This window comes from Salvia splendens, chromosome 21 (assembly GCF_004379255.2).
Source record: "Salvia splendens isolate huo1 chromosome 21, SspV2, whole genome shotgun sequence".
Lineage (NCBI taxonomy): Eukaryota > Viridiplantae > Streptophyta > Magnoliopsida > Lamiales > Lamiaceae > Salvia > Salvia splendens.
This window is the reverse complement of record NC_056052.1, coordinates 1,882,992-1,955,080: the sequence shown is the minus strand read 5'-3', so window position 1 is coordinate 1,955,080 and position 72,089 is coordinate 1,882,992. Positions and strand designations below refer to the sequence as shown.

The 72,089-nt window shown below is 39.0% G+C and overlaps 5 protein-coding genes across 5 annotated transcripts in view; 3 read left to right on the top strand and 2 right to left on the bottom strand.

The window, feature by feature from the left end:
- The window catches only part of LOC121785291, a 3,501-nt gene extending 562 nt beyond the window's left edge, over nucleotides 1-2,939 (bottom strand). The window contains exons 1-2 of the mRNA XM_042183678.1: nucleotides 1,455-2,939; nucleotides 52-1,359 (exon numbers count right to left, since the gene is read on the bottom strand). Of these exons, the coding sequence (XP_042039612.1) occupies nucleotides 52-1,359; nucleotides 1,455-2,939 (2,793 nt within the window). The remainder of the gene's footprint in view (nucleotides 1-51; nucleotides 1,360-1,454) is intronic.
- A 31,100-nt stretch (nucleotides 2,940-34,039) lies between these two features.
- LOC121785290 (receptor-like protein 35) lies at nucleotides 34,040-34,903 on the bottom strand. The gene has a single exon (XM_042183677.1). It carries the CDS (start codon nucleotides 34,901-34,903, stop codon nucleotides 34,040-34,042), a length of 864 nt encoding a protein of 287 aa, XP_042039611.1.
- Nucleotides 34,904-47,092: 12,189 nt separating this feature from the next.
- LOC121783985 lies at nucleotides 47,093-52,676 on the top strand. The gene is made up of 7 exons (XM_042182166.1): nucleotides 47,093-47,188; nucleotides 47,515-47,574; nucleotides 48,580-48,687; nucleotides 49,781-49,819; nucleotides 49,918-49,983; nucleotides 50,266-50,325; nucleotides 51,293-52,676. Exons 2-7 carry the CDS (start codon nucleotides 47,541-47,543, stop codon nucleotides 52,579-52,581), a joined length of 1,596 nt encoding a protein of 531 aa, XP_042038100.1. The 5' UTR covers nucleotides 47,093-47,188; nucleotides 47,515-47,540; the 3' UTR covers nucleotides 52,582-52,676.
- Nucleotides 52,677-61,180: 8,504 nt separating this feature from the next.
- On the top strand, nucleotides 61,181-63,895 carry LOC121785289. The gene is made up of 6 exons (XM_042183675.1): nucleotides 61,181-61,381; nucleotides 62,465-62,565; nucleotides 62,945-63,162; nucleotides 63,260-63,340; nucleotides 63,403-63,608; nucleotides 63,662-63,895. Exons 1-6 carry the CDS (start codon nucleotides 61,181-61,183, stop codon nucleotides 63,893-63,895), a joined length of 1,041 nt encoding a protein of 346 aa, XP_042039609.1.
- A 5,272-nt stretch (nucleotides 63,896-69,167) lies between these two features.
- LOC121785288 lies at nucleotides 69,168-70,463 on the top strand. The gene has a single exon (XM_042183674.1). The coding sequence runs from the start codon at nucleotides 69,168-69,170 to the stop codon at nucleotides 70,461-70,463; it is 1,296 nt and encodes a 431-aa protein (XP_042039608.1).
- The last annotated feature ends 1,626 nt before the right edge of the window (nucleotides 70,464-72,089 follow it).

Genomic DNA, 72,089 nt, shown 5'->3' with positions numbered 1-72,089 from the left:
CGCCCCAAGAGATACTGTCGCCATTTTTGTACCGCCTCCACAATCGCGTACAATTCCTTGTGATACGTAGATGCCACACGACGTCGAGGACCTAGTTTCTTGCTGAAAAAAAGCTATGGGGTGGCTATCCTGCAACAACACTGCCCCGATGCCAAGATCTGACGCGTCGGTCTCTATACAGAACTGGCGATCAAAGTCTGGCAGTTGAAGAACCGGTGCTGAAGTCATCGCTGTCTTTAAGTTCCCAAAACTCTCCTCAGCTTCAGTAGACCAATGGAAGGAAACTTTCTTGAGCAGCTCGGTTAATGGAGCCGTAATCATAGCGTATCCTGCAATAAACCGACGGTAGTACCCCGTCAACCCCAAGAAACCCCGGAGCTGCTTAACCGACTTGGGTGTAGGCCAGGCTGTCATAGCAACAATTTTGCTCTGATCGGCCTTCAAAAGGCCCTTGCTGATTAAATGGCCTAAATAATCCACCGTGGAGCTACAAAAAGAGCACTTCGATAACTTCACGAAAAAATTGTTCTTCTGCAACACGTCGAGAACAGCAGCCAGATGCTGCCCGTGCGCCTCCGCCGACGGGCTGTAGACTAAAATGTCATCGAAGAAGACAATGACGAACTTTCGGAGCATCGGTTGAAAAATAGCATTCATGGCTGCCTGAAAAGTCCGGGGCGCATTTGTGAGACCGAACGGCATGACCAAAAACTCAAAATGGCCATCATGAGTGCGGAAAGCCGTTTTGAAAATGTCCTCGTCATGCATTCTGATTTGATGGTACCCCGAACGTAGATCCAATTTAGTGAAGATTAGAGCCTTGCCTAGCTCGTCAAAGAGTCCATCTGCCGTCGGAATTGGAAAATGATCCGGGACTGTTGCACTATTCAAAGCACGGTAATCGATGCAAAAGTGAAACGTCCCATCCTTCTTCCTGATGAGGAGCACGGGGGATGAAAATGGGTTGCTGCTTCGCTGGATAATGCCCCGCTCAAGCATGTCCTTGACCTGTCGTTCAATTTCATTCTTCTGAAAATAAGGATAGCGATAAGGTATTACATTGATGGGTTTCATTCCTGGCAACAAATGGACACGGTGATCGAAAAGCCTTTTGGGTGGCATCCCCGCCGGCAAGCTAAAAACTGGCTTGAATTGCGTCAACACATCCACTATACCCGACGGTAGCCCATCTGGAAAATCCCCGCCCGCGGTCTGCTCTGATTGAGCGGCTTCTGTGTCCAGCAACAACAATTCAAAGATGTCGAGCACCTCCTGCGAAGGAACTAATGATGCCAAAAGTTGGAGATTAACGCGGCGGGGTGGAGGTAAGATGCCTTTCAGAATGACCTGTTGATCCCCCTGTGAAAATGTCAGCTTTTATCTGCGAAGTCTGCAGTAATCGGCCCCAAGGACTCGAGCCAGTCCATCCCCAAAATAACGTCCGGTCCATGCACCGGCAGAATATGCAGATCCACCAAAAATGTTGTTCCTTGTATTTCCAATTTCGTCTGCTTTGAAATGTGCGTGCAAAGCAGAGCCTCGCCATTCCCCACAATAACTCTAAATGACCGAATAGGTGAAAGCGGTAGGTGCAATCCCTCCGCGATTTGCGGATGTAGGAAATCCCGATCGCTCCCCGTATCAATCAAAATACACACTTCCCGATCCTGTATGGTCCCTATCACTTTCAGTGGCCGCGATCTACGACCCCCATACATAGCGTGGACGTGTGCTACCTCTGTGTCTTCGAAATCCTCAGTTGTAACATTCTCTAAATCTCCGTCTTCCACATCGATTGGATCTTTGGCATAGCAGAGGAGCCGCTGTTTGCAAATGTGGCCAAAGACCCACTTATCTGGGCAATAGTAGCAGAGACCCAGCTTCGCACGCTCTGCCTTCTCAGCCTGGGACACTCGGATCTGAGGTTGGTCAGAGGGGTTGGAAAAGCGCCCCTGAGCCGGCTGTTGAGTCTGGCCTATGGTATTCTGGGTCGTCGTCTGGCTGGGATTCGGGACTGTCTGATTGCGAGTCTCCCGGGGCTGCCACGGACGACGAGAGGTCTGCTGTGGCTGTTGGCGATCGCTGTGAGAGTCAGCCAGTTCCAAGGTCAAAGCCATCGCCGCGGCTAGAGATGACGGGCGATGTAGGCGCAACCTTTCTTGCATATCCGGCTTTAAACCTGCCACGAACAGAGTGAGCAACTGTGATTCCGGAACGCCCTGAACCCGGTTGAGGTACTTCTCAAACGTATCATGATACTCGAGCACTGACCCCGTTTGTGTCAATTTTGCAATTAGGCCGAAGTAGTCTTGAAAACTCTCTCTGTCAAAACGATGTCGTACATCCTCCAAGAACTCCTGCCACGTGACAAATTCATTGTTCGCGCAATAGTTAAAGACCCACTCCGATGCCGGAGGATCAAACAACATCACCGCATAGTGTAAGCGATGTGCGTCTGGCATCATCAGATGATTAAAATAAAATTGGACTCGCGACACCCAATTCGTCGTGTCAGAGCCATCGAACCGCGGTGCCGCCATCTTAACCCTTTCGGCTTTATCAAACGATGAGTCGCGCGAAGTAAAACGCTGGGGCGGGTCCCAACAGGACGTTGGGCGGTCAAACGATTGATTGAAACCGTTAAACCTGGAACGGGCAGAATCAAACCCCGATGGGTCTCCACTCACTGTCGCACGGCGAGGCCTATTCCCTCTGTCCCATGGCCTCTTGCCCCGAACATCCATATCCTCATACTCATCCCAATCGCCATGCCGCGATGGGGGTTCTACCTCGCGTGAGGGAGGCGCCTCAAGATTCTCAAACCTCCGATCCGTCTCGTCCCTCCACGCGTCCAATTTATCGAAACGATCCAACAACCGGTCCAATTTAGTGTTAATAGGGTCACCTTGCTGCACGTCTTCCCCCTGTCTTGTCTCCATCTCCAAATAATCAAACGGATGGTGATTAAATCCTCCAGCCTCACGACGATTCGCCGGCTGGCCACGGCAGTATGGGCCCCACCCCAGCCTCAATGAAAGCACCAATTGATACAGACCAAACAGGAGAACTCATCCCAAAAGACTAGCCTGTTAGGAGAGAGAGCCCATTTAGTCTATATACCCCACATCAATTGTTCTCACAACCGATGTGGGAATTGAGTCCGTAACAGATATGGGTTGTTGAAACTGTGTTATGATTTGAGATTTGAAGAAAATGCACATATAGAAGTTTATACTATTGCACAACAGTTTATACTGGTCAATCCAATCGGCCTAATGCGCTTAACCTGCCAACCTGAACTAGCTAATCCGATCAGTCCATCTTAAACATGATTTATATTGCACAACAGTTTATAATTTTGTGGAGATTAAATATAAAGGAGAAAAGGATTATATTGAATTTCAGTTGGACTTGATTTCGGCTAAAGTTTTTGGTTTGCACACTATATTGCCCCAAAATTATAACAGAGTTAAATTTGAAAGGCCTAAATATTATACATCCATCCATGAAAATATATGAGAGTTGAGTTAGTTTTTTTATTTTGGATGCATCTTTCAACCTTAATTAGTATGTTTAGACTTGATGGACCCACTTGCCATTCATAAATTGGCACGAGTATGGCTGTCTCTTTTCATAACTTGCTTGTAACTTGTAAGCTATTGGGCCGGTCTATTGGACCTCTCAATTTATTTAATTGGGCTCATAGAATTTGTTTGCTATATTTTTTTTTTTGAAAAAAGTAGGCAAATTTTTATAATATTGATTTATCCATAAAAATTAACTCTATATATTTATGGTAAGATTTTTTCTTCAGTGAGACGTGTCTCATTTTCAGTAACAATGATTCAACACTTTTTTACCACTATTTCTATTATTTATCAATTCTTGTATTAAATATATCCCATTAGTGTTTGAGACATTTTTTAGAGTACGAAGATTAAAGAATAAATATTTAGAGAATTAAGTGAAGTGAAAATAAAATGAGAAAAAATAAAATTAAAGAAAAATAAGAGAATAAAGTAGGATAGAGAATAAATGTGTTGGATTTTGTCGAAAGGAAAAATGAATCAATATAATGGAAAGGACTGAAAAAGAATGTGATGTAACACGAATGGAATTGAAAGAGTACTATTTTTATTGGATGGAAATAATTAAATCATCATTTTAGCGGCTAATATATTGTCTACGCTACAAAAACTTGTACCAAAAGTTCATAATTTTAATAATATACGTATATTTTTTCAATACTTATACGAAATCCTTTATTTCAGGGAATAAGAAAATGTCATGAGCCCAATCCTTTTATATATGTATAGTTTACGGTTTAAGAGTAGAAAATGTTGAGATAATGCTGTTGGAAAGAAATCATGTAATTAAGCTAATTGATCACAAATTGATTGTTACCATAGCTAGAATAGGATCCCTAAATTATCTCCTTACCATATGAAGGGTTGATTGTATCTATAAGATTGTAACCTAGCACACAATGAAATCAAGAAACAAATTCACCAAATTACCGATTCTAGTTTCTTCATGGCATCAAGAGCAGGAAAAAGATCTCTGGCTCAGAGAAATCTCATCACTGCCGTGTAATGCCCCTCTCGGCCTTTACCTAAAAATCAAACACAATCAACCTCACCAAAAATGTCAGACGGAGTAGAAGAGAAACCAACAACAGAATCCTCAACATTGAGGACGAACAAGAACGTTACCGTGGCGTTCAAATTAAACGGGAAGAATTACCCGTTATGGTCGCGCCTAATGAAAGTCGCGATAGGAAGCAGGAGAGGATATACGCATATCCAAGACAAACCGCCGGAACCCGGAAGTAAGGGGTACCGCGAGTGGGAAGAGACAGACCTCGTGGTCTTCTCGTGGATCATCGACAACGTCGAGCACGATATCATTGCCGACTTCGCCCACCACCAAACGGCCAAGGCGTTGTGGGATAATCTCGCAATTACGTTCGAAGGAAAGGCGGATCCATATCAGATATATGAATTGGAGGACAAGATAACATATATGAGACAGGGAAATCTCGACGTAGAGACATATTACCGTCGCCTCCACGGATTGTGGATTAGCATTGATCGAACCCAGAAACAACCGGTCACATGCTGTGATAAGGGGATCGGACAGTATCGACAACACGCAAATGACAAGAGGCTCATCAAATTCCTCACTGGCCTGAATCAAGAGTACGACCACATCCGACGGGAGATCCTCAAGGAACAGCCGTACCCCTCAGTCGAAGAGGCCTACGGATGGGTGAAGAAGGAGGCGGCTCGACAAAGGATCATGCCACCGGCGTCAACTCCACCCGCCGGAGACCCCTCTGGCATTGGAAGTGCCGATGCATCATCGGGGGAGATAGGCTACGGATTCGGGGCACAGAGAGATCGACCGAACAATCGAGGGAGCCAGCAGCGTCCGCCACCAGCCGGAAACCACCACCAGACCGCCGCAGGCACCGGAGGGAAACCGGACAAGAGCAAACTGTGGTGCTCCCATTGCGGGAAAAACAAGCACACGAGAGAGACCTGCTTTCTCCGGGTAGGATACCCGGAATGGTGGGACGAAAAACAGAGAGCACGAGCCCAAGGGAGGCTCGCCGCCGTCGGAGTTACAGAAATCGCCCAACGACAGCCCCCAAATCAGAACAGGGAAGGGGCGAGTGGTGGAGGAAATTCAACCGGTAATTCCTCCCAATCAGAAATCAGCGGTGGCGGTGGAAGCAGCGGCGGCGGGAGCGGCATCCGGATCGGAAATTTCGTGGAACGAACCGGAACAGCGACAGAGAATCAAAATTGGGGTAGCGGCGGAGGAATAGGAGGTAAAGGGTTTGATCTTCGATCAAACCCTAGTAAATCCCTTCAATTATGTTTCTATCCCCAACACTTTCAAATATTACAAAATGAACCCCACTACATTGAAAAAAGCCCCCAGATTCCTATTATTCCGAAAAACCCCCCACACTTACTAAAAATCCGAAATTGACCCCAAAAATTGAACAATTTAGTATCCAAAACCGTTTTGCACCCTTGTTAAATATTTCCGCTGCATTCAACGTGCAAAATAGAGATAGGACTGATAAAAGAGGTTGGATTTTTGATTGTGGAGCCACAGACACCATGACCCCTGAAAGAACGGACTTTAGCGATTTTAGTGAAGTCACTAAAACCTTTATTAGAACTGCGAATGGGGAATTAATTAAAGTAGCAGGGGCAGGAACCATAGAAATTTCTCCAAGTCTTCGATTGTCAAATTGCTTATTTGTGCCAAGCTTGTCTCAAAGATTGATGTCGGTTAGTCATGTCACACCGGAACTACAGTGCACTCTTCTGATGCACCCAAATTGTTGCGTTTTGCAAGATATTCGGACGAGGAAGATCATTGGGCGTGGCACTGAGAACAATGGACTCTACTACGTGGATGGGGTAGTCCAACATGGCAGTGCAATGCTAGCTCACGGATCTACAAGAGAAGAGGCTTGGCTGTGGCACAGAAGACTAGGACATCCTTCTTATGGTTATTTTCAACTTTTGTTTCCTAATTTTAAAATTCCTAAAGACTTCTCCTGTGAGACATGTGTTTTGGCCAAGAGCCACAGACAATCTTTTAAACCTTCAAATTCTCGTATGAAATCTATGTTTGAACTTATGCATGCTGATGTTTGGGACCCTGCGCCAGTTGTTGGGGGAAAGGGATTTAGATACTTTGTGACCTTTATTGATGATTGCACTAGGATGACATGGGTTTATTTCTTAAAACACAAGTCTGAAGTGGTTGAAAAATTTGTTCTTTTCTTCCATATGATTCAAACTCAATTTCAAACCACCATAAAAATCCTTAGGTCCGATAATGGGAGGGAATTTGTCAATAGTGATATGTCGGATTTTTTCCAAAAAAAGGGCCTTATTCACCAAACTTCATGTGCGTATACGCCCGAACAAAATGGGGTAGCCGAGAGAAAGAACAGAACAATCCTAGAAATAACCCGAGCTATCATGATTGACTCCAAAGTCCCAGCCTTTCTTTGGCCAGAAGCCGTGGCAACTTCCATCTACCTCATAAACCGATTACCCACAAAAATCCTCAACAAAAAAACACCCCTTGATGTCCTTTCCCAACAAGCCAACATACCTGAATCCCAGAGTTTGTCACCAAAAATTTTCGGATGCACAGTTTATACCCATATTCCCAAACATGAAAGAACAAAATTTTCTCCATGTGCCACCAAATGTGTCTTTGTGGGGTATGGAATCAACCAGAAGGGATATCGTTGCTTTGACCCAAGTACCGGGAAGATTATCACCACCATAAACTGCACCTTCTCAGAAACTGAGTTCTTTTACACCCACCACCTTAGCAGTCTGGGGGAGCAAAATCCTGAAATTAATCATAGGGACTGTCTAAGTTGGTTTGTGTCACCTCCAAGTCCTTCAATTGAGGATCCACCAGAGACTGTAGCGGTCACTGCCGCCGAACAAGCCTCACCACCAGAGTCTCCTCAACCACCTCAAGATCAACCTCAACCGATATCCCAGGCATCTCCTATACCACCATCTGAAGAGAATACTGTGGCTAATACTAACCCTGCAGAAGAAGAAGAAGATAATACCATTGATAGTGATACTGGGAGATATGTCCTCCCAAATCGAAGTACTCGGGGCATCCCTCCGAAACGGTATTCTCCCGGGAAGATTGGTGTCAAAAACAGATATGGGGTTGCAAACTTTGTGCAAGGGAATTTGAGCAAGATGGCGCGCGCATTTGAGGCAGCGCTGTATGAGGAAGAAGAAATTCCGCAAACTGCGGAAGAAGCAATGAGGCACAAGCACTGGAGAGAAGCCATGGATACAGAAATGAAAGCATTGATGAAGAACGAGACATGGGTGAAGGGAAGACTGCCAGAAGGAGTCAAAGCCGTGGGATGTAGATGGGTGTTCACTATCAAACGGAGACCTGATGGCTCGATCGAACGATATAAGGCACGACTGGTAGCAAAGGGATACACTCAGACTTACGGAGTTGATTATGCTGAGACTTTTTCACCAGTAGCAAAGATCAACACAGTTAGGGTGCTATTCTCGATTGCAGCCAACAAAGATTGGCCACTTCATCAGTTTGACGTGACGAATGCCTTCCTACATGGGGAACTACCCAAACCGATCTTCATGGTTCCTCCCCCAGGATTCGGAGATAACTTTCAGCCTGGAGAAGTGTGCAAACTACAGAAGACATTGTACGGACTTAAGCAATCCCCGAGGGCCTGGTTCAGTCGATTCACCGAAGTGATGAAGAAGTATGATTATCGGCAGAGTAGCTCAGATCACACGTTGTTCATCAAGAAGAAGAACGGCAAAATCACGTGTCTTATCGTATATGTGGACGACATGATTATCACTGGAGATGATGAAGAAGAAATCCAGGAATTGAGAAAGAACCTGTTCAAAGAGTTTGAGATGAAGGATCTGGGTCTTCTCAAATCAGAGGAAATACATCCTTGATTTGCTAGCAGAAGTGGGAATGATAGATTGCAGGCCAGCAGACACGCCAATGATACAGAATCACGGATTACAAATAGTAGAAGGAGCCAAACTCACAGACAAGGGGAGATATAAAAGGCTAGTAGGTAAGCTCATCTACCTAGCTCATACTAGGCCTGACATAGCATATGCAGTGGGAGTAGTAAGCCAGTTCATGCACTCACCACAAGAAGATCATTGGGAATCAGCTCTCAGGATTGTACGTTATTTGAAGGGTACAGCGGAGCATGGGGTCCTGTTCGAGAAACATGGACACTTGGACATTAGTGGTTTCACTGATGCAGATTGGGCCGGGAATCCGAACGACCGAAAATCCACGGCAGGGTACTTTACGCTGGTTGGAGGAAACCTCGTTACTTGGAGGAGTAAGAAGCAAAAAGTGGTTGCTCTCTCAAGCGCAGAAGCTGAGTTTCGGGGAATTAAAAGTGGCCTCACTGAGATTTTGTGGCTAAGGAAGCTCATGATAGAGCTTGATTTGTACGTGCCAAAACCGTGTAGACTGTTCTGCGACAACAAAGCTGCGATCAGCATCTCCGAAAATCCAGTCCAGCATGACAGAACTAAGCATGTGGAAGTGGACAGACACTTCATCAAGGAGAAAATTGAAGCCCGGATTGTCGAATTTCCATATGTGAAGTCAGAGGATCAGTTAGCAGACATTCTAACCAAGGCGGTGAACTCCACGTCATTCAAAGGAGTACTGAGCAAGTTAAGGATCGAAAATCCCGTTACTTAACTTGAGGGGGAGTGTTGGAAAGAAATCATGTAATTAAGCTAATTGATCACAAATTGATTGTTACCATAGCTAGAATAGGATCCCTAAATTATCTCCTTACCATATGAAGGGTTGATTGTATCTATAAGATTGTAACCTAGCACACAATGAAATCAAGAAACAAATTCACCAAATTACCGATTCTAGTTTCTTCATGCAAATAAAAATTGATTAATAAAGAGCTATTACCTATTAAAATCACAAACTTTTGCCAAAATTAGTATTTCTAACTTTAAACATGTTAGTATGGTGAATTTCTCACGATTTGAAAATTTTGCGAAAGATTACAAAAATCAAGTAACACATAAAACAATATCTTTTTTTTAAGTGCCACCATTTCTTAGATTCACTGCTTTGTTCAACTCCATAATCCAACTTGTCATGTCAAATTTAATTTAGAAAAAAAAAACTTAATGAGAAATTAGTGAAAAATACTAAATTTCTGCAAAATCGGATGAAGTAAAATATAGGCTCCTTGATTTGGAGCTTTTTTAAAAAAATATGTTTCGTTCCGGAATTTTTAAAGAAATTTGAATGCTTGAATCTTCTGCATGAATCAAGCAGAAGATTCCCAATTGTGAATTTTACTTTCTTTCCAATTGTGAATTTTTCCATTTAGGAAAAAATAAATAAATAAATGTGAATTTTTCCGTTTAATTACCGTTGGCCCAATATTAAAACTAAGTCAATGACTAACTGTAGACAATTGTAGAAGTTTTGTTGGCATGACATACACAGATGAAAAAAACTTCTAAATCCATCAACAATCACGGCGGCGCTTGCCGCACAGAGTGCCGGTGTAGTTGCGACAGGACAAGAAGCACATTTACGAGCCAGTAGTGGTTCCCCTCGGCCCATACCACCACCGTCAGCATCCACAGTTGCATCTAGTGGAGTCACCAAGCTACAAGAAATAGTTTGTAACCACAATGAATACCCTCTTGTGATTAACATTCCTAAGAGAATAGGCGAAATGTACAACTTCTATGGCGGAGCAAATGGCTACAACGACCGGGACTTGGCTAAAATCAGTGACGGAACCAGATATTGGAAATTATTTATCATAATATATTCAAGAATACAGAATTGAATATGAATAAAGCAAGATCTTTGAACATCATGTATTTCACTCATTAACCATAAACATAATGGATCGAAAACTTACCTTGACGATCCATAGCGGAAGCGATTGGGAAGACGGAGAGAACTTCCTCGGACTTTGGTGTAGTGGCGCAACTCCAAGGATTTGTTTCTCTCTCTTTCCCTCGTTTATGTGTTCTCTGTAATGTGTGTAATTTGATGGGATCACCACACTTGTATTTATACGCAGAGAGAGGACAAACCCTAATTATCAAACCTTAACGCCATTTCATCAAAGTGGCTATCTAATATTATTAATAGGAAATATGTAATTCCTCAATCAATCGGTAATGCCTAATTGACCGAAATTATACTATAAATTAATTATAGTAAAATCAATGACATAATTAATTGCAATCATAATTATATATATTTACTCTTATTTGATCGGTTACATGAGCCAATCAAATCATAATATATATTCATTTACCTTATTAGTAATAGGAATGAAATATTCCTTTTTACTTACTGCAATATGACTTTTAATTCAGCCAATAGATGGCTAGTTAAATTAGGCAACATACATTATGATTAATTGAAGACCAATTTGGAAACGTCCAATTTTCATTCCAATTAATATAATAATTAATTAATAATCAATTCATTAGGGAAAAATGTGTTTTATACCAAATTCATGTATTATATTAAAAAATTCAATTCTATTTAGGATTCTATCACATGTCACATATGTGAGACATAAAACTTACATTCTCCCACTTGGCGAACATGTGAGACACAAAGTTTTCGATTCTCCCACTTGTCACACTTGACAGAGCCACAGTAAAATAGACATAATAAACATACGGTGCGCATAATATTGGATTTTATAAATACTTTCATCATTGGCAAACATAAATATTATATTAGAGAGACTACTAATGTGGGTCATGGCGGGCGTACATCATTCAGTCGACATAGTTCCTTCCATGTACCACATCACCAATAACCGCACTAATATAATCTATAAGTGACACAACGTCCATAATTGTCTTATTTCAAGACTTTCTGCAGTAATACTTAAAAAAAATATATGCATGAAATAATAAGCTTAAGCAAGAGAAGTAGGAACATCATTTATTGAATTCAAAATATCAATAACTTAAGTGTCTGAACCAACATGGATACATAAAGATTAGACATCTCCATACCCAAGACCCATTCCTGTTAACTTATTCCATAAATGTCTTAGGCGGTAACGCTATAGTCAATGGATCAGCAACCATAAGATGTGTGCTTATATATTCTATAGATATTCTTTGTTCCCGAACTTCATCTTTAATGACAAGAAACTTTAATTCCATGCGTTTAGCTCCTTTGAATACTTGTCATTTTTAGAGAAAGATACGATTGCACTATTATCACAATACAATTTCAAAGGCTTGGATATTGAGGAGACAATACCAAGGCCTAAAATTAAATTTTGCAATCATTAATGCTTCAAAGCAAGCCATAAATTCTGCCTTAATAGTAGATGTTGAATTAGAACTTTGTTTTACACTTTTCCATGATATGACTCCTCTATCCATAAGAAAAATGTAACCAAAAGTTGATTTTCTAAAGTCAACACATCAAGCATAATCTGAATTGGAATATCCAATCACTCCTAATTGATCAGATTTCCTAAATGTGAGCATAAAATCTTTTGTTCCCTTTATTATCATCTTTACAACTCTCTACTGTTCAATGTAAGGGTTACTTTGGTACACACCTAGCATTTCGAGCGCAAAGCTGATGTCTGGTCTAGTACATACTTGAGCATACATCAAACTTCCCACGATAGATGCATAAAAAATATTTTTCATCTCAGTACGTCTAATTCAGTTTCGGACATTGATTCAAAACTGAATTTGTCACCTTTATGAATTGGAACAACACTTGGAGAACATGCACTCATCCTATATCTCTCTAAATTTGATCTATGTAGTTTTTCTGAGACAATCCAAAAGTCAACGTGATTGATTACGAGATATTTCTACCCCTATGACGTAGGATGTCTCACACATATCTCTTGTGTTGGAATTTAGAGAGATAAATTTAGTGTCATGTAGTAATCCAATATCACTAATAGCAAGCAATATATTATCAACTATACAGAACCAGAAATATGAACTTGTTCCCACTAACCTTGAGGTATATGCACCGATCAACGGTGTTTTCTTTAAAACCAAAAGTAGTAATAGTGTCATGGAATTTAAAATACCATTGTCGAGAAGCTTGTTTCAGTCCATAAATTGATGTCTTAAGTTTGCAGACTAAATTTTCATTCCATTTCTTAATGAAGTCTTCAAGTTGTTTCATGTAGACTTCTTCTTCCAAATCATCATTTAGAAAAGCAATTTTCACATCCATTTGATGTAGTTCCAAGTCAAAATGGGCTACAAGTGCCAAAATGATTCTAAGTGAGCCCTTCTTTGATACTTGAGAGAAAGTCTCTTTATAATCAATGCTATCTTTTCTGAGTATAACCTTTGGGAACAAGTCTGGCTTTAAATCGTTCGATTAAACCATTTATGTCGAATTTGGTCTTGAAGACCCATTTACACCCAATACACTTTTGTCTATTAGGTAATTCGACAAGGTCCCAGACTTTATTAATCCATAGATTTTAACTCTTATATCATGACATCAATCCATTTATTAGAATTATTACGTTTAATGGCTAGTGAATATGAAACTGGATCATTACGTATTCCTAGATCACATTCGGATTCTTGGAGATATGCCACATAGTCATCAGAAATGGCCACCTTCGTTCTCGTTGAAAACACCTTAATGGCACTTCTGTAGATGCTTCTTCCACACCCATGTTCAATGACTTTAGCATCATCATTAAGTGGTTGGTCATTCAAATATTGTTAGGATGTTCAACAATATTTGGCACATTTAATTCTTGAGGAAATAAGGGAAGAAGGTTATACCCTTATTTCATTAATGGCCGCATTACGAGTGTTAGAACTCCCACCGATCTCACCATTCTCAAAGAATCATATATTTCCAGTTTCTACAATTCTCATGGTATCATTAGGACAATAAAACCTATATACCCTTTGGATTTTTCTGGTAACCATAAAATAACCACTAACTGTCTAAATCCAATTTCTTTTCTTATGAAGATTATACTCTAGTTTCCGCTGGACAGCCCCAAATATGAAGGTGCTGCAAACTGGGTTTTCTACCTGTCCAAAGTTCATATGAAAGTATTTGGTACAATCTCACTAAAAACTCAGTTTAATACATAAATAGCGGTTCTAAGAGCATAAATTCACAACGTTATGGGTAAGGTAGAATTATCATGCTTCTAACCATTTCCATGAGAGTTCGGTTTCGTCTCTTAGCAACATCATTCTGCTGAGGCGTACTTGGCATAGTATATTAAGCATAAATGCCATGCTTTTCTAAGTATTTGGCAAAAGGTTCATGCAATTGACTTATTTTAGTGGTACGACCATAAAGTTCACCACCTCAATCAAATCGAATAATTTTCACCTTTCTATTTAATTGCCTTTCAACCTCAGTCATAAAATGTTCAACTGTGCCTGAGATTTTTCTTGCAATAAATAAATCCATAACGCGAAAAAATCATCAATAAAGGTGATAAAATATTTTTCTCCACCAAAAGTCGAAACGCCAAAAGGTCTGCAAATATCTGTATGTATAAATTTAAGGAGCTCATTGCTTCTTGTGGCATTTATAGTATTGTGTTTGTTTTGTTTACATTTAATACAATCCTCACAAACGGTAATGCTTGTTAAGTCTAAATTCGAATAAATATTATCCTTTATAAGCCTCTTAATTCTTTCACTAGAAATATGATCCAGTTCCTTTATGCCATAAGAATGATAAATTCGAATGAATATTATCCTTTAGATGCTCCTTCGGTTGCAATGTGAGCATGAGATGCACGCTCAAAGAAGTTAGTTTCATTAAGTTGGGGAACTATTGAGGTAAACATACTAGTAGAAAAAAAAATGTTTTTACATTATAGGAGCAATTAAGAGATGAATGCTCACATATAAAAGCTTTGAATAATAACACGAACATTAATTTGAAAACCCATATCATGAGGCAATTATGAAAACTCCTTTGGGTAGTCTTCATACAATAATAAAAATCATGGTTTTAATATCCATATCTTAGTTCGACAATTGAGTAATAATAAATTGGCGTTACCTTTGGGTAATCGAAACCAATTTAAATTATTAACTCCATTAGTGTTCATTATGTCGAAAAGACTATTTCCGTTGGGAATCTAGACCTTTTATGACAAACAAACTATTTAGATAATGAATAGCCACAACAAGCATGATGATTAATTGCATATATAGATTTTCATTTTAACTTGATTATAAGCTCTTCTTATTTTACCTCACTTTGGTGATTGTAAAATAAACATTATATAATCAATAATGTATAATGATTAGTTGTTTAAGCAGTTTTTCACTTAATTTGATTATAAACTTCTATTATTTTACCTCACTTTGGTGATTGTAAAATAAACATAATATAATCATAAATGTATAGTGATTAATTGCTTAAACAAATTTTCATATGAATTTAATTATAGACTTTACTTATTTTGCCTCACTTTGGTGATTGCAAAAAATAAACATAATATAATCATGATTGTATACATTAAAACATAAATTGAATTATGTAATCATTTATTCCACCGTCTCGATAGATTCATAATCATGAAACATTTAATTGAAATCTCAATTCACTCATACATACATACAAACTCAATTTATATACAGTATATACATAGTCTATATACCCAAATTAATTCCATATAGATAAATAGAATCAATTTGGGAACAAATATTTCAAACATGGAAACCATTGATTCTCGGTAGTGAGCATACAAATATGAATTGACAATTCATCAATTAAAAATATCCAAAACCTATGATGCCGTGCACAACAAGATTCAAAACATACACTTAATGTATAACATATTCTCTCGAATCTATGGCATCAAATAACCATCATTCAGTTTAATAGCCATTTTTAATTGTAAGTATACACTACTACATACGCATATTTCATGTAATTTCATAATCACACAAAATAAACAACCTTTAATTAATAAAGTAATTAACTAGTTCAATTCACAAATATATTATGCGAACAAAATTAAATAAACTGAATTACCAATCCTTTCACCCACTTTCTCGATACTTGCATAAACAAATTTTCCATAAAGAGACAATCAAAACATAATTATTTAATTTGATAAGTGTGCGTAATTAGTCAAAAGAATTAAATCCATAAAGGCGTAAATAATTAATACTCCCATAATATTAGGCATATGAATTCATAAGTCACGTTACACATGAATAATTGAATCAACAAATCTTGAATTTATAATATGCTGATCATATTAAAATAATCGATTCAATCCATAATAATTTATCAAAAAATAAATTCAAAAAAAAAAGGTTTCAATAATACGAAAATACATGAGTTCTCAACCATGCTATGATACCACATGTTGGAAATTAATTATCATAATATATTCAAGAATACAAAATTGAATATGAATAAAGCAAGATCTTTGAACATCATGTATTTCACGCATTAACCATAAACATAATGGATCGAAAACTTACATTGACGATCCATAGCGGAAGCGATTGGGAAGACGGAGAGAACTTCCTCGGACTTTGGTGTAGTGGCGCAACTCCAACGATTTGTTTCTCTCTTTCCCTCGTTTATGTGTTCTCTGTAATGTGTGTAATTTGATGGGATCAACACACTTGTATTTATAGACAGAGAGAGGACAAACCCTAACTATCAAACCTTAACGCCATTTCCATCAAAGTGGCTATCTAATATTATTAATAGGAAATATGTAATTCCTCAATCAATCGGTAATGCCTAATTGACCGAAATTATACTATAAATTAATTATAGTAAAATCAATGACATAATTAATTGCAATCATAATTATATATATTTACTCTTATTTGATCGGTTACATGAGCCAATCAAATCATAATATATATTCATTTACCTTATTAGTAATAGGAATGAAATATTCCTTTTTACTTACTGCAATGACTTTTAATTCAGCCAATAGATGGCTAGTTAAATTAGGCAACATACATTATGACTAATTGAAGACCAATTTGGAAAGTCCAATTTTCATTCCAATTAATATAATAATTAATTAATAGTCAATTCATTAGGGAAAAATGTGTTTTATACCAAATTCATGTATTATATTAAAAAATTCAATTCTATTTAGGATTCTATCACATGTCACATATGTGAGACATAAAACTTACACCAGAAACTTAAAGAAGTCGGTGCTGAAATTTTAACTATAAATTTTTCAGTGTGGCACCGATACCCTAATTATCTCTGAGAGCAGATAGTCTTTCCTAATAGTGTCATATTATCATAATTGTCAATTAATGGATTCGAAATATTACTCCCTCCCTAAGCCAAAACCTAACATATTTTGTCATTTTGGGTTGTCCGTCATTTTAACACATTTATATTTTTTAAAATTAGTGTCTAATCAAAATGCATCTTTAAATGGCGGATAGAGGGAGTAATACCTTTTCATATTAATAGAAATATTCAGAGATTATGATATTATACTACAATTAGAAAATAGTATAAAATAATTAAATAAATTATAAATAGAAGATAATACAATATTTTATTACTTTAAATGCAAACATTTAATGACTTTATAAAAATATAAGAAGCTTTTTAAGAATGAATAAAATTTTAAAAATTAAAAATATCCCCAGAGTCTCGTAAGATAAGATTACTCCAAAAATTGCCAAAAAAATTAACAAATAGAAATAGTAGTAGAAAACTATTTTTTTCTCTCTCCTCTGCGCACCCCCTCTTCTCTCCCATTTCCGCCTCCCCTTTCTTTCTGCACTGCGCCCCTCTCCCTTCCCCTGCCACCACTTCAACTCTCCTATGTATAAATGGGCGGCCGGTGCCAGGCAAGCCCCAGCTGGAGCGGGGTTTGGCCCTATGCTGGTTCCGTCGGTGGCTAAAATGATGCTTCGCGATGCCTGCTTCCTCATATGCTATACGCAAAAAGGCGAGGCTCACACCCTCATTCGCTAACGCCTGGGGATGTCTGGGGTATTGTTCGTGAATCGCGATGTGTTTATGCTGGACAATCAGATTCCCGTTATGGCTCACCTCCTTAATACACCCCGATCACCAATCATTGTTGCGCGAATTCTTGAACAACAATGTCTGTGGGGAAAATATCACTCGAAGCTGTGCATCGCACTAGCTTCATCCTTGATGAGACACAAGAGAATTCTAGTAATCTCTTGCGGCTTATCAAGAAAAGTAATCATCCAAGAACTGATTGGCAAATGATGAACCACAACACTCCTTATTGGTCCGCGACTGATGTGAAAGCAAAGGGCGTTCGTTTCAAGAAGAGTTCGTATTGTTTGACGGATATCAAGTTCATATCCTATTGCATGTATGCAGAACTCCAACTTCCTATCTTCTATATTACCTACAATACTGAAGTATTTTTCTGGCCGAAAACCGGCGGTTTCTGACCCGTTTTCCGGCCTATACACTACACCCTACGCTCTGCCACCTGAAAAAGCACTGGAACCGTCGGAAACCGGTGGTTTTTGACGAAAACCGGCGATTTTCGTCAGAAACCGCCGGTTTTTCTGCAACCCTACACCCCTAGCCGGAATCTGCCCGTTGGGACCGTTGAATCTCCGTCTACTTTATAATAAAATGTAAGTGAGAATGAGTTAGTGGAATATGAAATCCACTACCAAGCTTTGTAATGCCCTATATAAGGGTGTCATATTGTTGAAGAAAATAATCAAGCCTTTTACCAAAATCCTTCTTCTTCTTAGCCATTTAACAACTTTTCCCTCTTTTCATCATTTAAAGAGTCCTTTTGATATTTGAGTTATTCACAATTTATGAACCATTTACTTGTTTCTACTTTTGATATGTGTAGAATTAATATTAAAAATGAGTCTCATATTTCATTTATTTTTTTTACAAAATTAAACAATTTTTTAAAAGTCTGTACTGAGACAAAATGACTCTTTATATATTGAAATAATAGTGCATCAAACGTAAGGTGCAAACATTGGTTTACATCAACTAGCTTTAGTGAAATACAATAAATTTATGTAAAAATGACGGAAGTGGCAAGAGTAGTAGGATGGTGGGAAGGGGTTTGACTTTTTATAATATGGTTTCGGCCTTTGTTTAAGCTAAATAAGTAAATAACTAATATAATCACTGCGGATTTGATAAGTAATCACCACTTATATATATGACCTATGATATGATGCAATTATAATGTAAAAAACCTGTCTGTGCATAAAGCCCCACACATATAGCTTTTGAGTGCATGCATGGCTGACATAAATGTGAAAACTCCCGGCGCCGTGAATGTCGACATCCCAAACGCTGTGGAGGAAACTCCTGGCGCCGTGAATGTCAACATCCCAAACGCTGTGGAGGAAACTCCTGGCGCCGTGAATGTCGACATCCCAAACGCTGTGGAGCAAACTCCTGGCGCCGTGAATGTCGACATCTCAAACGCTGTGGAGGAAACTCCTGGCGCCGTGAATGTCGACTTCCCAAACGCTGTGGAGGAAACTCCTGGCGCCGTGAATGTCGACATCCCAAACGCTGTGGAGGAAACTCCTGGCGCCGTGAATGTCGACATCCCAAACGCTGTGGAGGAAACTCCTGGCGCCGTGAATGTCGACATCTCAAACGCTGTGGAGGAAACTCCTGGCGCCGTGAATGTCGACATCCCAAACGCTGTGGAGGAAACTCCTGGCGCCGTGAATGTCGACATCCCAAACGCTGTGGAGGAAACTCCTGGCGCCGTGAATGTCGACATCCCAAACGCTGTGGAGGAAACTCCTGGCGCCGTGAATGTCGACATCTCAAACGCTGTGGAGGAAACTCCTGGCGCCGTGAATGTCGACTTCCCAAACGTTGTGGAGGAAACTCCTGGCGCCGTGAATGTCGACATCTCAAACGCTGTGGAGGAAACTCCTGGCGCTGTGAATGTCGACATCTCAAACGCTGTGGAGGAAACTTCTGGCGCCGTGAATGTCGACATCCATGAAATAGTCGAGGAAAACCCTGGTGCCGTCAGTGTCGACGTCCAATCCGGGTGGCGCGTGCTGCACAGAGTGCCAAAGTACATGCGGAAGGAGACGAAGCGCATGAAGGAAATATATGATCCAGTGGTGGTTTCCCTCGGCCCATACCACTGCAACACTCCGGAACTGAAGCTGCTGGTGCCACTCAAGAACGAGGTTCTAGATCTGTTTTGTGGAGGCGCTGCCCGCAAAAGCTCCCTTCAGAGCAAGGTCTCTGAGCGGATCGACGAAATCAGGCATTTCTATGGAGGAGTCAAAGGCAAAGGCAAAGGCAAAGACAAAGGCAAAGACACAGACAAAGACAAAGATGGCGAAAAATTGGATGAAATGATGCTTCGCGACGCCTGCTTCCTTGTATGCTATATGCGGGGATTCTGTGACAAGGAAAAAAATATATACGGTGTAATTAGTCAGCGCCTGGGAATGTCTGGGTTATTGTTCATGCATCGCGATATGTTTATTTTGGAGAATCAGATTCCGTTCTGGCTCATCTCCTTAATAAATAACCAGTGTGATGAGGAAAGCGGAGAATTCTTGTTGCGAGAATTCTTGAGCTTCAATGTTTTTGGAGAGCGCAGGAAAGCGAAGCTGCCATGGGAAAGAGAAGGAGAGCAAGAGCCTCTTCACTTACTAGAAGCTTTCCATCGCACCTACCTACAGCACGACAAAAATCATCGGTCAAAGAAAAGCCAACAACCAAATGGAAGAGAAGGAAGCTTAAGAACCGAGTGGCAAAGGCGGAACAGCCCGTTTCGGTCGGTGAAGAAACTGCAATCAAAGGGGATTGATTTCCGGCAGAGTTCAAATTGCTTGACGGATATCAAATTCACCAAAGCTCAGCTCCAACTTCCTTCCTTCTGCTTCACTAGCGATAGCAAAGTTTTCTTCTCCAATCTAATTGCATTCGAGATGTCGCCAGATACAGTTACAGACTACGGGGTGACATCTTACTTTAATTTCATGAAAACGCTAATCCACAAGCCTAAAGATGTGAAGGTGCTGCGGGAGAAAGGCATACTGTACAGCCTGTTGGCTAAGGATGAAGAGGTGGTCGAAATGTTCAAAAGCATTGATACTTATGGATATTCCAACGACGACCTTTTGTGTGACGTGAAGAAGAGTATTGAAGAGCACTGCAACAACAAAACAAGGACGTGGATGGCGGAATTCATCAACACATACTTTCAGACCCCGTGGACTGCTATAGCTCTCGCCGCGGCCATATTTCTGCTGTGCCTCACTTTTCTACAAACTTACTTCACAATCTATCCAAGGAAGTAAACACGGACCCATGATTATATTTGATTGTTTCTTCTTATTTTAGACTCCTTCTGGGATTTCTTCTGCCAAGGTTCTTTGCCCAGTCGTATTATGAAACCTAGGCTTATGTTGTGTGATTGTGTCTATCAATTGGAGTTGTAATTTATAAGTCACAACTCGTATCGTCTTCTTCTTCTTCTGCAATGTAGGGATACATCTCGTATGAACTAGTGCATTCATTGTACATGTCAACTACATTGGCGATAATGGGTCCTACATCATTAGACACAAACAAGTTTCCTAAAATAGAAAATTCATAATTTTAAGGAATGGACAAAAATGGAAATAGTTATTATTTCTAAATGACGGAGGTAGTACAGACTAGGCCATATATGTTTCATGGCTATCCACAATAGATCTATTTGGGCAAGGTTTAAAATTTACACATTTTCAAATATTTATACTCCCTCCGTCCCTAAAATTTTGTCACATTTTTCCATTTCCGTCCGTCCCACAAAATTTGGTACATTTCACTTTTGACCATTTTTTGGAATGGACCCACATTCCGCTAACTTATTCTCGCTCACATTTTATTATAAAGATTTAAAGTTCATTTGTGGTCCCTTACAGTTACCTTTAAAAAACTTTTTGGTCCTTTACATTAAGTTTGTGAATTTTTGGTCCCAAACAATATTGTTTGTCGTTGTTTTCATGAAAGCAAAGTAAGACATCAGGTCGAAGTTTGTATGCCTCTCATGTGATATCTAAAAAGCAATAAGATTAGACAATAATACATTACTATTGTTGTGGATATAGAAGGAAGAAAGTTGGTGTTGATTGTAGAAGGCTAAGGATGAGAACTTTATGTCCATCTAAGTAATTTCGACTTCTTCTTAAATGAATGCCTTTATCTATCATATTTGTTGCTGACTGAAATAGAGTGTTCTTCACATGTTACTTGGTTCTTGAGCTTTTTTTGTTAATAAGGTTAGAATATATACAAGTGAGACTCTTATTCACTAACTTTTCTTTACCCATTTTTTTAATATTTCTTAAAATCCGTGCCGCCCATAAATTGGACTCTTAATGGCGGACGGAGGAGGAAGTATTCAATTAATTGAATGTTAAGTGATTCATAATTAAAGGAATTGATGAGTAATGTAATCAATTCAAATATACTCCATTAACTGAATGTTAATTGATTCATAATTAAAGGAATTGACGTTTTTTTTATAATTAAAGGAATTGATGAGTTATGTAATCAATTCAAATGTAAATACTATAGCAACATTACTTAAAAAATGCTTATCCCAATCATTACCACAACTCCAACATCTTCAATCGCCTTTTCTATTCCACAATTTTTACTCATAGCAGTTATAGAAAATGCTTATCCAAATATATTTCGCAAAAGCTAACTTAATATCAGAGCTCCCACTCTAATACATTAAATCAACCAACATAACAATACAACTTCTACATTAAATCACCAAATATCAGAGCTCCCACTCTAATATCTTAATAATTATATAACCAAATAGCAGAGCTCACACTCTAATGTCTTAAAAACTGCATAGAAAGAGAGATGAGAAACGACACGTTGAGAAAGAAAAAAAATACATAGGAATTTAACCAATAAAATAGACAAAGATCATGTTTGGTTGCTAGAAATCTGTATGAGAAAGTAACATGTTTTCTTAAATTTAAAATTTATGCTTTTGTTTTGATTTATAATTTATAATAAATATAATAATATAACTATTATAATTATATTTTTATTTAATAATTTATTAAGAAAATATTTGTACTAATATTAAAAACATTGTTGTTGTTTAATTAATTAACGAACAGTTAGTTATTACTTGTGTTTAAATCAAATATTATTAAATTTAAAATCTTGATAATTTTTTTAAATACATGAAAGTAAAATTATTTAGGAATCATACTTTTTTCTTATCAACTTTAATTTTTTGAATAATTTTTTTTCAATATATAATGGATTAAGATATGTGAGATTGATAAATAAAATAGTTATGTGATTGGAGCAATAAGAAAACAAAACATAATTAGTTGTTACACGGAGCCAGTGGAGCTCCACATAAACCAGTATTCCCATCAAAATCAGAAGCCGGAAAATCGAATTTATGCGGTGGAATCTTCCCGCTCAACCGATTCCACGAAACATTAAACTGGCCGAGACTCTCCATATTCAAGATTCCCTCCGGAATCTTCCCTGTGAGGGAGTTGACAGAAAGGTCAATGATGGTTGGGCGAATTTTTGATGGTAGTAAATGCAGATAATGAATATAGATCACGACACAAGGAATTACGTGGTTCGATTTACTGAGGTAAATCTACGTCCACGGGAAGAAAGGAGGGCAAGATTGTATTGCTTGATCTGGTTTTCCAGCTTACAAATACAGACTTGCTATATGATATTTGATGTCTAGAGAGCTCTCTCCTAGTCTATCTGATCTAAGTTCTATTTATACATTGAACTAAGATCGTGGCTTGCATCACCACTAACTAGGTCGTAGCTTACATCACCACTAACTAGGTCGTGGCTTACATCACCACTAACTAGGTCGTGGCTTACATCATCAGTAATTAGGTCGTGGATGTCGTGGAGGTCATGAGATCCTGCATGGTTCCACTATCTCTTTGTTTGGTCCGCTATCCTGCATGAGATCCTGTATGAGTTGACACCACTATCTCCCAGTTCGGTCGAATAATGAGACCGAACTGCTGAACTATTGCCGAGCAGCTTTTGCCAATCTGAGAGTAGAGCTTGATTGGTCGGCTTTTACCGAGCTGTAGGCTGGGGCCGAACTCTTTGGTAATGCCGAACTGATACTCTTCCTTGGGCTTTGGGCTGATGGGCCGTCACTGCTATTGGGCTTGTTTAGTACGTACCCCATCACTACCCCCCCCGAAAAGCGAAGTGAATCACTTCGGCGAAGCGAGTCACTTCGGCATTCTGGATAAAGGTACGGGGAAGGCTGACGTCAGGGGACGTGCCTTGCGCGTGACTGCATTAAATGCGACAGTAAAATCCGGCCGTTGAATCCTGAAAAGGTGGGATTCGAAACGGTGCGATGATTTTGAAATCTTCTCCGAATCTGATAAATACGTCCTTTCTTTATCATTTGAACACTTTTGCTATTGCTTCTTCTGCATTCTCTCTCTTCCGCGTAAAAATTTCCTTTCGCTTTCAAGAATTTCTTCAGAATTTCTTCAGACTTTCAAAGAGTAAGAACTATGTCTTCTTCTTCTTCTTCTGAGTCAGGTAGCGGTAGGAAAGGGGATAAGGGGTCTTCTAGCCGGAAAGAATCCGGGGAGAAGACCGTAGAGTATTTTCACAGCATCTTGAGTAAGGATACTGTGATATCCCTACACGAAAAATATTTTTTTCCTGGGGGGAAGGTTGCGATTCCCGACGACCTTCATAGGGCTGACTCGCCGCCGGAGGGTTACGCCACCGTTTACGAAGCCGGCTTGGAATGCGGGCTTCGTTTCCCTCTTCCCCCTGCCTTTGTAGAGCTGCTTGATTTTTTTCAACTCCCTTTAGGTCAGGTGACTCCGAACTCTTGGAGGCACTTATCGGCCTTTGCTGCCGAACTGCGTAGGTTAGATAAGGATCTGTCTCTGAGGGCAATCCTTAATTTCTTCCAGTTTAAGAGAAAAGGATCTTGGTTTTACTTGATCCCTTTACAGCCTTTTAGGGCCTTCTGCAAAACCAAGTGGCCAAAGTGGCAACATCGCTTCTTTTTTTATAATAGGACAGCGGCTCCGGGCTTTCCCTGGAGAGGGCCGAAGTCCGTGATTCCTCATCCTCGGTTAGAACCGTTGGACGAGCTCGAGGGCGAGCTCAATAAGATTCCTATGATTAGGAAGCAGTACCTGGAGTCTGAGCTCGTCAAGGGCGACTTCGTGTTCGACTCCTCGTCTTCGGACGAAGAGACCGAGGGTGAGGAATTCTTTTTTGTGCCTTACTGCTTTTGTGGCGAAAACTAACCTTGCTTTCTTGCTTTTTGGCAGTGAACATGCTAAATAAGATTAGCCGCAAATCCTCCGAGCTTAAGGAGCCGGAGAAACAGAAGGCTACCAGCTCGGCGCCTGATGCCGAGAAGAATCCGAAGAGGCAGAAGACCTCTTCTTCGGATCCAAAAGAGCCGGAGTCCACTTCGGCAAAGAGGAAGGGGAAGACCCAGAAGCCCCCAAGAGCGCCGGAGAGAGACATCGTCTTGGCGCCCCCTTCGGAGCATGTCTGTGAGCCTTTTGCATGGCCAACGGACTTTGCCGAGGTGAATTCTCTTCTTGATTTTCTGGCCTTGCTTTTTTCCTGTATTTTTTGTGGCCCCTCGGTTGACTTTCCTTTTTCCATTTTCAGAGGAACGATATGCTCTCCAAGCTCGTCGCCGTTGAACTCTCCAAAGCGTCCAACGATTATGCTGAGATGCAGAGGAAGTTGGCGGCTGCTCGTCACCAGGCCGAATAGGCTAAGGCAGACTTTGAGAAGGCCAGAGCTGCTAGGATCTCGGCCCAGGATGAAGCCCAGTTTGCCAAAAACCAGCTCGTCATCCAGCGAGAGCAGACGAAACGGAGGGATGCTGCCGCCGTGGTTGCCCAAGGGGAGGTTCTCCGTGCTTTCGCGGAGAAACTCTTTCTGAGCAATCAATTTTCGGCCTTTGTCGGTGATCTGCTGAAACTGATGACCGATAATGCCGAGCAGGGGCCCGAAGTCGTCCTGCCGCTGTACGGCCGAGAGATAGCAGCTCGTCTCCAGAGTCTGCCGCTCCTTGAGGAGCTTGCTTCGTCCTCGGTCTTGCTTTCTGCTGACCGGGACGAGAATATGGAGGCTATCTTTGCCTCCTTAGGGCCAGTTTCACCCGCTCCAATTTTCCACGGAGAGGGTGAGACCGAGCAGCTTGATCAGCAGACCGGAGACAGGCAGGCCGAACAAGAGGTGCTGCTGATCGGTGATGGGGGCACCGAGCAGGCTGGGGGGAGCAGGGAGGCCGAGGCTGAAGCTGAGGCAGACAAGGAGAAGGAAGCTGAACCTCACCGAGGAGCCGGAGACGAAGCTGGCGGAGTATGATTTCGTCTCCCTTCTCTTAGTTTAGTTTCTTCCTTCTTGTAAAATGGCCTTGAAGCCCTCCTTGTGTAAAAAATTTTTTTCTTATGAATGAAAAAATTCTTCTTTCTGCACTTGTGTCTTCGTATAGCTTTTCGTACTCTCTTTTACTCCTGTTGTGGTTTACTACCTGCTCAGTAAACTGAAATGCCGAACTGACATAGGCTGCTTTGTATTCTTAACTCTTAAGGAGCTGGAGGTACTTCACTGGAAGCGGCTGTACTCTTCCGCTTTAGACGAAGCTGAGAAAAAAGCCATAGCTGACCAGATGAAGAATGACGAACTCTTGGCTTGTTTAGTGAAGCTGGAGGCCGACAATAAGGACTTAGAGTCCGAAAAGAAAGATCTGGAGGCCGAACTGAATACTGCCGTCGCTGAGAGGACTGCGTATGAGGATTTCATCTGCAGGCGCGGGGGAATGACCATCTCTGAAGTTCAGGAACGAGTTGACGAACTGTGGGAGGAATATCATGTACTCCGGAGGAACAATGCGCTGGAGAGCTCGGCTTGCCAACAAGTCGTGAAATCATTGCGGCGCTGGGCTTCTCGGTACGACATCATTCTTTCCCGGCGTCCCTCAATCGAGAGATTCCTTAGGCATTTCCCGCCAACAGATGCTCGCACTCCAGCTCAAACCTCTGATTCACTTGCTCAAAACCCTACTCCAAGTCAGCAACGAACTCAGGAGCAACCGGAAACGTCAAGACGAGAACGGACTCAGGAGCAACCGGAAACGTCAAGACGAGGACGGACTGAAGTTCGTAGAGGAGCTGTGATTATGAGTGAGCAAGATCAACAAATGATTCGTGAAGAGACTCTTCGCCGCCGAGGTGCTAGAGCTTCCCGGGCTCAGGGAAGAGGCGGTAGGTCGATTAGAGCATCTCGTCGACCTGCTTATTCTTCAGCTGCCCGGAATGACCGAACTCGGCTTCACGAGGATTTTGTGAATAGATGGCTCAACTTTAGCAACCAGGGACAGTAGAATAGTCCTTTGTAATGGCGTAACGCCTTCTTGTAGGGCAGCAGAATTATATGCCGAACAAGATTTAATAAATGAAATTTTCATTTCGCTTCTATCACTGCGTATTTACAGCTCAGCGAAAAAATTTCATCGTGCTCGTCCTCGGTCTTATGAAGTAAACTTCTTTGACCGGACTTGGTCCTCGGTCTTATGAAATAAACTTCTTTGACCGGACTCGTCTTTGGTCTTATGAAGTAAACTTCTTTGACCGGACTCGTCTTTGGTCTTATGAAGTAAATTTCTTTGACCGGACTAAGCTTGTGTCCTAATTTGGCGAGTTTTATCGCTCGGATCGGACTTTCCCTTGTCCTAATTTGGGGATCGGACTTTCCCTTGTCCTAATTCGGCGAGTTTTATCGCGTGGATCGGACTTTCCCTTGTCCTAATTCGGCGAGTTTTATCGCGTGGATCGGACTTTCCCTTTGTTGCAGTTCGTTTCAGACGAACTGCTTATTTCTTAAGCTGAATTGTGGTCTTGTATCCTCCTTAGAAGCTTGGACTCACAATCGTTGGCTTATACATGTTCTAAAAAGGGGATCAGCCTTCGAAGAACAAGATACCTCAGTAACATTTGTAAGAGACGACACGCACATAGACAGACAAAACGCACATAGACAAATAAAAAGGACGAACAAGATTTTAAACTTTTATAAAACAAGCACAAAGAACAAGTAAAAAAAACAAAGAAAGCACATACCTCTAGGACCGAACTAGACACAAGACTGACTGACCGGACTGTCTCTTACAAATGGAACTTCTTAAGGTTGGAAACGTGCCATGTTCGGGGTACTTGTTCTCCTGACACGTGAGTCAATTTGTAAGACCCTTTGCCGAGGACTTCTGACACCCGATATGGACCTTCCCATGTGGGTTCGAGTTTGCCCAGCTTTTCTGCTCGGCTGACTTCGTTGTTTCTCAAGACGAGATCTCCTACTTGAAATTGCAGCTTTTTCACCCTTTGGTTATAATACCGGGCTACTTGCTCCTTGTACTTGGCTGCTTTTATGCAGGCCAATTCTCTTCTTTCTTCGGCCAGATCTAGTTCGGCTCTCAGTCCGTCATCATTCATTTCTGAGGAGAAATTTAGAGTTCGGGGACTGGGTACGCCGATCTCAACCGGAATCACGGCTTCAGTGCCGTACACCAGACTGTACGGGGTTTCACCGTTGGAGGTTTTGGGTGTAGTTCGGTAGGACCATAGGACTTGAGGGAGATTTTCTACCCATTGTCCTTTGGCTTGTTCTAACCGAGCTTTTAACCCTTTCACCAAGATACGGTTTGTTACCTCCGTTTGTCCGTTTACTTGTGGGTGGGAGACCGAAGTGAACCGCTGTTGAATATTCAGCTCTTGGCACCAATTCTTGAATGTCTTGTCGGTGAACTGAGTCCCATTATCCGAAATGAGGATGTGGGGTATGCCAAATCGGCACACTATGTTCTTCCAGATGAAATCCAATGCCTTCGAGCTCGTTATCGTAGCTAATGGTTCAGCCTCCACCCACTTCGTGAAGTAATCCACGGCAACGATAAGGAATTTCATTTGCCGAGGAGCTTGTGGTAGTGGTCCTACTATGTCTATGCCCCATTGCATAAAAGGCCAAGGGCTTTGCATAGCACATAGATCGGTCTGCGGCATCCTTGGGATATTTGCATGGATTTGGCACTTCGTACATGTCTTGACGAGCTGCACTGCTTCTTGTACCAAAGTTGGCCAATAATATCCCCATCTCAGAACTTTTTTAGCTAGAGCTCTAGCTCCGATGTGGCTACCGCAAGATCCTTCATGAACTTCTCTAAGGATGTAGTCCGTCTCTTCTGGTCCTACACATCGCAATAACGGTTGAAGGTAGGACTTTCTGTATAGGACTCCTTCATGAAGTTCATACCGAAGTGCTCGGCATGTGATTTTCCGAGCTTCTCTCTTATCCTCGGGCAGTTGTCCTTGATCTAGATACTGTAAGATCGGCGTCATCCAGTTCGGCGAGCTGGTTACTGAATGTACCTCAGCTTCATCAATGCTTCGGTGTAGTAATTCCTCCACCTTTGAGCTCGGATATGAGGCCAACTTACTTAAAGTATCTGCTCGGCTGTTTTCCGCTCTGGGAATGCGGATTATCCGAAAATAAGAGAAACTTCGGCTAATGCTTTGCGCTTTGTCCAAGTATTTTTTCATCCTCTCATCTCGGGCTTCACTTGTACCCAGCATGTGATTCACTATGACTTGTGAATCACAATGGATTTTGAGAGATTTGACAAATAGACTTTGCGCTAAGTGAAGTCCGGCAAGGAGGGCTTCGTATTCGGCTTCGTTATTAGTAGTTGGGAATAAGAACCGAAGTGAATAAGTTACCTCGTGTCCGTCGGGAGCGATAAGTAGAATACCAGCTCCACTTCCCGTTTTATTCGAAGCTCCATCTACGAATCCGCTCCAGCAATCCGGCGGCTCTACTTCGGATTCCAGGGGCTGTGCTAGTTCGGTATTGGCAGAATTTTTCTGTTCGGCAATGACAGGGATTACTTGATCGAACTTTGCCTCTGTAAGAAAATCTGCCAAGGCTTGTCCCTTGATGGCTTTCCGAGGTAGGTATTCGATTGAGTGTTCTCCCAACTCTATGGCCCATTTGGCGATTCTGCCTGATGCTTCTGGCTTGGTCAAAACTTGCCGAAGTGGCAGATCGGTTAAGACGCATACCTTGTGAGCATAGAAGTATGGCCGCAGTCTCCTTGCTGCATTTACTAATGCCAGAGCAATTTTTTCCAGAGGTTGATACCTTGTTTCTGGACCTCTTAATGCTCGGCTTGTAAAGTAGATGGGAAGCTGCTTTAGGCCTTCTTCTCGTACAAGCACCGCGCTAATGGTTTGATCTGATGCCGCTAAGTATAAGAATATCACTTCGGCATCGGTTGGGGCAGAGAGAATTGGAAGCTTGGCTAAATAACTTTTGAGCTCGTCAAAAGCCTTTTTCTGCTCGGCTCCCCACTCAAACTTTGGTGCCTTTTTCAACACTTTGAAGAACGGCAGTTGCTTTTCGGCTGCTTGGGAAAGGAATCTATTCAGTGCGGCTAGACATCCAGTTAGCCTTTGCACATCATGTATGGACTTCGGCATCGCCATGTTCTGAACAACTTGAACTTTTGAGGGATTTGCCTTGAGTCCGTCCTTTGAAACCCAACAACCCAGAAACTTTCCCGAATCTACCAAAAAGGTACATTTTTGGGGATTGAGTTTGAGGTTGGCATTTTTGAGCACGTCGAGGGTGGATTTGAGGTTGTCTTCGTACTCCGAAGTGCTTCTGCTTTTGACGACTATGTCGTCAACATACACTTCAACCTCTTTTCCTATCAAATGCCGAAAAAGCTTATCTACCATCCTTTGATATGTGGCTCCGGCATTCTTTAAACCGAATGGCATCTTTTTATAAGCAAAGATGCCGAAGTCAGTAATGAAAGCCGTTTTTGAAGCATCATTCTCATCCATTAAAACTTGGTGGTAGCCTTTGTATAAATCAAGAAAACAGAAAATTTCGAAGCCGATCAAAGCTTCTACTTTTTTATCTATGTTCGGAAGGGGATAGCAATCTTTAGGACAGTGCTTGTTTAGATCGGTAAAATCTATGCACATCCGCCATCCTCCTTCTTTTTTCTTGATCATCACAGGATTGGCCACCCAAGAAGGATATTTCACCTCGAATAATACATCCGCTTTCAATAATTGGCGGACTTCGTCATGGATGACTTGATTTCTTTCTGCCGCAAAGAGTCTTTGCTTCTGTTTTATAGGCCGGACTGAAGGATCAATATTTAACCGATGAGTGATTACCTCAGGGGGCACTCCGGTCATGTCCAACGGAGACCATGCAAAGACATCTTTGTACTCCTTGAGGAGCTGGATGGTCTTTTCCCGGAGTAGAGGCGTTCCCGCGAAACCGATCTTGACCGTTCTGGATGGATCATCTTCGTATAACTGAACGGTCATTGAGTTCGACTCTGGTGTGACTTCGGTCATTTCGCTTGCCTCAGACTCCGGCTGCTGTGATTGCTATGCTTGATGATGCCGATCTGATTGCTCGGCACTTTTAAGCGCAATCTGCAGACACTCTTTTGCTCTCTTTTGATCACCTCGGATGACCGCTATCCCACCTTTAGTGGGAATCTTGATGGTGAGGTGATAAGTAGAGCAAACGGCCCGAACTGCGTTGAGCCAGTCTCTTCCCAAGATGATGTTGTACGGGGACCGAGCTTTTACCACAAAGAACTCGATCATCGTACTGGAGCTTGTAGGCGCTTTTCCCACCGTGATCGGAAGGCTGATAATACCTTCAGGGCGGGTGTCCTCCTGGGCGAAACTTTTCAGAGGAAGTGGAGCCGGACTGAGCCGAGCTGGATCCACTTCTAGTTTATCGAAACATTCTTTAAAGAGAATGCTGACTGACGCTCCGGTATCCACAAACACTCTGTGGATCAGTTTGTTTGCCACTCCGGCTTGGATGACAATAGCGTCTTGATGAGGAGAGATGGCCGGGACGGGATCTGCATCTGAAAATGTAATCACTTCGTCCTGCTTCAGCCTTTTATGCGTTGGCTCCTCTCGATTGAAGCCTCTGCGCTCTGACTTCAGGGACGATTTAGTCTTCCCGGCAGGGAGAGCATCAATAGTCAGGATTACTCCATCATATTGCAGCTCGTCATCGTCTTCGGGGTCCTGTTGCTTTTTCAGATCCTGAGGAGCGCAGTTTGCACCTCTCTGCTTTTTGTTCTTTTTCGGCTGCTTGCTTTGGTATTTTTTTAACGTTCCTGCTTTCACAAGAGCGTCAATACCTGCAGCCAAATGTCGGCACTCCTCGGTATCGTGACCGTGGTCTTGATGGAAGGAGCAATATTGATCCTGAGGTCGACGCGCGGCCGATTTCGTCATCCGCTTTGGTTTTTCGAACATATCGGAATGCAGTTCGAAAATTTCCGCTCTCGACTTGTTCAATGGTACGAACTGGGCGGGCGGCTTCTCAGGATTGAGACGTGGCCCCAATCGGTCTTGCACCGGAGTCCTTTGAATCCTTTCAAAAGGAGTTCGGCGAGGATGTCCCTGATCGCCAAAAGGAGTTCGGCGAGGATGTCCCTGATCGCTATGATCGGGCTTCCTCTTGTCTCCTCGGGATGAGCTGTCTAAAGACCGTTTGCGACGGTCTGCCTCATCGGCACGGGAGAACTGGTCCGCAATGTCCCACATCTCTTGAGCTGTTTGCGGACTGCATTCCACGAGCTTTCTGTAGAGAGCTCCGGGCAGGATTCCATTTTGGAATGCCGAAATGACAAGTAGATCATTGAGATCATCTACTTGTAGGCATTCCTTGTGGAATCTCGTCATAAAGTCGCTGATCTTTTCGTCGCGACTTTGACGTATAGAAAGCAGCTGAGCCGAAGTGATTCGGGCTTCCGCTTTCTGAAAGAACCTCCTGTGGAAAGCATCCATTAGATCTCGGTAAGATCTAATGCTGCCTTGGGGGAGGCTATCGAACCACCTTCTTGCGTTCCCGATAAGCAGCTCGGGAAACAGCTTGCACATATGGACCTCATTGAGACCTTGGTTCGCCATGTTATACTGATAGCGTCCCAGGAAGTCATGAGGATTCACTAACCCGTCATAAGTCATCGACGGAGTTCGGTAGTTCTGTGGCAAGGGAGTTCGGGTGATATCGTCCGAGAACGGAGTCTTCAATGCTCCGTACATGGCGAACCCGACATCTCTTCGGTATGGAGGAGATGGAGTTCTCCTGTGATTCCGGTACCGAGGAGGAACATGAACATGTCGGGGTTGAGGATTCTTCTTCCTGGAAGACACGGCACTACTGCGGTAGTGACTTTCATGTCTGGATGAGGAGGGAGAATCCACCGTTTTCGTCTCCGGCTTTTGGCCCTTTTGCAGGAAAATTAAGAACTCTTCCTGCTTCTCGGCCAAAAACAACTTGACAGCCTCGTTCAAATCGGGCTGCTGGGAAGACTCGGGGCGATGAGTCTTTGATCGGCTTGTTCCTTCTCCGTGAGAACTGGAAGTAGATTTCTCCCGAGGCTGTTTTCCAGACCTGCGGGCTGGACTAGCTTCCTCAGGGTTATCACGAACGGTATTATGGGTGTTATGTGATCTGGTATGCATTTTTTTTTTTTTTGGGTGGAAAAAGGGTCAAAAATTCGCTTTATCACAAATTTGGTTCTCTGTTTCCCACAGACGGCGCCAGTGATGGTTGGGCGAATTTTTGATGGTAGTAAATGCAGATAATGAATATAGATCACGACACAAGGAATTACGTGGTTCGATTTACTGAGGTAAATCTACGTCCACGGGAAGAAAGGAGGGCAAGATTGTATTGCTTGATCTGGTTTTCCAGCTTACAAATACAGACTTGCTATATGATATTTGATGTCTAGAGAGCTCTCTCCTAGTCTATCTGATCTAAGTTCTATTTATACATTGAACTAAGATCGTGGCTTGCATCACCACTAACTAGGTCGTGGCTTACATCACCACTAACTAGGTCGTGGCTTACATCACCACTAACTAGGTCGTGGCTTACATCATCAGTAATTAGGTCGTGGATGTCGTGGAGGTCATGAGATCCTGCATGGGTCCACTATCTCTTTGTTTGGTCCGCTATCCTGCATGAGATCCTGTATGAGTTGACACCACTATCTCCCAGTTCGGTCGAATAATGAGACCGAACTGCTGAACTATTGCCGAGCAGCTTTTGCCAATCTGAGAGTAGAGCTTGATTGGTCGGCTTTTACCGAGCTGTAGGCTGGGGCCGAACTCTTTGGTAATGCCGAACTGATACTCTTCCTTGGGGACCGAACTGCTGAGCTATTGCCGAGCAGCTTTTGCCAATCTGAGAGTAGAGCTTGATTGGTCGGCTTTTACCGAGCTGTAGGCTGGGGCCGAACTCTTTGGTAATGCCGAACTGATACTCTTCCTTGGGCTTTGGGCTGATGGGCCGTCACTGCTATTGGGCTTGTTTAGTACGTACCCCATCAGTCAAGATATTGGAGGCCGCGCAAGTTAGCAAGTTGGGATGGGATTACGCCGGTGAAGTTGTTGTTATTGAAGATTATGTTGACGAGACCCATCATGTTGCGGATGCTTGTGGGAATGTTGCCGCTGAGATTGTTGTTTCCGAGATTCAGGGTGTAAGCTCGTCGTAGGTTGCCGATGGAGCTTGGGATCGGGCCGGAAAGGTCGTTGTTGAATAGATAGATGTATTGGACGGATTTCATGTTTCCGATGGACGGTGGGATGCTTCCGCTCAAATTGTTGTCGTTGAAAAAGAGGTATATTAATGATGTCATTTTCTTGAAAAGATCATGGGGGATGGGGCCCACGAGATGGTTTTGGCTAAGACTAAGGATTTGTAGTAGGCCCATGTTCTCGATGGAGCTCGGGATTGATCCTTCGAGACTGTTTGCTCCGAGGTACATTTCGCGCAAGCTAGTAAGCTTGCCTAGTTCAAACGGGATGGGGCCCGTTAAGTTCCGCAGTTTGGCCAGATTGAGAAGTTGAAGGGAAGAGAGATTCCCAAGAAACGGGGACAATGTTCCGGACATTGGGGTGTCTACGCGCACGTCACTGTCGCCTATTGAAACCCCGGAACGTTCCAACTTGATGACTCGGCCTGTTGAAGGGTCGCACTCGATTCCATCCCATAATCTGCAACAATCTTTGCTAGGAATCCAATTGCCAAGCAATTTTGAGGGATCGGAAGTGATTCTTCTCTTGAAATCGAGGAGTGCCTCTCTATCCGTAGGGTGGCAAGCTTGGGATTGTCGAATCCCGAACCCGAAGAAAATGGAGGTGAAGATGAGGGGGACAATGAGGTTTTTGGTTGAACAATTCGTCATTGAGAAGATACATATAGGTGTAGTCCGTGTAAATATTTATAGTGTAGGATTAATTAGTGGAGCAATTATTCTTGTACTATTATATACACACAATATAGTAGTAATACATAACGGTCGATTAGCAATTAATACAATTCGATGTTTTATTCAGTTTACCTTTTTTTTATTAGCATTCATTCTTGTTTTTTTGTTTCATTCAATGAAATTTATGTTATTTACACTATATTATATAAATTTAAGTAACAATACTAAAGTCAATTAAATTTATGTTATTGATAATTAATTCTCAATTAATTGAATATTGAATGTTAATTGGTTCATAATTAAAGGTATATTTATGAGTTATGTAATCAATTCAATTACAAATACTATATTTAATTTTCATCATTTCGAAAATACTAATAACCAACAAGACAATCTGTTTGTAACCAAAAAAAAATAGACAGTCTATAATTTTAATTTTTCAACATTACCAAAAATAATGAATAACATAATCACGATTGATTCGTAATTAATGGATTGATTTGTGATTAATGAGATTAACTGCTTTTAATGAGATTTAAAAAAATATTTATTTTTATCATTGATTCTATTAATTAAATAAACTATCATTAATATTTGTACTATTTGTTTGATTATCATGCTCATTTCTTAATTATGTTACTCCCTTCGTCATACTTTAAGATTCCCGATTTACTATTTTCTGGTGTCCCACTTTAGGAGTCCCAGTTGGAATATTCCATAATTGGTAATAGGCCCCCCACATTCCACTCACCTTTTTTCCACTCACATTTTATTATTAAACTAATATACTAAAAAATAGGATTCACATTCCACTATTTTTTTTTCACCAACTTTTATTTACATTTCTTAAAACTTGTGCCGAACTTAACCGGGATTCCTAAAGTGGGACGGAGGGAGTAATGTTTTTATAGCTGCTATTAAAATAAACCACGTCATAATATGTTTAAGATTATAGAGAGTCAGAGATGCTAGAAATCTCATCAAAGTATAAAATGTACGTCGCTTAAATTATTATACAAGTATATATGTGTAAAATTTCACTTACTAACATTATTTGGGAAAGATTGTAATCGAAGTAATTTTACGTTTATTTGCTCTAATTTTAAATATATCACTTTATCGGTTAATTAATAAATTTTTTATTTTGCCATTTTTGACCATCCATCAATAAACTTTACATTTGTTCTTTTAATATCAACACTTCATAACAAGAGTCACATTTTGTCATTTCGATCTGTTTCAAAGTTGATGAGTTATGTTGATGAGTTATGTAATCAATTCAAATACAAATACTATATTTAATATTTAACTTTTCGAAAATAATAGTAACCAACAAGACAATCTGTTATTTTGATTTTGAACGTTACCAAAAATAATGAATAATATAATCACAATTGATTTGTAATTAATGGATTGGTTTGTGATTAATAAGATTAATTGCTTTTAATGAGATTTAAAAAAATATATTTACTCAATGTTTTAAATTATTTATTTCAATTTAATATTAATTCAATTAAGTTAGATTTATGAGTATATTGAGTATATTAAATTATTAAAAAAATTAAATTGAATTATAATTCGATTCCGGTTAACAACTGGTCGGTTTCAGTTAGAACCGGAATTAGTTTTTTTAAAATGGAACTGGTACCGGTACCGGAACCAATTCTCCAATTCGCGGTTCCTCAATTAAAAATCCGATTCCAGTTAACCGAGAATCGTTTAAGTATTTGTACTTAATTGTGCATTAAAACTCATACCCATTAAAAATTTTATGGAGTACTACTTTTCAGCGACATGGAGTATTGGATTATGACTTTGATCTTTGTGTTTTGGATTTTGAAAATGTTACGGCCATAAAAAAAATTACAACATTTATTCGCAAAATGAGAGCGGTAGAGTTTTGACTACTTTTACGTCCCAAAATTTTTGTTCCATTTTCTTTTTGGCATAGTGTTCACATTATTGATCGATTATCTTAATGGCTAATGGGTCGGAGTAGACAGATTGAATAGTGGACAATAAAATTGAATATTTTGAAACCAACCTCTGAACTATTCATGAATGGAGTCAAGTAATGAGGGAAGCTTCATATTGAGAAAAGTGGTGATAATTATCAAAAGAGTATTAAAAATAAATTGATACCTGCACCGTGGAACCACGATAATTCTTTTCCCTATGGCTGGATTAAATAATGGGACTAAACCAAGAAAACAAATTTGGTGTAGAATAAAAGTGTGAGACGAGAATTTTACGTGGAAAACCCAAATCGGGAAAAACCACGAGACCGAAGTCCAAATTTTCCACTATGTATATAGTAGGCTTACAAAATTCTCCCTACACTCTATAGGGGAAACACAAATCTCAAGTTAAATAACTTGGAATACACACAAGAGGATTGAGCTACAAGTCTAAGGGAGAGAGGAATTTTTCCTCACTTTTTAGAAATGCACTCACCGCACTCTCTCTTGCTCTCTCTCACTAGCTGATGTGATTCTCAGATCTTGCACACTCTTCTTCGACGGAAGTGAGCTCTATTTATAGGAGAACTTGAGCCGCAAATTTCTACTCCTATAGCTACCTCTACCACCGCCCTATAGCCGTAACATTTGAGTTTTTGAGGGAGTTGCAACAGCTTTGCTGCATGAAGTTAGAAATCAGCCTTCTTTAGGAGGCAATGGGAGTTCATTGGAGGAGACTTGGTCAGTGCGGTTAAGAAGTTCTTCACCATAGGAAGCTCTTAAAAAGCCTCAACACAACAGCCATTTCTCTCATCCCGAAGAGCTCCATGAACCAAAAGGTCAACGACTACAGGCCGGTTGGCTGCTTCAACGTGGTCTACAAAGTGATCACGAAGATCATCTCGAAGCGGCTTGAGTTGCTTCTTCCCAAGATTGTTAGCACAACACAATCGGCTTTCATTTCGGGGCGGAGTATTATGGACAACATCTACCTTGCAGAGGAAATTATGAGGGGTTACGCAATAAAGAGGGGCCCACCTAGGTGCACTGTCAAGATTGATCTCTGGAAAGCCTATGACACAGTCGACTGGAGTTTCTTGAGGGGCGTTCTCCAAGGCCTCAAATTCCATTCTTCTTTCGTCCACTTGATCATGGAGTGCGTCACTTCACCTTCGTACATGATCACGGTGAATGGTAGTCACCATGGCTACTTCAGAGGTAAAGGGGGTCTTAGGCAGGGAGACCTTATGTCTCCTTCTTTGTTCAGTTTAGGCATGGAATATCTGTCTCGTTTGCTCCTTTCTCGCACTACTAGGTATTTTCGTTTCCATAAGAAATGCAAGCGAGCGGACATTACTCACCTTGCTTTTGCAGATGACCTCCTTCAGTTCGGCAGGGGAGACTTGATTTCTATGTAGATTTTGGAAGAAACTATGAAGGAGTTTTTGGCATGTTCAGGGCTTGGGATCAACCAAGTGTTTGGATTCCCAGAAGGCACCCTCCCTATCAAATACTTGGCATTCCCCTCGCATCAAAGAGACTTGCTACCTCAGACTATGGCCATCTGATCGACAACCTGACGGACAAGATAAAAAATGGCCAAGTAAGACTTTTTCATTTGCAGGGCGTTTAGAACTGATTACATCTGTCTTGCAGGGCGTGGAATCATACTGGCTCCAAGCCTTTCCGATTCCTGGGACTGTCATTGAGAAGCTCATTGGTATTGTTCGTTCTTTCCTTTGGGGGAAGAAGTATGGTCAAGTTGCTTGGGATGATGTTTGCAAGCCAAAAAAGGAAGGAGGTCTGGGAATCAGAAACCTCAAGGCTTGGAATTAGGCACTTCACGCCAAGACCCTCTGGAACATTCATTCAAAGAAGGACTCCCTCTGGATTCGATGGATTCATATAGAATATTTCAGGAATGGTTCGATCTGGGAGTGGACGGCACACAAGAAGAACGACTCTGTGCTCATTAAGAAGCTCTTATCCATCCGGGATGAGATGCTGGACAGATGTACTAGAGACGAGACCACAGCACTCTGGAGCACATTGTTCGCGGAAAAAAGGGGTTCGTGAGGCGTATGAGTGGTTTAGGCCGAGACGTGAGAGACGATTCTGGGCTAAGTATGTATGGAAGGACGTTGTCCCTCCTAAGTACTCGTTCATTACTTGGCTCGCACTTCGGGGATGCCTTTCCACATGGGATCGCCTCTACTTCTTGGATAACTTAGACCCTACATGTCAGCTCTGCAGACGGGAGGAGGAATCAACATACCATCTCTTCTTCAAGTGCTTGAAGACATGGGCAGTTTGGGACAAATCATGCTCTGGCTTGGCATTGCGAGGAGATCAACGACGATTAGGAGTGTCATCAAATGGGCCGGACGGTAGACTAGAGGATCACAGATTGTCCAGATGACGAAGAGGATTGCGTTCATGGCTTCAGTAGCGATCATTTGGAGGACGCGGAACAAGGTTATCTTTGATGGGAAAGCATGGGACACAGCTAGGGTCATCTTTGAAATCAAGGAAACTGCCTACAACATCTTGTACTCACGCTTCCCGCACGAGCAGGTTCTTCTCCACCTTCCAAACAGATGATGGAGTTCTCGGGTTTGGGTTGTTTGGTTTTCGACACACATTGAGTCACTCATCAGGGTACTCTTTTTCCCATTGGAGAGTTTTATCCCATGAGGTTTTAATGAGGCCCACCCACTTTGAAATGTGATCGGTCATGTTGGGGCCCCACCCCTTGCTTTTTGGTTCTTGGTTTCTCCATGTTGCTTTGTACTAGCCGACTTGTGGCTTTTTCTTTTGTATTTTCTCAGGTATGCCCGAGCATATGATGTAAACGTTTGGGTTTTAATTTATTTATTCACAAAAAAGTATACTCGTTCATTTCAGTGATGTCTGCCTTACGTATTCTATATTATTCCGTTCATGAAAATATATGAGAGTAGAGTTAGTCTTTTTTTTCAACCTTAATTACTATTTTTTGGAGGGATATAATATTAAAACATAATGAAAATTTGGTTGAATATCATTTTAACGGCTACTATCCTATTGATGTCTACGCTACGGAAAATAAAAAATTTGAAGCAAAAAGTTAATAATTTGAATGGCTATGATTTTTTCAATACAGATAATAAATACCTTTATTTCGGGAAAATGGAAAAGTCAAGGAAATGTCATGGGCCCAATCAAGTTTTATTTTGGGCCGACGATATCCAAATTTATCTTAAAAGTGTAGAATTATAGCCATATAAATCACTGGTTTGATCTCTCACCAGAACCGATCTCATTCTTAAGCAATCATTCTTCAATCTCAAACTCAATATTAAAAATCAGTTTTTACATTAAAGAAAGAAAAGCAACATCTGTGAGCCTATAGATTTTAATCTGTCAGGTTCGTGATATTTCTGACCAATACCCCCCTTATTTTTAATTTATGCCTATTTCATAGTAATAGCCACTTTTATTATGTGTATAACACTATGAAGTTTCATAATTCCATTAAACCGTTAAGATCCAGCTTTTAAATTATGGCAGACATAGAAGTGGAAACTCTCATTATCGACATCCCTAACTACTCTTAACAATATATTTCTCTAAGTAAGCAACATTGATTTGTCGGTGTGCCACGATTTTTAAATTAAATCGGAAATAGAAGGTCGGGCCGGGTTAGGAAATTAGTACATTTAGTAAAGTTTATGAAAGTTTACGGAAAAAATTAAAATTTTTCCAATTAAAGTTTGTGATATTTTCGGCCACAACCCCTTATTTTAATCTATGCGAAATTCACAAGTACTAATCACCATGCTTTTATATAAGAGTAAAGGTCAATTTGGTCCTAAATATATTACCAAAATACGAATTTGGTTCACAACATTCACTTTTTGGAAAACAGGTTCATAACAAATGAAATCCTTGTTGTAATGGACCTTTTTTATGGTCCCGTAAAAAAACTAACGGTCATGTCACTATGCAATAGCGTTGAACGTTAGTTTTTTAATGGAATTGTAAAAAAAAGGACTACTTCGTCGACAATTAGCGTTGCCGCATGCCTGCTCTTCTCCTGCGCCGTCGCATCACAGCGCCCTTTCCAGAGCTCACTCCCTCACGCCGATTTCTCCCCTGTCGCCATCGCCAACTACTGCTGCTCTTCGAAATTTCGTGATCAGCCGTTCCATCGAAGACTTCTTCTTCTCCCAAATCCCTCTCTTTTTCCACTTCCTACTATTCTCGGGGATCTTCATAATTTTGGATTGAAAGGTGAGAGAATTTGTGGAAAACATTAATATGAAAAACAAATACTTTGGGAGAGGATATATCACTACGGATATGCATATCTGTGAAGATTGGATTTATTTGTTGGAGATCTTTAAGGAAGTGGAGAGATTTGAGATAACTATCGTGGATTTGAAATTGAAGACTCGTAGATATCCTTGGATTAAAATTAAGAGAACTAATTTTGGGCTCAAAGAAGGAAAAATTAAAAAGTTTTGGGCTCATAACAAGCGGATTCCTAATTAATAGTAAAAGAATAATTGTTTGGTCCCAAAAGTGAAATACTTATCTTGACAAATATAAAAAAAGGGGAAAAATTTTCAGATGCACAAACGATGTCACTACGAGAACAAATAAAAAGGGTAGAAAAAGTCGGAGTGTTACAAATAAACAAACCAAGTTCAAGTTTGAGTGTTACAAATAAACAAACCAAGTTCAAGTTTGATTTTTTATTCATACTCTGAACATTGTCATTAAGTCATCGCTTTTACGTGCTCCCTCCCTCCCCCGTCCAAAAAAATTATCTTATTTTTTCATTTTAGTATGTACACGAAAAATAATCACATTTATAAAAATAGAAAGTTTGTCAATTAAACTCTTGCTTTATTTTTTTTCTTTTCTCTCTTGTTAATAAACTTTCATTAAACTATATGTAGTCCATGAAATGAGACTATTTCCTGTTGATGGAGTGAAAGGAGTATATTGGATCCATTAATTGCGGTTTTATCTTTGACTTAAGCGCCAACGCTCAACATACAACTCATGGGCACGTTCTCTTTCGATTTCTTAACAATAATCATTTAATAATTGGTCTACTATTCCAATTGATCAATAATAGTTTAATCAGGTTGACATTATTGATCGATTAGCTTAATGGCTAGTGGGTTGAAGTAAATGGATGTACTATTAAAAAAATATGTTAAAAGGACGTTTTTAAATGCATTTAAGGACGCTAATTTGTTTTTTTCAATATACCACCAATGCTTCAAAAAACATTCTTATTATTGATGTCTCAACTAGAGAATGCAAACAAAAGCGTCATAAAAAAACCAAGATCAAGTTAATTTATCATTAAGGACCTTTTCTTTTGCGTCTTTAATTGTAATTTTTAAAAAATTTCTAACGCAAGTAATTGTGTCTCAATTTTTTATGTCCTTAAAATATACCTACCCCCTTCATCCAAAAAAGAGTCATATTTTCCCATAATATTAATGGCTAATGGGTTGAGTAGTGAACAATAAAATTGAATATTTTGAAACCAACCTCTAAACAATTCACAAATGGAGTTAATTAAGTAATGAGGTAAGCTTTGTCGAAGATGGAAATATTAACTATACTTAATGACTTTATCAATGCGTGTTGGAGGATGGTGGGTACTGTGTAGAGTTTTGACCTTTTCTTAAAATATGATTTCAGTCTTTGTTTAAGATAAATGATTATTTAAATCTATGCCAATTTCACAAGTAATCGCCGTTAGGAATTCTTGTATTCATCTAATGAGCACAGCGGAAATTGCTTACAAGAATAACAGATCTAGATTCATAATCATATTGCAAGTTGAGCACGTAATACACAACGGAACTAAATCTTACTTATTGTGTTGTTTTCTTCTACGATTGAATCCTGCAAGTTGAATCCACTACTATCGAGATCCACGTGTATTCTGATCCGATGCAGGAACAATTCCTCGGTACAATCGTTCTATAGAGAAAGCTAGGAAAACTCTTGTGAACGCAGCGCCGCTTTTCTCTCTTAGAAAATTAGGTTTTCTGTATGTTATCTTCTCTACAATAGAGCATATATATAATAGAATAATTGTAACATTGGACCAAACACAATAGAATTATTTCCTATTAATCTAATCTAGTCCATTAATCTTTCAATCTCCCACTTGGACTAGCATTAAATATAATACACAACTCTAACATTGCACCCTTGAGCGGATTAAAATACACATATAGTGTGACCCTTTAGGCCCTCATTATCGACGACGATCTAATCGAAGTCTGCACAAAACTCCTAGACTGCGTTGACAACGTAACTCGATATATGAAGGACGTTTACGTGAATTCGGTAAACAAGCCTTTACACAAAGTTTATAGTAATATCCTTTCATTCACGAACCACCCCGATTGAGCCTAAGATTTGTCATGTGTCATCCAAATAGCTCAATCACTTTATCTCATCTTTATTAAATGACCCATTCGATCATATTCAATTACTTTAATTGAATATATCTTTGCATTGGCCAATGACTTAATGGTCAAGTAATATAGAGAATTTGAGTGTTCTCTCGAAATTCTAATCGAGGAATGAATCTCATTCTTGGCCCAACTACCATTTCCATTTATCTTATGATGTACCCAATACAAGTTCGTGTCTTAATCCTCCGAGGGGAGGCAAAGAATTGTACAAGGTCAAAGCACACCACTCAACAAACAAAATGTGTAATGACCTCAAATTCAATGACTATTACATACTTCATGTACTAATAAACTGTAGACATTCAACAAAACAGTTTAATAGTAGGGTATACCAATACTCTCCAAAGTATACCATGTGTCCATCACGAGTATTTAATATCTCCTAGTTGTGAGAACAACTACATTCTCGAAGAATGTGATGCAAACCCCATGCTAACCTATAACATATCATCAATATCCCTTTCTTGATGATCATTGGTTAGGGTTGTTTTAGAATTATACTATATCATTAATGTCTCACACCATTAACGACAATCATAATTCAAGGGAACAAATATTTAGAATAAATACAAACATCTTAAACAATTATTCCAATAAGTGCACAAAACTCATAGGAAATAAAATTTTCATATAATGTGATCAAGTAATATTGTCTCAACATAAAATGTTTCTAAGACATATAAAACTGTAACTCCCACTGATTCAAAGCCATCATGCTTAACACCTAAGCCCTCAAAGTGCTTGTTGTGTTTTGCTATACATAACGGTTTGGTGAAAGGATCAACCAAATTATCATCAGTGAGTACTCTTTCTAATTTTATGTCGCCTCTTTCAATTATTTCTCTGATCAGATGATATCTTCTGGGAACATGCTTGTTCCTGTTCGTAGCTCTGGGTTCTTTTGCTTGCGCAACAGCACCAGTGTTGTCACAATACAAAGGTATTGCACTATTGGCACTCGGAATGACACCCAGTTCTTTAACGAACTCTAACAAAGCAACAACTTCTTTGGCAGCTTCAGATGCAGCAATATACTCGGCTTCAGTGGTGGAATCGGCCTGTCATGCTAAGCGCATAACAACTTTCCAATGTTCCTCACCGGGATTTTGCTGAAATCTGCCTGTCATGCTAAGCGCATAGGCCACATCTGGCCTAGTAGAAATCATGGCACACATAATATATCCTATAGCCGAAGCATACGGGATCCTTTTCATGTTGTCTCTTTCTTTGTCATTAGAAGGACAATCCTTCTTTGACAATACAATGTCATGTCCCATAGGAAGAAAATATTTCTTAGAATTCTCCATTGAGAAGCGCCTTAGCAACTTGTCTATGTAAGTGGATTGTGATAATCCTAACATCCTATTTGATTTATCTCGATAGATCTTAATTCCAAGGATATAGGAAGCATCACCCAGATTCTTCATCATAAAGGAACTAGACAACCATTCTTTCACGGATTGCATCATGGAACGATCGCTTCCCACAATCAAGATGTCATCAACATATATGATAAGGTATACGATGTTTCCATTTTCGCGTTTACTATAAACACATGGGTCCTCTTTGCTTCTAACAAAACCAAACGATTTGATTGTTCTGTCAAAACAAATATTCCAACTCCTCGAAGCTTGCTTAAGTCCATAGATGGACTTCTTTAACTTGCACACTGCATTCGGCATTTCTTTCGATACAAAACCTTCAGGCTGTGTCATATAGATATCGCCTTCTAATTCTCCATTGAGAAATGCAGTTTTGACATCCATTTGCCAAATATCAAAGTTGTAGTATGCAGCTATTGCAAGTAATATCCTAATGGACTTGATCTTAGCAATTGGTGAAAAGGTTTCATCATAGTCAATGCATTCGCGTTGACTATAACCCTTTGCCACTACCCTAGCCTTGTAGGTTTGTACTTTGTCATCTGCATCTCTCTTCTATTTGAAGATCCATTTGAAACCTATGGGGTAAACCCTATCTGGCAAGTCAACTAGTTCCCAGACTAAGTTGAAGTACATCGAGTCCATTTCAGATATCAAGGCTTCAAGCCACTTTTTTTGATCGGTGTCTGACATCGCCTCGGTATAGGTCTTAGGCTCATCGTCATCTAAATCAACTTCATCATCTTGGTTCTCAACCATTAGATTCAGTCTCTCAGGTGCACGACGAATCCTTCTAGGCCTATTGAGTTGGTTTTCTTCTGGCTCGGGCTGTTCATTCTGAATGTGAGTAGGTTCAGGAATATCACTATGATCTTCTTGAGGTAGAGGTGATGCAACTATTGTATCATCTTGTCTTTGATGCATCTCATTGTCTTGAGGAGGTTCTTCGAGAGTCTCTCTAAGGTCTCCTCTAATAGTAATTTCCCCTCCTAATAGATCATCAAAAACTCCCACTGAGTTATTGTTCAAACCATTTGACAATACCTCATTCTCAATGTTAACTTGTTGTTCTTGAATTTCTTCAAGATCTACAATGTTGTGACTTTGTTCCTTTAAGACATAATTGTCTTCAAGAAACTTCACATTCCTAGAGATTATCACCTTGTGATCTCCAGGGAAGTAGAATCCATATCCTCTAGTTTGTTTAGGATATCCCACAAAGTAACACTTCTCACTTTTAGATTCCAACTTATCAGTCATTTGTTTCTTAACAAAAGCTGGACAACCACAAGTCCGCATATAGTTAAGACAAGGCTTTTTGTCATACCATTACTCATATGGTGTTTTCTCAACTGATTTAGAAGGAACTCTATTCAGAATGTAAATAGCAGTCAATAAAGCATGACCCCAGAGAAATAAAGGAAGACTAGCTAAACCCATCATGGATCGAACCATATCTAATAATGTTCGGTTTCTCCTTTCAGATACTCCATTCATTTGTGGTGTACCAAGAGGTGTCCAGTCTGACTGAATTCCATGCGATTTCAAGTAATCAAGAAATTATCGGCTCAAGTATTACCCTCCTCGATCTGATCAAAGAGTTTTGGTACTTTTCCCAAGTTGTTTCTCAACTTCACACTTAAACTCTTTAAATTTCTCAGCTTGTGATATTTATTGAGGGGATATTTGTATTCGTTGCATCGGCTCCATTGGTCCACAGCTAAACAATGATTTGTAGGACGTAAAAGAGTATGTTATAGTTATACATAATGTTTATTGTGGGTTGGAAATTTATTTATTGGTCCATACCTAAAGAATGTTTATTCTACTTAATTACGAGGCAAGGTTGAACCCATCTCCATTTTGTAAGATGAACTTGTTGGAAATGAAAAAAAAAATAGTGTCAAAAGAAAACTAAAATATATATATACACACACTCATTCCTCTCTCCAAATCATCGACAGCTTGTTCTTCTCTTTATCTTCACTTCTTTTTTTCGTCCCTCTGATACCGATCACCGAGAAATGACTACGTCACCAAGCAAGGGCGGTGCTGTTGATTCGACGGACGGTGGGTTGCTGTTTTGATAGTTTTCATGTCTAGTTGCTGCTCTGATTTCCATTTTTCTCACAATTTCTGGGTTTTGATTCAGCAAGCCCAAGTAAAGGGGTTGAAGAACCAAAAGCTGTTTCTCCAAACTCTCTAGCGGAAATAGGTTTTTTCTGCAAAACCCTAGTTCATTATTTTACTCAGATAGTCATATATTGCACTTGCAACGTACAATTTTTTGTTTCTTTTCTTCACTAGGAGGTGGTGGAGAACGAAATGATGCTAACAAGAACTCATCTGGAACACCAAACATTGCTTCTGAAATCACTGTTGCGACTCAAAACCACGCGATTGGTACAGAGAGATCTTCGTCAAAACTCGGTATTTAAGATCCTAGTTTTAATTAGGAAGATGTTGATCTCAAATATATACTGTATGATCAAAAAAATGAAATCCTATGATGTGTACAAATAAAGTGGTATATGAACAAATCTGGAATATTTGCTGATATAATAAGGGTTATGCCTGTGTATACAGAATGGAAGTTTTAAGCTATATGAATGATGTTTATTGTTACGTTGTTTGATGTACAAAGTTATGGAATAGATTTTTAGGAAGTAACGCTTGCCAACTTTGGGCATTTTCATCCATTGTTATGTATGCTAGTTTTTAAATGGGCATGTCATACTTAACGTTGTTGTCGTCAGGTGGTCAAGACAAAGGAAAAGAGAAAATGGATGACTCTGGTAAAGCGCCAACAGCATCAGGTATGGAAGAGAATGATCATATGTTATCAGTCTTTACATAATGATGATATCTGGTCTATATCATATCCAATTTTGCTATCCTTATTGTTTTTGGAGTATATATAACAAAATATGGAAAAATGATATGAATACATTCATATATATATATATATACAATCCTATATATATATATATAGGGTTGTATTATATATCAAACTAGTTTTAAACACTAAACGTCAAACACATCATTATATAATAATGCAGAGTTCATTACAACTTTATTTGTAGTTCATTATAGGGAATTCTGAGATTTAAAAACAATGACATCATCATGCATAATTTAGAAATCTGAAGTTCATTATATGTTTGTTATTAGTTCATTATAATGAACTCCATGTTATCATATAATGATGTTGTTCGGCGTTTAAGGTTTAAGAGTGGTTCGGTATTGATCACAATCCTATATATATATATATATACTATTAACAGATTACAAAATAATAGCAACAGAAAATATCAACACAGTGTCAACGGTTGACACCGTGTTGACATCAAAATCTTGAAATTTTACACTGTTTTGACATTGTGTTGAAGTTGTGTTGACACTATGTTGAAAAGTTTAGAGTTTATACAATATATGAGTTTGCATTTTATCACTACCCGATCCTTATATGTACTATTATATATAATCCAAATTAGAATCCTTGTAACTATTAATTCATATATTAGACCAAAAATATTAAGGATTGCAAAATTTAGAAATTTCTAGAGCTCTTACCCCAAGATTGGGATTTTGATTTGTTTCGCTGGGAATTAATTCGAGTTTACCCTATGTTACACGCTCACTATTTTAAATACTCATGTGTGTGTTAATTTCTAGAGCTCTTAAACCAAGATTTGGGTTTTAATTTCTCAACAGAAATTGACGATAATCATTATTTAATTGATTTACCAAGAAAATTTGTCAGTAATTTAATTAGGTTGACATTATATAATTGATTTCTTTTCTTCACAATGAATAAGGAGGTGGTGGAAAACGAAGTGATGCTAACAAGAACTCATCTGAAACACCAAACGTTGCTTCTGGAAACACTGTTGCAACTCAAAATAATGGAAAATCGTCGACAATTAAAGGTATTAGAGAACTCTATTCAGTTATTTTCGAAATATTGGTGTGCATTTTAGTTATTTAGATTTATGTTCCTAAACTTTAACTGGTTGGGAATGATGGTGAAACTAAAGGTAAAAACAGGCGATTGGTACAGAGAGATATTCGTCAAAACTCCGTATTAAATCTCCTAGATTTTAATTAGGAAGATGTTGATCTTTAATATGTACTAGAATGTGTTTTTTATCAAAAAAATGAAATCCTATGATGTGTATGATACTTTGCAATGATTAATATGCTCTACGTTTAATGATGTTTATGAATAGTTATGTTAATTAAAGTTGGATAAAGCTGTATAAGATCAAATGGTGTATAGCCGCAAATATTTATGAATGGTGCAAATGGTAAAAAAAAACTTTATGAATGGTGTCTTGCTGCCGAAAAGATTATACTCCCCCGGTCCCACTACATGTGATTGATTTCTTTTGGACACGGGAATTAAGAAAATGATATATAATGAGTTAAAGTGGAGAGAGTAAAGTATGAGAGAGGAAAAATTAAGAGAGATAAAGAGAGAATAAAGTAAGAAAGAAAGAATAAAGTAAAAAAGATGGAATGAAGTAAGAGATGGTTGAAGTTTTATTTTTAGCTAAAAGGAAAATTGATCACTTGTGGTGGGACAACTCAAAATGGAAAGTTGATTATTTGAGATGGAACAGAGGTCGTATGCTCTATGAATGCTATTTATTCTTGCGGCCTGAAATCTATGATGTGCATGATACTATGTAATGATATATATGATTCATGGTGATGTTTATGATCTGTGATGTTAAGTGATGTACCAATAAAGTGGTATATGAACAAATCTGGTATATTTGCTGATATAATAACGTTTGTAAATAATGTGTTAACAAGTGTTATGCCTATGTAAACAGAATAGAAGTTTAAGCTATATGAATGATGTTTATTATTGCGTTGTTTGATGCACAAAGTTATGGAATAGATTTTTAGGAAGTAACGCTTGCCACCTTCGGGCATTTCAATCCATTGCTATGTATGTTGTTTTAAAATGGGTATGTCATACTTAACGTTGTTGTTTTTTTGTCCTCGGTGGTCAAGGCAAAGGAAAAAGGATAATGGATGAGTCTGCAGCGTCAGGTATGGAAGAGAATGATCATATGTTATCAGTCTTTACATATGTGATGTGATGATATGTGTCGATATCCAATTTTGCTATCCTTATTTGTTTTGAAAAGGTACCAGTGGTGGATCGAAAGGAAATGAGATAAGACATGATTTTGATCAAGCGACTAAACCAACAGGTATGGTAATGGAGGGTTATCTGTGATCAATCTGAATGTGTAATGATCATCTGTGTATTTATAATGATCATATATAGGCCCTGTTAAGTTGCCAACTACACCTTAAATTGATAATTGCTATTAAATCTAGTCTAATAATCCTGATATGTATTATATATAATCCAAATTCGAAAACATTTAGAAATTTCTTGAGCTCTTAAATCCAACTTTGGGCATTTTCATCCATTGTTATGTATGTTAATTTTTAAATGGGCATGTCATACTTAACGTTGTTGTCGTCAGGTGGTCAAGACAAAGGAAAAGAGAAAATGGAAGACTCTGGTAAAGCGCCAACAGCATCAGGTATGGAAGAGAATGATCATATGTTATCAGTCTTTACATAATGATGATATGTGGTCTATATCATATCCAATTTAGCTATCCTTAATGTTTTTGGAGTATATATAACAAAATATGGAAAAAGGATATGAATATATACATATATATATATAGAGGTTTGTGATCAAATACTAACTTTTTATAGTAATAACTAATAACTATATATCAATATTGTATGTTAAACATATCAACACAAAGATATAAATTTGTCAATCTTTCTTGTGTTGATAAAATATGTCTTTGTATTGATATTTAAATTTACATGCTATTAATAGATTACAAAATAATAGTAACAGAAAATATCAACACAGTGTCAACGGCTGACACCGTGTTGACATTGTGTTGACATCAAAATCTTGAAATTTAACACTGGTTTGACATTGTGTTGAAGTTGTATTGACACTATTTTGAAAAGTTTAGAGTTTATACAATATATGGGTTTGCATTTTATCACTACCCGATCCTTATATTTACTATTATATATATGTACAAGGAAAATAATCACATTCATAAAAATAGAAAGTTTGTCAATCAGATTTTACCTATTTTTTCTCATATCACTCATAATTTATTCACTTTTTTTAAAACTCTTGCTTTATTTTTTTTCTTTTCTCTCTTGTTAATAAACTTTTATTAAACTCTATGTAATCCACGAATGAGACAATTTCCTGTTGATGGAGTGAAAGGAGTATATTAGATTCATTAATTGCGGTTTTATCTTTGACTTAAGCGCCAACGCTCAACTTACAGCTCATGCGTGTTGGAGGATGGTGGGTACTGTGTAGAGTTTTGACCTTTTCTTAAAATATGATTTCAGTCTTTGTTTAAGCTAAATGATTATTTAAATCTATGCCAATTTCACATTTAATCGCAACTTTTATATAACAGTACGAAGTGATTCCATGAAAATGTAGCTTTTGATGAATGGCAGACATAGAAGAGGAAACTCTCATTATCGACATCCCTCGATCTCAGCGGCGCATGTTGAACAAAGTGCTGGTGCAAGTGCGACGTGACAAGACGCACATTTATGAGCCAGCAGTTGTTTCGTTCGGCCCATACCACCACCGCCGGGATCCACAGTTGATGCTGGTGGAGCCATTCAAGGACGAGCTACGAGATATTGTTTGCGGAGGAGACGCTGACCATAAAAAGAGCATGATACATAAGCGGATAGATGATATTCGTCATTTCTATGGCGGAGCGGGTGGCTACACTGACGAGGAATTGGCTGAAATGATGCTCCGCGACGCTTGCTTCCTCATATGCTTTATCTGTGCATTAACTGTGGGTGGGGTTGGGGAAGGAACTTATGCCCGGATTCATGAACGCTTGGGAGTGTCTGCTATGTTCTCCGTGCTACGTGATATATGTATGCTGGAGAATCAGATTCCATTATGGATCATCTCCTTAATACACCCTCGATACAAATCATTGTCGTGCGAATTCGTGAGCGACACTTTTTTTGGGGATGACAACTGTATGACACAACTCACATGGCCAGAAGAAGAAGAAGGACCTCTTCTCCTACTCGAAGCTTTGCACCGCTCCTCCCTTCACCTCGTTGAGACCCAACAAAATTCAAGTCTCTTTTGGCGGCTTATCAAGAAATATAATCAACAAAGGGAATCATCGAAGAACCTTACACCAAGTTCGTTGCAACTGTTGGACAGTCCTTTTCGTTCGGTGACAGATCTGAAAGCAAAGGGTATTCATCTCCGGAAGAGTTCAAGTTGTTTGACAGACATCAGCTTCTTCTCCTTCGGCTTGTTCGCTCAACTCCACCTTCCTGTCTTCCTCGTCTCTGACGCAGACATCGTGGCCGTCTCCAATCTTATTGCACTGGAGATGTCGCCGGGAACATACACAAACCTTGGCGTGACATCTTACATTAATTTCATGAAAACGTTGATCATCAATGTTAATGATGTAAAGGTGCTGCGGGAGAAAGGCATACTGATCAGCATGTTGGCAAGCGATGAAGAGGTGCTTGATATATTTAAAAGCATCGATACCTATGGAATCGCAAACTTTGGTCTTTTATATGAGGTGAAGATGAGGATTAATGAGCACTGCAACAGCAAAGCTAAGACATGGATGGCCGACCTCATCAATACCAATTTTAAGAGCCCATGGACTGTTATAGCTACTCTTGCCGCCACATTTCTGCTTTGCCTCACTTTTCTACAAACTTACTACACACTCAATCCACGCAACTAAACAATTCCATTTGATTCCACCTTCTGCTTCATGTATCTTTATTGCTACTTGATTTCACCTTGTGTTTCATGTATGTCTTTTATGTTAATTACTATTTGTAATGTAAGTTAAGTTGAAGTCAAACTTAGCTACTATCATGTTATAAGAAAATAAATGTGGACTATTTGTTTTTATTTCTCAGATTTAATTAAGTAATTTGTTTGTTTGTCCACATCTTAATTACGTGATATTGGGTTTGATTTAACCATTTGGGATATGCGTTGTTGAAACTGTGTTATGATTTGAGATTTGAAGGAAATGCACATATAAAAGTTTATACTATTGCACAACGATTTATACTGGTCAATCCAATCGGCCTAATGCGCTTAACATGCTAACCCAAACTACCTAACCCGATCAGTCCATCATAAACACGATTTATATTTATTTATATTGCACAACAGTTTATAATTTTGTGGAGATTAAATATAAACGGGAAATAGATTATATTGGATTATGGGGACTTGATTTGGGCTAAAGTTTTTGTTTTACACACTATATTGCCCCAAAATTATAACGAGTTAAATTTTAAAGGCCTAAGTATTATACTTCCATCCATGAAATAAAGTATACTCGTTCATTTCAGTGATGTCGGCCTTACATAGCTAATATATTATTCCGTTCATGAAAATATATGAGAGTTGAGTTAGTTTTTAATTTTGAATGCATGTTTCAACCTTAATTACTATGTTTAGACCTGAATTCATAAATTGGCACGAGTATGGGCTTTCGCTTTTCATAACTTGCTTGTAACTTGTAAGCTATTGGGCCGGTCTATTGGACCTCTCAATTTATTTAATTGGGCTCATAGAATTTGTTTGCTATAATTTTTTTTAATAAAAAATAGTCAAATTTTTATAATATTGATTTATCCATAAAAATTAACTCTATATATTTATGGTACGATTTTTTCTCCAGTGAGATATGTCTAATTTTCATTAACAATAATTCAAAACTTTTTTACCTTGATTTCTATTATTTATCAATTTTTATATTAATATATGTCGTAAATATTCCCTCCGTCCCATTAGTGTTGAGACATTTTTTTTTAAGTATGAAGATTAAAGAACAAATATTTAGTGAATTAAGTGAAGTGAAAATATAATGAGAGAGAAAATAAAATTAAAGAAAAATAAGAGATTAAAGTAGGATAGAGCATAAATGTGTTAGATTTTGTTGAAAGGGAATATGAGTCAAATGTAATGCAAATGGCTAAAAAAGAATACGATGTAACACTAATGGAATTGAAAGAGTACTTTTTTTATTGGATGGAAAGAATTAAATCATCATTTTAGTGGCTAATATATCCTATTTTAATTGTGTACGGTACGAAAATTTGTAGCAAAGTTCATAATTTTAGTAAAATATAATTTTTTTCAATACTTATACGAAATCCTTAATTTCAGGGAATAAGGAAATGTCATGAGCCCAATCCCTGATATTTCGATCTTTCCCCATAACCGAACCTTACTAAATAGTTAAATGCTTCCCTTCTGCACAATCATTCTTCAATCTCAAATTCAATATTAATAAAAGTTGATTTTTACATTAAAGAAAGAAAGTAGAAAAATTATTGCTGTGGAAAAAGAGTCAGAGCTATATTTGAGGCAGATCCAGATAAACTATTGAGGAAGCTTGATCTGCAGGTGATTTTTCTTACCATGTTTATTTATAATAACATTTTTTTTATGTAATTACGATTTAAAGTAGAAAGAGACCAAACGTGGAGATAATGCTAATAAAGAAAATATTCGATTGATCATAAGTAAAGAACAATTGGCCACTAAAATCACAAATTTTTCCAAAATTTAGTACTCCATTTCTTAGGAGCTTTAAACTTGTTGGTATAGTGAATTTATCACGATTTGAAATTTTTGCAAAAAACTTTAAAACTTAAGTAACACATTAAACAATTAATGTAGTTTACACCCCATTAAAAGTCTCGTCGTTTCTTATGTTTACTGCTTTGTTCATCTAGACTTGCCACGTCAAACTGGTTCCCCTCGGCCCATACCATCACCGTCAGCATCCACAATCGCATCTAGTGGAGCCACTTAAGAACGAGCTAAAATATATAGTTTGCGGAGACAACGCTATAACCAAATGTTACCTTCTTGTGGATATGATCCATAAGCGGATAGATGAAATCCGCAACTTCTATGGCGGAGCAAATGGCAACAAAGACGGGGACTTGGCTGGAATGATGCTTCGCGACGCCTGCTTCCTCATATGCTATATGCAAGAAGGCGAGACTCACACCCTCATTCGCCAACGCCTGGGAATGTCTGGGGTATTGTTCGTGAATCGCGTTGTGTTTATGCTGGAGAATCAGATTCCATTATGGCTCATCTTCTTAATACACCCTGATCACCAATCATTGTTGCCCGAATTCTTGAACAACAATGTTTGTGGGGATAATAACAAGTTGACACAACTTCCATGGGAAAGTGGAGAGGAGGAAGAGCCTATTCACTTACTCGAAGTTGTGCATCGTGTTGAAGTTTGTTGCCTACAAACTTTGACTTTTTGACAGAATTTCTTTGTCCCACATCGGTGGGTATTAGGGTGTTTGGGGGAGTGGCTGCCTATAAAAGGAGCACTCCTCCCTCATTTGTAAAACATCCCAATTTGTATTCTCTTCTCCGTCTAAATATAAGCGGACTCTGCAGAGGGTGCTCAGAGACGTAGGCAATTTGGCTGAACTCCGTTATCAAAGTCGGGTGTGTTCTTTCTTTATTATCTATTCTGTTCCGCATTTATTTCTGGGTTTATTTTCTGTTGTGATATTGTATTCAATATTATTTGCGGGTTTGGTAGTAGTGTTTTGTACACCGACTGATAAATTCTGTTGGGAGTTTAATATTTAAGAGAGGACAGTGTCCCCACCAGCCTTTCCGGAGAATTTATTTGGGGAAATAATTTTATCGAGTAGACCCTGTTGGGTTAACTATGAAATTACTGAATCGGTTCATTTCACTATTTGAGAGAAAATCTCCACCTTAGCAAAATTTCAAATTCCACCGAACACGATTCTTCTCCACCCAAACAGACGACTCACGGTGCTTTCATATTGGCGCAGTCAAGCGCCAGCTCCAAATCGCAGAATATTAACCAAGCCCAAACAATGTTCAAACTTGGCTCTCGTTACCACATTGGTCAATATATCTGCAGGATTCTCCAAAGTTGGAACCTTTCTGATGACAATTTCCTCTTCTTCGAGAATTTCCCGCACAAAATGATAGCGAACATCAATGTGCTTCGTCCTTGCATGAAAGACCTGATTCTTTGCTACATGAATAGCACTCTGGCTGTCAGAATATACTTCAAGTTGTTTCTGACCAACACTCAATTCTTTCAGCAACCTATGAAGCCAAACTTCCTCCTTCACAGCTTCAGTAATGGCCATGTACTCTGCCTCTGTCGTAGACAAAGCTACCGTTGACTGCAAGGTAGACTTCCAACTAACTGGCGCACTCGCTAAAGTGAACAAATAGCCAGTAGTAGATCTTCGCTTATCCAAATCACCAGTATAGTCGGAATCACAATATCCAACCGCAAAATGACCAAGTGATTTATCCTGCTTAAACAACAAACCAATATTTACAGTATCTTTGATATACCGCAGTAAATATCTACAGTATCCTGCAAACCAATATCTACAGTATCTTTGATACACCGGAATTAGTTTTTTTTTAAATGGAACTGGTACCGGTACCGGAACCAATTATCCAATTCCCGGTTCCCCAATTAAAAATCTGGTTCCATTTAACCGAGAACCGTTTAAGTATCCATACTTAATATTGCATTAAAACTCATACCCATCAAAAATTTTATGGAGTACTACTTTTCAGCGACGTGGAGTATTGGAGTATGACTTTGATCATTGCGTTTTGGATTTTGAAAATGTTACGGCCATAATACAAAAAAAAAAGTTACAACATTTATTCACAAAATGAGAGCGGTAGAGTTTTGAATACTTTTACGTCCCAAACTATTTGTTCCGTTTTCTTTTTGGCATAGTGTTCACATTATTGATCGATTATCTTAATGGCTAATGGGTCGGAGTAGATAGATGGGTTATGTAGTGGACAATAAAATTGAATATTTTGAAACCAACCTCTGAACAATTAATGAATGGAGTCAAGTAATGAGGGAAGCTTTGTGTTGGGAAAAGTGGCGATAATTATTAAAGAGTATAAAAAATTTGTGTTGGGAAAAGTGGTGATAATTATTAAAGAGTATAAAAAATAAATTGATACTTGCACAGCGGAACCATGATAATTCTTTTCCTTCTTGCTGGATTAAATAATGGGACCAAACCAAGAAAACAAATTTGGTGCAGAATAAAAGTGTGAGACGAGAATTTTACGTGGAAAACCCAAATCGGGAAAAACCACGGGACCAAAGTCTAAATCTTCCACTATGTATATAATAGGCTTACAAAATTCTCCCTACACTCTATAGGGGAAACACAAATCTCAAAGTTAAATAACTTGGAATACACACAAGAGGATTGAGCTACAATCCTAAGGGAGATGGGAATTTTTCCTCACTTTTTCTTCACTCAGAAATGCACTCACCGCACTCTCTTTTGCTCTCTCTCACTAGCTGATGAGATTCTCAGCTCTTGCACACTATTCTTCGATGAAAGTGAGCTCTATTTATAGGAGAACTTGATCCGCAAACTTCTACTCCTATAGGTACCTCTCTACCACCACCCTATAGCCGTAACATTTGAGTTTTGGAGGGAGTTGCAGCAGCTTAGCTGCATGAAGTTAGAAAACTCATACGTAATGCATTTATTGCATTTAATGCCCACCTACAAATACAATTGTTGACATTCTTAGTCAACTTTGGTGGCTTCCATACATGGTGGATTATCTCAACACTTCGTCCAAGACGGATAGATTAATTATACTTAATGACCATATGAATGTTTGTTGGAGGATGGTGGGTACCTTTTTCTTTAAATATGATTTCAGTCTTTGTTTAAGCTAAATGATTATTTAAATCTATGCCAATTTCACACATAATCGCCACTCATATATATACAACTCTATGAGGTGATTCCATTAAAATGTCAAGATCTAGCTTTTATATTCATGGCAGACATAGAAGTCATTATCGACATCCCTAGATCTCGGCGGCGCATGCTGCATAGAGTGCCGGTGCAGCTGCGACGGGGCAAGACGCACATTTATGAGCCAGCAGTTGTTTCGCTCGGCCCTTACCACCACCGCAGGGATCCACAATTGCAGCTGGTGGAGCCATTCAAGGACGAGCTACGAGATATTGCGGAGGCACTGACCGAAAATGCTCCCTTCTAAGCAACATCTATGAGCGGATAGATGAAATTCATCATTTCTATGGCGGAGCAGATGGCTACACTGGCAAGGAATTGGCTGAAATGTTGCTTCGCGACGCTTGTTTCCTCGTATGCTATATGCATGGAATAGTTATGGGTGAGGCAAGAACTTATTCCCGAATGCATGAACGCATGGGAGTGTCTGCGATGATGTTCGTGCCACATGATAGAACAATTCTTTTTTGGGTAATGCATGTTAATGGAATTCCATTTTAATGAAGAAGTTTAGTTGTATTCCGACTCAGGGAGTGACGCACAACAGTTATGCGTCGTTATTAATGAACGACGCACAACCCTTATGCGTCTTTGGTTAATGACGCACAAGGGTTATGCGTCGTTCAAAGACGCATAATTCGCGTCTTACCCTAATGACGCATAACCCTTATGCGTCACACTGGTAAACATTCCCGCCTGTCACCCGGGTGACCCGGGTTCGATCCCCGGCAAAGGCGCATAATTCTTTTATAAGAGTAATATCTATTTGCCAAAAATAAATGTTTAGAATAACTCATTTTTATCAAATACTAATCACTTAAAAAATTGCGCCGTTGCCGGGGATCGAACCCGGGTCACCCGGGTGACAGGCAGAAATGCTTACCAGTGTGACGCATAAGGGTTATGCGTCACTAGGGTAAGATGCATAATTCTTATGCGTCTTTGAACGACGCATAACCCTTGTGCGTCATTAACCAAAGACGCATAAGGGTTGTGCGTCGTTCATTAATAACGACGCATAACTGTTGTGCGTCACTCCCTGAGTCGGAATACAACTAAACTTCTTCATTAAAATGGAATTCCATTACTAGACTAGAACAAAAGTAGAAAGAGCTCGCCACATGATACGCGTATGCTGGATGATAGGCTAGTTTTCGCCACTCGGAATTGATCACTATTTGCACTATATGTTGAATATTTGCATGAAAAAAATGTTTTTTTGGCAGGGAATGGATCATTAAGTTCGGAAGCTGCTTAATGAGGGCATGAAAAGAAAAATATGCAAGAAAGATGGCAAAATGACAAGAAAAGGAAGAAAGTGTAGGAAGAAGGCAAAGAAGACCCAAACTGCCCAAGCTGTTGGACTGGCCAGTTTGAATCCGACGGGAATATAATTAAAGCCACTTCCACACACTTATCAAAGACAAATCTCACATGAAACACACCATTTCAGCCCTTGGGGAGTAAAAAAGAAAGGGAATATCTTTTATTGGATATATGTATTAAAAAGACTTTAACTTTCCAACAACTTTGTCACTCATCACTTTATCACTTTCTTTAGTTTAGTTTAGTTAACTTTCTCTTTCTAGGAAAATTTTCTCTCTTCCTTAAGAAGAGAGATCTCAAACTCAAGGCTGCCAAGATCTTTGCTCACCATGGTTGAAGTAGTAGTAATTTAGTAGTAGTGTTTATTTTTCTCTAGTTACTTATCGTAACTTTTCAAGTTATTTTGCACCAATCTCACTCTTAGTTATTGTTGTAGTTCTTGCCTTAAAAACTTATTTCAAGTAATAATTTCTCTAAATGTTCGTGTATTTAATGTGCTTTAAGTTTAGCTCTTGTTTGATTTTCGGTTTAGCTTGTTGTTTAGCTCTAGTGTTTGCACTTTCTTGTTTAGTTAAAACTTCTTCTTTCAAGCTTTTAAAGTCAGTTTCTCAAGCATTTTCTTAGTTAGTTAGTAGTTAAAAAATGTGGAGAAAGAGTAGGAAAAGTTTCAAAAAAATCAGCCGGTTGTTGTGTGATTTTCGTCGTCTTGTCGGGTTTCATTTTGCATATCTTTGTACGATTTTGTTGATTTCGTTTTTATAGCTTTTCTTCCACCATGTTAAGTGTTCTTAAGCTTTTTTTTATCTTCCTCAATGAGTCTTTAAATTTCAGCTTTTAATTTTGTGTTTTCAATGCATGATTAGGTAGATTACTTATTGATCTTGTATTTCTCTAGCTTGGTTAGTAGTGTAGCAGCCATGTAGTCTTTCTATCACTTAATTTATGTGATTTAGTGTAGAATTAGGAGCCCAAGATCAGCTTTTAGAAGTTAAGTTCTTTGTCCATTACTTGTAGGTTTTTATCCAATGGTTTTACACCTTGGGTAATAAGGTTTGGGAGACAACAAGTACATGCTTTCTTTTCACTTTTGGTAGCATTTTTAGCTTAGTTAATCCCTGCACTCAACCTCCATTTACATCTTATTCAGTTTAGCTTTTAGGATTAAATTAGTTTAGTCACTTTTAAGGGTCACTTTCCTAGTAAATTAGCTTCCCTAGCTTTCCTCTTAGTTCTTCTTGCTTTTTTTAATTAGTAAATGTCATGACATAGCTGGTCTCTTCCCTTATGTTCTTTTTATTCCCGAAAGTTCATGTTTTGTTAAGTGTTGTAATTTTCTCGCTGCTGCTTTTATTATTCTGCCGAATTGCCAGTTTGTCAACTTGCCCAGTCTGCATTCCAGTTTAAATGTTTTCTTCTTATTGCATTTTATTTGCACTTTTGGTTCCCAATCTTAGCTTAAGTGTTATTTATATTTCGTAGTTTAGTTCTCACCAACAATTTAGAGCGTGACGGCATTGCCAAAACCTTTCTTAAGTGTGGAAATACATAACGGATGCTAACGTTCCTAGTGGGTTTGACACTCTAACTTACCATATACTAATTAATAGTATTTTGGAAAGTAGAAACTTATAAATCTTGTTGAATAGGAAGGGACACATGCAAACAACACGCATGCAAAACCCCAACCTTTCACTGGAGAATCAGATTCCATTATGGCTCATCTCCTCACACACCCTCAACACCAATTATTGTTGTGCCAGTACTTGAGTTACACTTTTTATGGGGATTACAGTATGACACAACTCCCATGAACAGAAGAAGAAGAGCCTCTTCGCCTACTCGAAGCTTGCGCTGCACAAACCTTCGTCTCATTGAGACCCAACAAAATTCAAGTTGCTTTTGGAGGCTTATCAAGAAATATAATCAACCAAGGCCGGCACAGGAGAAACTGGCAACAAGTGTGTGGCAACGATTCAACAGTCCTTTTCGGTCGGTAACAGATCTGAAAGCAAAGAGTATTAATCTCCAGAATAGTTCACATTGTTTAACCGACATCAACTTCTTCTCTTTCGCCTTGTTCGCCCACCTCCACCTTCCTGTCTTCTTCGTCTTTGACAGTGACATAGTGACCTATCCAATCTTATTGCATTCGAGATGTCACAAGGCATCAAGACAGACTTTGGCGTGGTATCTTACTTTAATTTCATGAAAACGTTGATCAACTACGTTAAAGATGTAAAGGTGTTGCGGGAGAAAGGCATACTGTACAGCCAGTTGGCGAATGATGAAGAGGTGGTTGAAATGTTTCAGAGCATCAATACTTATGGATTCTCAAACACTGATCTTTTTCTTGAGGTGAAGATGAGAATTGAAGAGCACTGCAATAGCAAAGCCAATACATGGATGACTGACCTCATCAATACCAATTTTCGAAGCCCATGGGCTATTATAGCTCTCGTCGTTGCTACTATTCTACTTTGCCTTACCTTCGTGCAAACTTACTACACAATCAATCCACTCAACTAAACCATTCTATTTGATCCCACCTTATGTATTATGTATGTCTTTTAGGTTACTTTTTGTAATGTAAGTTAAGTTGGAAGTCAAAATTAGCAACTACTCCCTCCGTCCCAGATAATTCGGGTCACTTTTACCCGGCACGGGTTTTAAGAAATGTAATGGAAAGTGGGTTGAAAAAGTTAGTGGAATATGGGTCCTACTTTTATATATTAGTTTTATAATAAAATATGAGTAGGAATGAGTTAGTGGAATATGAGGTCCACTACCAAAAATGGTAAAAGTGAAGTGGGACAAATTATATGGGACGGACCAAAATGGAATACTGGGACGGAGGTAGTACAATATATCATGCTATAAGAAAATAAATGTGGACTGTATGTTTTTATTTATCAGTTTTAATTGAGTAATTTGTTTGTTTGTCCACATCTTAATTACATGATTTGGGGTTTGATTTATCCACGTCTCAAATTTTAGGGAAATGCATATATAAAAGTTTATATTGCACAACAGTTTATACTTGTCAATCCAATCGGCCTAATGCGATTAACCTGACAACCCGAACTAGGTAACCCGATCAACCCATCTTAAACAAGATTTATATTTATTTATATTGCTCAACAATTTATAGTTTTGTGGAGATTAAATATAAAGGGGAAAAAGAATATACTTTATTGGATTTCAGTTGGACTTGATTTGGGTTAAAGTTTTTGTTTTGCACACTATTTCCCCCAAAATTATAACTAAGTTAAATTTTGAAGGCCTAAATATTATACTTCCATCCATGATATTATACATCTTTCTTCCACACTCTTGTCAAGAGGAACAACTCGAGGAACTTGATCACTCTCCTCTGCAGAGGATGGTTCGGTGGCAAAGGATAAAGAAGAAATCATTGACAGCTTTGTCCAATATTACAAGGGACTCTTGGGAATTGAGGAAGTTGTTCAACCACTGAGGATGGAGGTTTTGAAAGAGGTTTCAGACTTGAAGATGAAGACAATGAAGGACTCATCAAAGAGGTGACCACAGAAGAGATCAAGGAAGCTCTTTTCAACATCAGCATCGATAAGTCACCGGGTCCAGATGGGTACACATCAGCCTTCTTTAGGAGGCAATGGGAGTTCATTGGGGGAGACTTGGTCAATGCGGTTAAGGAGTTCGTCACCACATGAAAGCTCCTAAAAAGCCTCAACACAACAACCATTTCTCTCATCCCGAAGACCTCCACGAACCAAAAGGTCAGCGACTACAAACCGATTGCCTCCTTCAACGTGGTCTACAAAGTGATCACGAAGATCATCTCGAAGCGGCTTGAGTTGCTTCTTCCCAAGATTGTTAGCCTAGCACAGTCGGCTTTCATTTCGGGGCGTAGTATCATGGACAACATCTACCTTGCAGAGGAAATTATGAGGGGTTACGCAGTAATGAGGGCCCACCTAGGTGCACTGTCAAGATTGATCTCTGGAAAGCCTATGACACAGTCGACTGGAGTTTCTTGAGGGGCGTTCTCCAAGGCCTCAAATTCCACCCTTCTTTCGTCCACCTGATCATGGAGTGCGTTACTTCACCTTTGTACACGATCACGGTGAATGGTAGCCACCATGGCTACTTTAGAGGTAAAAGTGGTCTAAGGCAGGGAGACCCCATGTCTCCTTCTTTGTTCAGTTTATGCATGGAATATCTGTCTCGTTTGCTCCTTTCTCGCACTACTAGGGATTTTCGTTTCCATAAGAAATGCGAGCGAGCTGGCAATACTCACCTTGCTTTTGCAGATGACCTCCTTCTGTTCTGCAGGTGAGACTTGATTTCTGTGCAGATTTTGGAAGAAACTCTGAAGGAGTTTTCGGCATGTTCAGGGCTTGGGATCAACCAGAGCAAGTCTAACATGTTTATTGCAGGCGCCATCAAAGTTCCCAAGGAGACATTGCTGCAAGTGTTTGCCTTCCCAGAAGGCACCCTCCCTATCAAATGTTTGGGCATTCCCCTCGCATCAAAGAGACTTGCTACCTCAGACTATGGCCATCTGATCGACAACTTGACGGACAAGATAAAAAAATGGCAAGTAAGACTCTTTCTTTTGCAGGGCGTTTAGAACTGATTACATCTGTCTTGCAGGGCGTGGAATCATACTGGCTCCAAGCCTTTCCGATTCCTGGGACTGTCATTGAGAAGCTCATTGGTATTGCTTGTTCTTTCCTTTGGGGGAAGAAGTATGGTCAAGTTGCTTGGGATGATGTTTGCAAGCCAAAAACGGAAGGAGGTCTGGGAATCAGAAACCTCAAGGCTTGGAATTCGGCACTTCACACCAAGACCCTCTGGAACATTCATTCAAAGAAGGACTCCTTCTAGATTTGATGGATTCATACAGAATATTTCAGGAATGGACGGCACACAAGAAGAACGACTCCGTGCTCATTAAGAAGCTCTTATCCATCCGGGATGAGATGCTGGACAGATGTACTAGAGACGAGACCACAGCACTCTGGAGCACATGGTTCGCGGAAAAAGGGGTTCGTGAGGTTTATGAGTGGTTTAGGCCGAGAGGTGAGAGACGATTCTGGGCTAAGTATGTATGGAAGGACGTTGTCCCTCCTAAGTACTAGCCGACTTGTGGCTTTATCCCAAGGGGTTTTAACGAGGCCCGCCCACTCTGGGTTTTGATGGGTGATTTGAAATGTGATCGGTCATGTTGGGGCCCACCCCTTGCTTTTTGGTTCTTGGTTTCTCCATGTTGCTTTGTACTAGCCGACTTGTGGCTTTTTCTTTTGTATTTCCTCAGGTATGCCCGAGCGTATAATGTAAAAGTTTGGTTTGGTTTTTTAATTTATTTATTCATAAAAAAAAGTATACTTGTTCATTTCAGTGATGTCTGCCTTACATATTCTATATTTTTCCGTTCATGAAAATATATGAGAGCTGAGTTACTTCTTTTTTTCAACCTTAATTACTATTTTTTGGAGGGATATAATATTAAAACATAATGAAAAATTGGTTGAATATCATTTGAACGGCTACTATCCTATTGATGTCTACGCTACGGAAAATAAAAATTTTGAAGCAAAAAGTTAATAATTTGAATGGCAATGATTTTCTCAATACAAATAAGAAATACCTTTATTTCGGGAAAATGGAAACGTCAAGCAAATGTCATGGGCCCCATCAAGTTTTATTTTGGCCGACGATATCCAGATCTATACTAATCTAAAGTGACAGTTTATTAAAAAGACTTATTTACCCTTTTGGAGGGAAAATGCAAAGCTATTTTATTTACCCTTTTGGTCATTTAAAAACTGGCAACATTGGTCAAAAAAGAGGCAGATATTATTAGACAAAAAATTGATCTAATGAAACACTAGCTTCTCAAACAAGATAAAACACCTATACATACACACACCTTTAATTGAATCTGCAGCATTATTAATTAATCAACCCGGCGACGGCTAAAAGACAGCTGCAACGGCGACTGAAACAACGGGGAGCAGGACTGCCTCCCCTGCTGGGCTTCGGCAGCGGCGGCTCGACAAGACAGCTGGAGAGGGGACGACGCCGACGGAGGCGGTTGCTGCCTCGAAGCGACGCTGAGGCTACCGTAGGCGGTGAGGTCGCGACCACCGAGGCGACATCTCAACCTCATCGGCGTCTCAGCCGCGAAAGGAAGAGGAACGCCGCTGCCTCAATAAGCCAGACCCTGGTTTTTACGTTCTAGGACGGAGAAGGCGAGGGATCGACGGACGATTGGCGTTGATTCGCCGAAGACGACGGAGGCAAATGGCGGCGGAAAAACGGAAAAAATCGGAGAGAGATTGAGAGAGGGAAACGTCGTCGGTGCATAACGACGGTGGCACCGGCGGAACGCGAACAAGGATTCGCCGCGACGGGAGAGAGGGCGAGACTAGGGTTGAGGATTTGGGGAAGAATGGAGAGAAGAAATGAGGGGGAGAGATAGAGCAAACAACGACGGATGGGAATATATTTCTTTTGGGCCTCTGCATGTTAATTAAATTGGGCCACTGAATGTTAATTGATTTATGCCATTAAAACTTTATTTTTGGACTATGAATTTTAATTAATTTGGGGCCATGAAATTTAATTCCTTGGACCATGAATTTTAATTGACTTGGGCCATTAAATAATTTCCTTTGGCCTCTGATTTATGTTGGGCATTTTAATACTTGGACCAACAACCAATTAGTTTTGACCTTACTAATTAAATCTCATTTTATATTTAATCCAAGAGAATTAATTTGCCTTATGTTGAAATTGTGCTAAAGAGTTTAATTTGCCTTTTGTTTGGGTTAAAATTAAAATTTTATTCATTATTGTAATAATTTCTTCTCTGAATTAATCTATAAACTAAATGGCAACACAAATATATAATTTAATTTTCATGCTATATTTATTTAATTAAAATATTTAATATTTCATCCTCATAAAAATAAAAACATTTTTTATATTCGATTCAATTGAATGACCGAAACTTTTAATTATTCTTGCGTTTAACTGAATATTAAAATAATACTACTATTTTTATACGAAGTTGTAGTATGTCATTGAAGTGTGATTGCTCTATATGTATTATATCATTTTAAAGTGTTTTAGTTAATATCTATTTTAAAATTTATAGTTAATTAATTAAAATATTTTTTTGGATTATCTAATATGAGTATACTGTTATTGTACGTTTCTTATTCTAATTTCTACTGTTTGATCTTTACTCACACATATTTCCTTTATTTGTATATTTATTCTAATTAACTTATATTCTTTGATCCTTAGTTACACATATTCTTTTTGTAATTAATTTTATTGTTTTTACTCCACTTGGATCATAAATTAAAATTGTATATAAATAATACATTCATTAAGGAGTAGTACATTTTTTTTTAAATCTTCACATTGCTTTGAGTTCTTCTTTTCTATATTTTTGATATATTTTAAATTTATTATTTGAAATTTTTATGTCACGTGCATAGCACGGAGGTTAATACTAGTTTATCTTAAAAGTGTAGAATTATAGCCACATATATCACTGGTCTTTCCAGAACCGAACTCATTCTTAAGCAATCATTCTTCAATCTCAAACTCAATATTAAAAACCAGTTTTTACATTAAAGCAAGAAAAGCAACATCTGTGAGCCTATAGATTTTAATCTATGTCAGGTTCGTGATATTTCTGACCAATACCCCCCCTTATTTATAATTTATGCCTATTTCATAGTAATAGCCACTTTTATTATATGTATAACACTCTGAAGTTTCATAATTCCATTAAAACCGTTAAGATCCATCTTCTAAATTATGGCAGACATAGAAGTGGAAACTCTCATTATCGACATCCCTAAGTACTCTTAACACTTTTAATTAAGTTCATATGGAATATATTTCTATAAGTAAGCAACATTGATTTGTCGGTGTGCCACGATTTTTAAATTAAGTCGGAAATAGAAGGTCGTGCGGGGTTAGGAAATTCGTACATTTAGTAAAGTTTATGAAAGTTTACGGAAAAAATTAAATTTTCCCAATTAAAGTTTGTTATATTTTCGACCACGTGCCCTTATTTTAATCTATGCGAAATTCACAAGTACTAATCACCATGTTTTTATATAAGAATAAAGGTCAATTTTGGTTCTAAATATATTAGCAAAATACGAATTTGGTTCACAACATTCACTTTTTGAAAAATAGGTCTATAACAAATGAAATCCTTGTTGGAGTGGTCGGAGTGGTCGGAGTGGTCCTTTTTTTATGGTCCCATCAAAAAACTAACGGTCATGCCACTGTGCAATTAGAGTTGACCATTAGTTTTTTAATGGAATTGTAAAAAAAAGGACTACTTCGTCGACAATTAGCGTTGCCGCATGCCTGCTCTTCTCCTGCGCCGTCGCATCACATCGCCCTTTCCAGAGCTCACTCCCTCACGCCAATTTCTCCCCCTGTCGCCATCGCCAACTACTGCTGCTCTTCGAAATTTCGTGAACAGCCGTTCCGGCGAAGACTTCTTCTTCTCCCAAATCCCTCTCTTTTTCCACTTCCTGCTATTCTCAGGGATCTTCATAATTTTGGATTGAAAGCTGAGAGAATTTGTGGAAAACATTAATATGAAAAACAAATACTTTGGGAGAGGATATATCACTACGGATATGCATATATGTGAAGATTGGATTTATTTGTTGGAGATCTTTAAGGAAGTGGAGAGATTTGAGATAACTACCGTGGATTTGAAATTGAAGACTCATAGATATCCTTGGATTAAAATTAAGAGGACTAATTTTGGGCTCAAAGAAGGAAGAATTAAAAAAGTTTTGGGCTCATAACAAGCGGGTTCCTAATTGATAGTAAAAGAATAATTGTTTGGCCCAAAAAGTGAAATACTTATCTCGACAAATATAAAAAAAGGCGAAAAATTTTCAGATGCACAAACGATGTCACTACGAGAACAAATAAAAAAGGTAGAAAAAATCGGAGTGTTACAAATAAACAAACCAAGTTCAAGTTTGATTTTTTATTCATACTCTGACCATTGTCATTAAGTCATCGCTTTTATGTACTCCCTCCCTCCCATCCACAAAAAATTATCTTATTTTGTCATTTTAGCATGTACACGGAAAATAATCACATTTATAAAAATAGAAAGTTTGTCAATCAGATTTTACCTATTTTTTCTCATATCACTCATAATTTATTCACTTTTTTTTAAAACTCTTGCTTTATTTTTTTTTCTTTTCTCTCTTGTTAATAAACTTTCATTAAACTCTATGTAATCCACGAATGAGACTATTTCCTTTTGATGGATTAAAAGGAGTATATTAGATCCATTAATTGCGGTTTTATCTTTTACTTAAGCGCCAACGCTCCACTTACAACTCATGGGCACGTTCTCTTTCGATTTCTTAACAATAATCATTTAATAATTGGTCTACTATTCCAATTGATCAATAATAGTTTAATCAGGTTCACATTATTGATCGATTAGCTTAATGGCTAGTGGGTTGGAGTAGATAGATGGACTATTAAAAAAATATGTTAAAAGGACGTTTTTAAATGCATTTAAGGATGCTAATTTGTTTTTCTCAATATACCACTAATGTTTCAAAAAACATTCTTATTATTGATGTCCCAACTAGAGAATGCAAACAAAAGCGTCATAAAAAACCAAGATCAAGTTAATTTATCATTAAGTTAAGGACCTTTTCTTTTGCGTCTATAACTGTAATTTTAAAAAAAATTCTAACGCAACTAATTGTGTCTCAATTTTTTATGTCCATAAAATATACTCCCTTCATCCAAAAATAAGAGTCATATTTTCCTATAATATTAATGGCTAATGGGTTGAGTAGTGAACAACAAAATTGAATATTTTGAAACCAACCTCTAAACAATTCACAAATGGAGTTAATTAAGTAATGAGGTAAGCTTTGTCGAAGATGGAAAGATTAATTATACTTAATGACTTTATCAATGCGTGTTGGAGGATGGTGGGTACTGTGTAGAGTTTTCTTAAAATATGATTTCAGTCTTTGTTTAAGCTAAATGATTATTTAAATCTATGCCAATTTCACAAGTAATCGCAACTTTTATATAACAGTACGAAGTGATTCCATTAAAATGTAGCTTTTGATGAATGGCAGACATAGAAGAGGAAACTCTCATTAACGACATCCCTCAATCTCAGCGGCGCATGTTGAACAAAGTACTGGTGCAAGTGCGACGTGACAAGACGCACATTTATGAGCCAGCAGTTGTTTCGTTCGGCCCATACCACCACCGCCGGGATCCACAGTTGATGCTGGTGGAGCCATTCAAGGACGAGCTACGAGATATTGTTTGCGGAGGAGACGCAGACCATAAAAAGAGCATGATACATGAGCGGATAGATGATATTCGTCATTTCTATGGCGGAGCGGGTGCCTACACTGACGAGGAATTGGCTGAAATGATGCTCCGCGACGCTTGCTTCCTCATATACTTTATCTCTGCATTAACTGTGGGTGGGGATGGGGTAGGAAATCATGCCCGGATTCATGAACGCTTGGGAATGTCTGCTATGTTTTTCGTGCTAAGTGATATATGTATGCTGGAGAATCAGATTCCATTATGGATCATCTCCTTAATACACCCTCAATACAAATCATTGTTGTGCCAATACTTGAGCTCCACTTTTTATGGGGATAACAACTGTATGACACAACTCCCATGGGCAGAAGAAGAAGAAGAGCCTCTTCACCTACTCGAAGCTTTGCGCCGCTCCTCCCTTCGCCTCGTTGAGACCCAACAAAATTCAAGTCTCTTTTGGCGGCTTATCAAGAAATATAATCAACCAAGGGAATCATCGAAGAATCTTACACCAAGTGTGTTGCAACTGTTGGACAGTCCTTTTCGTTCGGTGACAGATCTGAAAGCAAAGGGTATTCATCTCCGGAAGAGTTCAAGATGTTTGACAGACATCAGCTTCTTCTCCTTCGGCTTGTTCGCTCAACTCCACCTTCCTGTCTTCCTCATCTCTGACGCAGAAATCGTGGCCGTCTCCAATCTTATTGCACTGGAGATGTCGCCGGGAACATACACAAACCTTGGCGTGACATCTTACATTAATTTCATGAAAACGTTGATCATCAATGTTAATGATGTAAAGGTGCTGCGGGAGAAAGGCATACTGATCAGCATGTTGGCAAGCGATGAAGAGGTGCTTGATATATTTAAAAGCATCGATACCTATGGAATCTCAAACTTTGGTCTTTTATATGAGGTGAAGATGAGGATTAATGAGCACTGCAACAGCAAAGCTAATACATGGATGGCCGACCTCATCAATACCTATTTTAAGAGCCCATGGACTGTTATAGCTCTTCTTGCCGCCACATTTCTGCTTTGCCTCGCTGTCGTACAAACTTACTACAAAATCAATCCACGCAAATAAACAATTCCATATGATTCCACCTTCTGCTTCATGTATCTTTATTGCTACTTGATTTCACCTTGTGTTTCATGTATGTATTTTATGTTAATTACTATTTGTAATGTAAGTTAAGTTGAAGTCAAACTTAGCTACTATCATGTTATAAGAAAATAAATGTGGACTATTTGTTTTTATTTCTCAGATTTAATTAAGTAATTTGTTTGTTTGTCCACATCTTAATTACGTGATATTGGGTTTGATTTAACCATTTGGGATATGGGTTGTGAAACTGTGTTATGATTTGAGATTTGAAAAAGTTTATACTATTGCACAACAGTTTATACTAGTCAATCCAATCGGCCTAATGCGCTTAACCTTCCAACCCGAACTAGCTAACCCGATCAGTCCATCTTAAACATGATTCTTATTGCGCAACAGTTTATAATTTTGTGGAGATTAAATATAAAGGAGAAAAGGATTATATTGAATTTCAGTTGGACTTGATTTGGGCTAAAGTTTTTGGTTGCACACTATATTGCCTCAAAATTATAACAGAGTTAAATTTTAAAGGCCTAAATATTATACATCCATCCATGAAATACTCGTTCATTTCAGTGATGTCTGCCTTACATATCTAATATATTATTCCGTTCATGAAAATATATGAGAGTTGACTTGGTTTTTCATTTTCAACCTTAATCAGTACTCCCTATTGTTTGACTTGATGAACCCACTTGCCATTCATAAATTGGCAGAAAATGGGCTTTTGCTTTTCATAAATCATAACTTGGTTGTAAACTATTGGGCCATCTATTGGGCCTCTCAATTTATTTAACTGTGCTCATATAAAATTTGTTTGCTATCCATAAAAATTAACTCTATATGGTAAGATTGTTTCTCCAGTGAGATATGTCTAATTTTCACTAACAACATTAAATACCTTTTACCTCTATTTCTATTATTTGATCAACAATGCTAATGATGTGACAAAAGGCATATTGTACAACATGTTTGCAAGCGATGAAGAGGTGCTCGATACATTTAAAAGCATTCATACTTATGGATTCTCAAACACTGATCTTTTTTGTGAGGTGAAGATGAGGATTGATGAACACTGCAACAGCAAAACCAAAACCGAAACCGGGACATGGATGGCCGAACTCAACAATACCTATTTTCGGAGCCCATGGACTATTATAGCTCTTGCTACCGCCATGTTTCTGCTGTGCCTCACTTTTCTACAAACTTACTACTCAATTCATCCACGCAAAAACAATGCCACTTGATTCTCCACCTTCTGCTTTATATATGTTAATTGCTATTTGATTCCACCTTCTGATTTATATATGTCTCTCAGGTTATTGTTTGTAATGTAATTTAAAGTCAAACTTGTTATCATTCTATAAGAAATAACATCACACCTTCCTTGGGGAAACGGCACCTTCTAGAAGCTTCATATCGTGCCCATCTCAGCCTTGTTGATATTCGATAAAATGCAAGTAATTGTTATAATCAACTAAAGGCACGAAAAAAATAATCAACTAAACGGCACTAAAAATAATCAACCACTTTTTTACCTTCGTCTCTATTGTTAGTACTAATTTCATAACACCTCCGTCCCATAGAAATATGTCATATTTCATTTTT

What these genes read in the sequence shown, in the direction of transcription:
- LOC121785289 (XM_042183675.1), top strand. Translation starts at nt 61,181, where the DNA reads ATGTCACAAGGCATCAAGACAGACTTTGGCGTGGTATCTTACTTTAAT. An exon ending in ACACTGATCTTTTTCTTGAG is followed by an intron (nt 61,382 to 62,464) that starts GTGAAGATGAGA and finishes CAATATTACAAG; the next exon opens with GGACTCTTGGGAATTGAGGA. An exon ending in ACAAGATAAAAAAATGGCAA is followed by an intron (nt 63,609 to 63,661) that starts GTAAGACTCTTT and finishes TCTGTCTTGCAG; the next exon opens with GGCGTGGAATCATACTGGCT.
- LOC121785288 (XM_042183674.1), top strand. Translation starts at nt 69,168, where the DNA reads ATGGCAGACATAGAAGAGGAAACTCTCATTAACGACATCCCTCAATCT.
- LOC121783985 (XM_042182166.1), top strand. Translation starts at nt 47,541, where the DNA reads ATGGATGACTCTGGTAAAGCGCCAACAGCATCAG. An exon ending in TAAAGCGCCAACAGCATCAG is followed by an intron (nt 47,575 to 48,579) that starts GTATGGAAGAGA and finishes ATGAATAAGGAG; the next exon opens with GTGGTGGAAAACGAAGTGAT. An exon ending in GGATGAGTCTGCAGCGTCAG is followed by an intron (nt 49,820 to 49,917) that starts GTATGGAAGAGA and finishes TGTTTTGAAAAG; the next exon opens with GTACCAGTGGTGGATCGAAA.
- LOC121785290 (XM_042183677.1), bottom strand. Translation starts at nt 34,903, where the DNA reads ATGACGAATTGTTCAACCAAAAACCTCATTGTCCCCCTCATCTTCACC.